The sequence below is a fragment of the Coffea eugenioides genome, chromosome 2 (genome assembly GCF_003713205.1).
Source record: "Coffea eugenioides isolate CCC68of chromosome 2, Ceug_1.0, whole genome shotgun sequence".
Lineage (NCBI taxonomy): Eukaryota > Viridiplantae > Streptophyta > Magnoliopsida > Gentianales > Rubiaceae > Coffea > Coffea eugenioides.
Window position 1 is genome coordinate 65,539,981 of NC_040036.1, and position 72,089 is coordinate 65,612,069.

Genomic DNA, 72,089 nt, shown 5'->3' on the forward strand with positions numbered 1-72,089 from the left:
CAAAGATCTAAATACCTTACCTATTGAATCTCTCATTAATTCACTGACTTCTTATGAGCTAAAACTCAAGTCCAAGGTGCAGGAAGAAGAAGACACAAAAGTGAGAAAAAATATTGTTCTGAAGGCTTCACAAGATGAAGATGATACAGACTCGGTGAGTGAAGATGACATGGAAGGTGATGATAGTAATATTGCACTCATCACACGAGGCTTCAAAAGAATACTCAACAAGAGGAGATTCAGAAAAGGTGAACCTAGCAACTCCTTCCCGAATCAGTCCAACAATTTGAGAAACAAAGGGAAGTTAGAGTTCAACAAAAAGCAAACTGATAAGTGCTTTGAATGCGGCCAACCTGGACACTATGCAAGTGAGTGTCCAGTGATAAAGAAGAAAGAAGGAAGAAAATCAAGATTCAACAAATTTCAATTTACATAGAATGAGTGCAACTCCGATAGTGAAATTGAAGAGGATGAAGAATCTGCTCAATTGGCTTTTATGGCCATTGGAGATGATGAGGTAACATCTTGTAACTCTCAATTTGAAAGTGATGATGAAACTGATGATGATCTTGGATCTTTCATTATAAAATTGCATGATAGTTTGAAAGAATCCTATGCTAGAAACAAGGAGTTAAAACAGAAAATTAGTTTTTTGTTTCGAGATAATACAAATTTTTTTTCAACAAAATAAAAAGTTAAAAGCTGAAAATGATTACTTCAAAAAGAGTGAGACTGCTTTATACTTTGAGCTTGATAGAAAAATAAAGCTTTGTGAATTGTTCAAAAAGGAACAAGGTGATTTGAAAAGAAGAATGGATGGTCTAAATGAGTTGCTTAAACACAAGAAACAAGTCTGTTTTCAAAAGAATAGGTTGAATTCTAATTCCAACGAATTTACTATTTATAAGAGAAGACAAGTAAGATTTATTAAACCTGTTCATATAAATAACTCTTTGATTATGTGTAATTTCTGTTGTCAAAAAGGTCATATGAAAAGTGATTGCTATGTGAGAAAGAATATGAAAAAAGGCATGAAATGCATGTGGATAGTTAGACATGATACTAACTCTAACAAGTAGGAGATATTGGTAAGATTGATGAGATTCTTGTTCATAATACTTTTTTGTAATTCTCTTTTGATGTTTCTGATGTTTTGAACTGAGTTTTTATTGATTTTTTACTGTTTGTATGATGTCAAAAAAAGTGAAAAAAGAATAATGCTGATCTCATGATGATTTGCTGTGATTGCTGTCATTTCTCTGTTTTTATTTGGATTTTTGGATTCTCTGTTACTGTTGCTCGTTTTTGGTAGCTGATTTTTACTCTCATTCTATGATGACAAAAAGGGGGAGAAATGTGGATGCTATGTGTAAGGGGGAGTTATTTTGAGATTATAAGTTTGGATGCAATGAGTGAGGGGGAGCTTATGCTTATATGCTCAATCTTTTTCTTCTTGCATCCATTGTTTTGTCATCATCAAAAAGGGGGAGAATGTTGACCTTGATCCCTAACTTTTGATGATTACAAAACAAATGGATGTTACTAATATCTTCTCAAAGGCTTTTTCAGAAATGAAACAAATCAGGTTTAGAGATTAAGCACATTTGGAAGGAACAAAGTATGCTGAAGCTGTCGGACGCACAAAAGGACCATATCGGACGGCCGACAACCATTGAGTAACTTCGGACGCATGAAGAACTCACACTCGGACGTCCGAAGATAATAAGCCAAGTCCTGATTTCTCAAATCTCTTTGTTTGCTGTCGGACGCACAAAAAGCTTGCACCGGACGTCCGATAGAATTTAAGAAAATTTCTCAAACTCACTGCCTATTGTCGGACGCAAAAAACAGGAGTACCGGACGTCCGACACTCCCAACGGCTAGTTGACTGTTCAGCTACTTTCTATCCGTTGGAAGCGTTAATGAGGCACTTTCTTGGTCCTATATAAATAGTGGTTGGTCAGATACATAAAACAACTTTTGCACACTGAAAATACAAAAGATCTAGAGTGATTTTAGTGAGAAAATACTCTTCAAAGAAGATTTGTAGTCTTAGTGGTATGAGGTTCATTGTAAGCTTTTCATTTGTGAGTGAATACTTCATGAGTGTAGATCTGTGAGGGTTGTCCTGAGGGATAGTAAAACGTCCTGGCTTGACCGAGTGGAGTTCGGGGCAAGGAGGAGGTGAACCTTCCTTTGTACACAAGAGTGATTGTAATTCATCAATTTGAAGTAGCTTGTTTGAATTAACCTACAAGCTCAAGAGGAGTTAGGTAGTTAATTGGTTTGCAATTCTTTCCCTTTTATTTATTTATTGTTATATTGTGATCTTTTAATTGCTTATCGATTGACTTTTCGATTGGTTGTTTTCGATTGTTCCATAAAACAAATAAACACATAAGAGCATGTAGCACGTAGCACGTAAGCATAATATCTAAATGTAAAAATCCTAAGAAGAGCGAATAAAACATATAACATGTAAGCCATATAAACACACAAAACCTACCTATTACAATGGGGAATCTAACTACAATCTAAAATGGGAAAACATAAGAAAATAAATATATTCATTCTATCTATTGCAATAGGGAATCTAATTACAATCTAAAGTAGGAAAAATATGATAAAATAAACCTACTTATCCCATCTATTATATTAGTCTATCTAATTACAATTTTTCAAAAAAAATATTACCTATCTATTACATCTCAAAGTATTTAAATACCTCCCAAATAATTATAAAAATTAACTAAAAAAATATAAAAAAATTTGAATGAACATTTGAATCAAATAAATAATAAAACATATAAAAATATACAAGCACATAGGAGCACATAAAAACACGTAATTGACGTTGAAATAATAACAGGGGTACCTCCCTTTTGAAATAGTGACTAAATAGAGTCAAATTACCCTATTTATACTCAAAATGAACAAAAAAATCATGGTACCAATTTAATTGAAATAATAATAATGATAAAAATACTAAATTCACATTAATATGTCAAACATAAAGAAATCTAAAAACATCTAAAAATTACAAGTTAAATATATTCAAAAGTAACATAAGTAGCTATTAAAGAAAAGAAACAATTATAACAGAGAGAGTCAAAAATTCACTAGGGATTAAATTGCAAAAATTAGAAAATTTCAGGGTCAAAAATATAATTTTACAAAAAGTTTAGGGTCAAAATTTTAATTAAGATAAAATTTAGGGACCAAAATGCAATTAAATTAAGGCCTAATTGAAAGAAATTAAAAGTTTTTAGGGCCACAGTGAAATTTCTCAAAAAATAGTGACTTAATTGCAAAATCGGATTCCGGTTTCTTAAGACAAAAGGCCATCGGGCCATTTTATGTGATTTCTTGGACTGAAATTCTCTTCGGCCTAAAGCAAAAAAAAAAATAAAAAAAGAGTGGACCAGCCCACTAAATTTACTAAACTAAGCGTGGTCAAAAAAGTTTTGACTTGAATCCCAAGCCCAGTTACAAGTCCAATCGAAAATCAACACAAAAAATAACTCTTGGCCCAACCGAAATAAAGAAAACAAGTCCACCAGATTAAAAAAAACATCCAAGTTTTCTTTCTTTTTCCTTCTCTTCTTCTTCTTCTTTTTTTTTTTCCTTTTTCCACTCCGGCAGGCTAAAGCTTCAGCTGCTGCCGGCCATGGTGGCCGCCGGCAAATTTTTCGGTTATAAAATTTCACCAAAATACACCCATCCACTTGATTTTTAGCTTAGAATCCGTTTTTGGACTTAGTTTTTACAAAAAAAATGAATCAAAGTGGCGAAATGGCCAAAAAACAGTCCAGTTTTTATTTTTTAAAACACTCAAATCTTCACCAAAAATCATAAAATTTATACTACAACACTCCTTACAACTGCTACATTACAACTACACTCTTAGTTTGACAAGAAAACAACAACAAAATGATACATTAAGTCAAAACAGCCCACAAATGAAAAAAAAATATTCCAATGCTTTTAATGCTCCAAAAACTCCAAAATTTTTAGACAATCAAACATTTTTGGACCTTGTGCCAGCTACAATCATCTATTTTGATGAAAATATGTACAAAAGATTCACTAACTTAACTCATATTTTCATTGTGGCATTTACAAGGCCATTTCTCTTTTCTTAACTTTTATTCATGGCTTATTCCAAAAAATTCAACAACACCACAATAACAACAAAATCAGTGAAAGAAAGAGATAAATAGGAAGCAAAACATGCATTTAATATAATTCATTAAGAAAAGGAAAAACTGGAAAAAAGGAGAAAAAAATACCTCAATGAGGGTTGTAGTCCCTTGACTAAAGTTTTGAGGAAACTCCAAACTTTAATTGTCCAACTGACTTTTTTTGATGTTGTGTATGAGTGTGTTGGGAGAAAAGAGAGGGAGCTGAGAGGGAGAGAGGATTTTTTTTTTTTTGTGTGTGTTTGTCTAAAGGAAATGTTGTGAGTTGAGAGAAAGAAAAAAAATGGCCGAGAGGGAGTTGGGAGTTGGAGTCCTTCTCCATTTTTTTTTCTTGTGTCTTCCCTTCTTGAGGGAAAAAGAAAGAGCTGAGAGACAGCCAAAAGAATTAGATGGTGTCTTGGTTTTGTCAAATGATGGTTTTTCACCAAAAATGAAAAGAAAGGTGAATAGCAACATGGAGTGCAAAAATGGGTTGATAGTGCATTTGGTGAAACAAAAATGATTAGGATGATTTTTTATCTTGATTTTCTTTTTTTTTCTCTTTTTTTTTTCTTAAAACCAACCTCCATTTTGAGAGAAAAAAGAAAAAAAATGTATTAAAATACAAGAAAATAAATAACTCATTAAATAGATAAAATTCAAAAAAATATTAAAATTGACAAAAATTTGGTGTCTACATGAATAAATCCCTCTTTAAATATGAATAAGAAGATGATCATGAGTTTAGGAAGTATTTTATTGACTATAGGTGTTACTTGCTTATAAAATTGGGTAAAGATGAGAAATTGACTTGGACTAGTTAAAATTATGGTATAATTGACTCTCCTTTACCTGATATTATGAGTACTTGAGATTAGTTGAATGATTGCATAATGGTTATTTACCTTGTTTTGAGAAAATGAAGTTGAATGGTGCACATATGTTTATTTTCAAAATTTTGGATCATTGTTGGTTTGTATTTCTAATTGCTTGAGGACAAACAATGGTTCAAGTGTGGGGGTATTTGATAAGTATATATTTTATGTGTTTTTAGTATGTTTTATTAGTTAGTTTTGGTGTGTTTTATTTACTTTTATAACTAATTAACTAGAAATCTAGTGAAAATATGCATTTTGTGGTTGAAGTGTGAAAATTGCATTTCTATGGATTTTTATGGTAAAAACTTCATGTTTTTTGAAGATTTAATGATTCAATCATCAAATGACATGAATTGAGAAGAGAATTAGATGATTGTTGATGATTTGAAGTGATAAAAGGAAGGCATGAAGTGCAAAACATTCAAAGGAAGAAATGCAAGTTTTTCAGCTTTGACACCTTGTGGTATTTCGGCTATATCTTGACCTACAAGCATCGGATTGAGATAATTCTTAACATTTGGTATGTAGACATTGAAGTCCAGTTCAGTCATTTTCATTGTCAAAAAGTCGAAATATAGAAGTGCATGTTCACGGTCCACAGAGCTCCAAATTGGATGATTCTTGATGAATTGGAAAGCTAACTCAAAGGGTTACAACGTTCATGTTTTACACAAGAGCTATTTCAGCCTCTAGCATCGAGAAAATATCATTTGAAGTTAGACCAAAAACTGAGTAAGGATGAATTCTATCCAGAAAGTGCAAACCTACAAAAGCAATACGTGGGTAGACAATACGCAACCTATAGTCGCGTTTTCAAGTCACGTATCTTCATTTTCTGCTGCAACTTGCTCTGCAACTTGTTCTTTGTTCACACAACCTTTCTAACTCGTCTACAACTCAGAATTTCGGCTATATCTGACCAAGAAGAGTGTGAAAACTTGGAGAATAACTCTTGGTGAGTTCAAAAGCCAACTTTGCCAACCAAACAAGAACTCACCATGACCTTGAATTCCTCTATAAATAGCAGCCTTTGGAGGATATTTTCACAACTTTGGAAGGCTAGAGAAACTCACCAAAAAGTAGCTTTCACTAGAATTTTCTTAGTTCATTAGTTAGGGTAGTATAGAGTAGTTAATGTAGTTTTTCCTTCTTGTATATATAGTTAGATTTGGATGAAGATTGAGGAGCAAAGATGGAGAGTTTGAAGCTCATGTGACAAGGGTGACATCTCTCCTGTCACTTTCTATTTTGTATTTGAATTCATGTTTAACTATAATATAAGTTCGAATCTTGTTTTTCATGTTTTGTTAAAGTTTATGCCTAGAGTTATGGATGAACTAGCTATATCTTGTTAGTGATGTTTATTTGGTTATTTGATGATATTATTTTGAACAAGTTATTTATCACTTTTGCTATTCTAATTATGATTAACCGGCCATTAGTTGTGATTATCTAAAGGTGTTAAGTTTGCAATGCGAATTGGAATTTAACACTAGTTCAAGGAAGTGATAAACCTAAGAAGTACACTCACGAGAGTAGAGGTGCACCTTTGTGGCTTAAGTGACTTGTTTCTTGTAATTTCATAGAAGAAATAAGCTTGTAGTTAATTCATAACCATGAGAGTAGGTATGGTTTAGCTATAAGTATAGTTGATTCACTACGAGAGTAAGTTTCACATACATTAGGAAATTATGTCATAACTAGTCAAGATAATAGCATTCACTTAATCGGTAATCTCATTAGTGAGAGTAGCAAGGAATTCCATATCTCTAGAAGGTTTCTAGTGTTAATTTTATTACTTTACTTCATGTTTATAGTTTAAATAATAAAGGAGTTCGAAAATCATCGGTAATTGAAACTCTTCCCTGTGGGTTCGACCCTTAATACCCTATACTCGCTCTCGACTCGTATACATGCGAAAAATTGCATGTGGGATATTTAGGATTTATAAATGTAAAACTTAATTATGGATGAACTTATTGTATATGTATACCCTGCGCAAGTCACTTGTCTTAAAATGTTTATCATGTTGAGAAAGTCAAAGTACGTTTTAGTCTCCCCTTCCAATATAGTTATTTCCTTTAATCATATGCATCCTATCAAACAAATTCAAAATTTGAATTTGTGGGGATAAGATTAGAAAGAGAAGCACAAATATCACAATCAAACCATTATTTTTAAAAAGTTAGATTCGCGAAACATGACAAAATAATTGGGATAGAGGGAGTAGTTTGTATACTCCTTTGTTGGTTCCTGAAAGTATTTGAGAGGATTTATCCATAGATTTTGTGCTTGGATTACATGAGACTCAAAGAGAGGTGGATTTAGTGTTTGTTGTGATGGATAGATTTCCAAAAATGATGCACTTCATTCTACACAAGACTTCGAATGCACATCTCATTCTCTAATGGATGGTCAAATGAAAGGTGTCAATTGATCTTTAGGGAACTTGGTGCATTACATTTGTGGAGAATGACCTCGACAGTGGGATCATGCTCTTCCCGAAGCAAAGTTTGCTATTAATAACGCAGTTCATATCTCCACTGGTAGGTTTCCATTCTCTATTATATATGTGCAACCTCCTAGACATGCATTCATTTTGGTGCAGCTTCTAAATGTTCCAAGATATAGCATTGCCGCAGGGAATATGGCCAATAACTTGCAAACTATATAGGCGGAAGTATAAGTAAAATTGGAGGCGACTAATTACAAATTGAAAGCTGTTGCAGATAAACATCATCGAGCTACAGTTCTTCAAGTAGGTGATGAGGTAATGGTTTTTCTGCGCAAGGACAAGTTTCCTATTGGCCAATATCATAAACTGCAACCAAGGAAGTATAGGTCTTACAAGATTCTTTAAAGAATCAATCCTAATGTTTATATGGTTTATTTGCCAAGTTCTATGGGGATTTCACCTACCTTTAATGTCTCAGACCTTTCTTTGTATCATCCTTCAGAGCAGCCTATGTATCTTGATTTGCAAGATAACTCAAGGGCAAGCTTTTCTCAAGTGGGAGGGATTGATGTAGAACAAGTTGCTAGTATCTTCTTGGACAAGTTGGAGCGTGCAAAGGAGGGCAAGAGGAGATTGCACGTAATGAACTTCATAGGAAGTCCAGCGCCAAGTCTGGCCAAATGACTGGTACCAAACATTCGGTTGATGATCTCCAAAAAATGTCCGGCGTGAAGACCGACGCCGGACATCATCAGAAGTTGCGTTACATTTTTGTTTTTTTTTTTTTTTCCATTTTCTATTGTATTTTCTTTTTCTTTTTCGGTTAGAACTAGTCACATATATAGAGGGACGTATTAGGGTTATTATTATAAGACTTTTTTCAACTTTTAACAAACTATCTTGGTTTTTACCAAATTTCCCTCAAGCTTCTTGAGAAACAAGGTTCTTCCAAAATCTTTTTGGGAGTTGATCGTGAATCGCTCCTTTGTTACCTTTTGAGAATCATTTGTGAAACAATTCATTTTACCCACTTTCGCGTCAATATATCACCTCCAAAGTAAACATGCTTCATGCCTAGCTGATATCATTAGCTTGCAGAAATTGTATCTCGACTTAAATCAAATATATTTAGCTAAGATAACACAATTTTCTCTACTAATTGCACAGTTCCACTCTTTGATGGAAGTGCACTACAATTAGATAAGAAAATATGTTACAACTTACGAGACACAAAAGCAAACAAAGTTAGTTAGAAGAAAATCTGCTATTATCAACACCAATTTCATTATGGATTACTAGTTTCCACTTTCCAGCCTCATCTAATAAACAAACTCCTATGAGAAGGCTTGGATTTTTCAATGTTAATCAATGCAAAAAGGGAGAAGCACTGCCACGACTACAGCATAATTGCACATAAGTGAGGGAAAACCATTCCTAGTTCATGGTACCATTCAGGTTGCACTACCAAGGTACGGGTTATTGAAGATACAATTCTCTCCTCATATACAAACACAATTTGAGGTAATAAGTCTTTGTAGACATTTTAAGTTGACAATACTGTGAGTATACCTAGCAATTGGGCATGTTGATATTGGGTTTTCACTTGAATGGATTATACCCAACTCCTCTAACTTGAGATTGGATTAATTTTGAGTTGTGTCATATTGTGTCATCTCAAACCCATGACCCAAATATGACCTAACATATTAATTAATACATTTTGATAAATAAACTTTCTCAATACATTGTAACACACAAAAAGATTTTTTTGACATACAAAAACACATTTTCACATACATAATTGTATTTTCACACTAGCACACTTTCACACACACTCATTTCTTAAACTCCTTAGAAACACATCATAAATAGAATAATATTTTATATTACTTGTATTATGAATTTTAGATAATAAATTGTACATTTAAATAGATTAGCTAAAAAAATTTGTTTACTTTATACTGTTTAATACTGCAAATTGATTGAAACTTATTTTTGTTACAACTTATTAACACTTTTGCTATTCATTTCCACTTTTATTGTAAGTTGTAATATTCTATGTATTTAAATTATTGAATGCTTGAAAATGTAAGTAAGAGACATATAATTTGTTGTATTATAATATTGATTAAGAATTATTAACAGTAAAATAAAAAAAGTTAGAAGTAAAAGATGCAATTAGAACAAATTTAAAACTCTATTCTACGTACACGAAATATTAACAAACAGAAGCAAGTACCAACTTGAGAACAACCACTAAAAAATAAAAAAAAAGGAGAGGAAAACAGCATACTCTTAAAAGGCATAATAAATTATTATAGAAGTTGAAAATAAGCATGAGTTTTTATTTCAAGTTTCTTTTTTCTTTTAAATAAAAATTTAAAATATTGATTGAAAACATATATATGGGAATTTTGTATACAAATTGGTCAATGAGTTATTAACAGATGTCCAAATGCAAGTGGTTAGGTATATATGTATTGAATCTTGTATTAATTGTTTTGAATTACTTTTAAACAAATTGGCTAGTGGGTACCCAAGTAAAAAACACAACCCGCCCAATGAATAAATTGGATTTTTCTTATCTAACCCAGCAACACCCATAATTCAACTGATCCAACCTATCCTTTAAAATTAACGGACAAGTTGGATAGGTTGCGGGATTTTGGATTTTTTTGCCAACTCTAAATGTGAGAATAATAAATCTTTCTGCTAGAGCAATTTTTATTCAAGTATGAAATTGTCCCAACTAGTCAAACATTATATATTTTCTTTTATTATCCCAAAGTTAATCACTCCCTCCCTCGTCTCTCTTTATAAATCTCTCTTTCTCTATCTATCTATTTATCTATTATTTTATAAATTTTACTTGGCTATGCCATTAACTATTAATTTATTTCAAATATTTTGCTTCAACATATTCTAGTATTTCACTTTTCTATTTGTAATGGCGAAGTTTCTTTTACAAAAATAGTGTAATTTAACCCAAATAAATGGTTAGGCTTAGGCGAGACGGCTAGGGTTTCTGAGCATGGCTGGCCCTCGGCCACCAGATCCGGGTTTCCAAACAAAGACATTTGCTGCAGCTCTGACAGGAAGTTCGGACCATGGTCTACCTGATTATGGTTTGTGCTCGCAATATAAGGGAGAGCCGGTATTGCTGATTTCTTGAGAAGAGGGGATGCAGCTAGCGGAGCCCTTGGGTAACATATTGGTGGGGTGTTTTGCCTTCAGCAGACCACCTATGGAGGTTATCCGCAAGTTTATCACTTCGCTGGGGCTTAAAGGAGAGTGTCCCATTGGCTTGTTAGATGCGAAGCATGTTATGTTACGGTCACAGTTGGAGGAAGACTACTCCAGGCTGTTTTTACAGAGGACAGGGTTTATCCAAAGCTCACCTATGACTATCTCCAAGTGGACAATTGATTTCACACCCTATTAGGAACCGTCAATTGCTCCTTTGTGAGTTTTATTCCTAGACCTCTCTCTCCATTTTTTCAATATGAAATACCTGCATAAAATTGCCTCTTTGCTGGGCCGGCCTCTACAGGTTGATACGGCGATGAAGGATTTTCGCCGTCCTTCCTTGGCCCGAGTTCTGATTGAACTTGATGTTACTAAGCCCCCTGTACAAAGGGTTTGGATTAGCGATAGTGGCAGGGGTTTTTGGCAAAAGGTGGAATACGAGTTATGGCCCGACTTCTGCATCTTTTGTGAAAGAATTGGCCATGTTGTTGATGTATGTTTCAGGAAGAATCCAGAGCTGCAACCAACTAAAGCTGATGGGGTTGTGAAAGAGCGGCCAAGGCAAATCTTTGTACCAAAGCAACAACGTACTAAGGTCAGGGGCAGCAGCGTGGGGATTGGGGGAAGTGGTTAGACGGAAAAGGATATGATATTGGATCAAGGAGTTATTCCAGGCAACCAAGTTGAGGTTGGGAAGGCCGCACTAGATAAGGGTAAAGAGGAGGTGGTTGATGCTCTACCTCAGGCCCAGTGGAGAATCATGGATCTCTGGTTACTTGCAAACCAGGCAACAATCATCAGGTACCGCTAGAGGGTGCCACAACTCAGGCAGAGTCCTCTTACAATTTGTCGGTGCCAGTTTGCCAGGATGATTCGCTCGCAAAACGTGGGCAATCAGAGGCGCTACCTGTGCTTGTTGGACAGCCTTTATCAGAATGTGTACAACACGACCGTGATAAGACTGGGGTGGTTAAATTGATTACGATTGGCATGTTGAACGATCAAGCTATTGATTTTGGGTCAGAGGATGAAGCTCCATAGCAACTTTTGATGGGTAGCAAACTACATATTTCTAATTCGTTTGCTCTTTTGGAATACGCTGCAGATGTAGAACTTCAGCTGAAATTGGATGAACGTACGAAGTCCACACGGTCGTCTCCAGTTGCTTCTCCGCGGGTAGGCACTGGTAGGTTGTTTACTGCTACACTCACCTCACTGCAGCACTTTTTGGAGTTCAAGGATCGTTTGGATCGAAAATTGCAGAAGGATACGAGACTGATTGATGTTGAATGTCCGAGAACTACTGTTATTGACGCTAGAGACATTCAATTGCTAAACAAATTAGGTAAATCCAAAGCTGGTCGTCCTATTAACTATAATAAGAAGTTATCTGCCTTTCTTTCTCAAGCTAAATCCTCGTTGTAGCAACATGATTGATTTCTTTAATGCATTAGTATGGAATATTAGGAGGGTGTTGAAGAAAGACTCTCAACGTTACCTTAAGGACTTATGTCGTAATAATTTAATTCGTCTTCTTATTTTGTTGGAGCCTTTGTCTGAAATTGAACAGGTGGAGAAGGTTCGACTTTTTTTGTGTTTTGATAAGGCTCAATCCTTCCTTGAGGGGAAGATTGGGTTTTTTGGATGGCTGAATTCTCAGTGTCTTGTTGAGAATATGCTGAATAGCTAGTACATATAACACCGTCCCTTAGTTTTGGTACGGTGCTCAATATTTCGGCCGTCTACGCGAAATGTACTAGGGTTGGACGGAGGAGTCTTTGGAGTGTTATGGAGGGTATTGGTTCGGCTAATCGGTATCCGTGATTAGTAGCGGGGGATTTCAATGTTGTATCTACTGTGAAGGAGAGACTTGGGGGAGAGCCAGCCAATGCTGGGAATATGGAAGAATTCAACACAGCCGTTTTCAATTGTGCATTATCGGAAGTACCTTTTGATGGGTCCCCTTTTACATAGACAAATGGTCGGATCTAGCAGAGACTTGATAGGGCATTCACTAACTTGGAGTGGACTTCTATTTTTTATTCTACCCATGTTTCACACATGGCACATGGTCGTTTTGATCATGCGCCATTACTTATTAAGTGTGGATCTCATTCTCGACGCTGTTGCTCCTTCCATTTTTTGAATGCATAGACTAAGCATCATACTTTCTTACCAGTGGTGAGTCAAAGCTAGCAACAACCAGTATCTTGCGTGGGAATGGAGAAATTCTTTAGGAAGCTCATGTGTGTTAGGAAATGCTTGCGGCGTTGGAATAAGGAAACATTTTGTCACAATTTTTCAAAGGTGAAGCAAGCGGAGGAGTATTTGCTACAGTGTGAACGAATATATGATCGCTTGAGAGATGAAGCATCCCAAATTAAATTGGGAGAGGCTAGAGCTGCCCATGCGAAACAGTTATCCATTGAAGGGGAGTTTTGGTGCCAGAAATCTGCTATGAAATGGATGCAATTAGGTGATGCTAATACAGCCTTTTTTCATTCGGTGGTGTGGCAGCGAAGAAACTCGAACTTCATCTCCAGAATTAAACATGACTCGGGGGCTACTTTGGAACAACCATCAGACATTAAATCCTCAGCGGTGGAGTTTTTTAACACCTTCTTTACCTCAGAACGAGAGGACAGTTTGCCACCGGCATTACCTTTTGTGATTCCTCAAATTAATAGTGGTGATAATAATTCCTTGGCTGCCTTGCCTTCGTTGGAAGAAATTAAATCGGTGGTGTTCTCCATGTCGGCGGAGAGTGCTCCTGGCCCGGATGGTTTTGGCGCAGGGTTCTACCATAGTTGTTGGGATATAATTAAAGAGGATTTGCTTGAAGCAATTCACGATTTTTTTAGAGGAATGAAACCTCCACAGGGGTTTTCCAGTACGCTTATTATCCTCTTGCCAAAGGTGGCTGGAGCAAACACTTGACAGGACTTTCGGCCTATAAGCCTATGTAACGTCAGTTCAAAAATCTTCTCCAAGGTTTTATCAAACCGGTTAAGTATGTTGCTGCCCCAATTGATCTCCCCCTGGCAAACTGGCTTTGTCCCCGGTAGAGGAATTGATGAGAACATTTTGTTAACCCAAGAGATAGTTGGAGATCTTGATAGACGCTTAAAGAATCCTAATGTGATTTTGAAGCTTGATATGGAAAAAGCATACGATCGAGTTGAATGGAATTTTTCGTTGTTCATGATGTGGAGTTTTGGCTTTCAGGAGAGGGTGGTCGATTTGTTTTTTCACACTTTTAGTAACAATTGGTTTTCTGTGCTTATTAATGGAGAGCCAACGAGATTTTTTCAGTCCTCACAGGGGGTGCAGCAAGGGGATCCACTATCACCGAGTTTATTTCTCTTGGTCGCAGAATTTCTTGGCCGAGGAATTCATCATCTTATCTTGCAAGACGAAAGAGGGTTTTACGTGACATCCGAGGATCGTATTCCCTATCTGGCTTTTGCGAATGATACTATCATCTTTGTTCGGTGTTCCTAGGATTGTTTAGGTGCTATAAGGGATTTTTTGGAGGTATACCAAGCATATTCCGGGCAAAAAGTTAATGCCCATAAGAGTTCTTTTTATTTATCCTCTAGAGCTATAGCTACTCAAGCTTAGTGTCTCTTTCACTGAACTTCCACCGACAAGGCTGCCCCTTCATATACTTAGGGGCACCAATTTTAACTGGCAGGGCAACATGTGGTCTTTTTTATGGTATTTTGGATAAGATGCGCAAGAGACTAAGTTATTGGACTACGAAGTTATTATCTCACGGTGGCAAGGTGGTGCTGATTCGACATGTCTTATTATCAATCCCTATGTATCTGATTAAAGTATTACTCCCACCACAGGCAGTATTGCGATCACTAGAGAGGCTTTGTAATTCTTTTTTGCGGGATCACTCTATGGAGTCGCGGCGTATTCATTGGGCATCATGAGATAAGCTGTGTTTGCCTGTTGAGGAAGGAGGATTGGGCTTTCGAAGGTTTGAAGATATGATTGATGCATTTACCGCCAAGCTTTGGTGGAAGCTGCGGCTCAAAGACTCGGTTTGGGCAAAGTTTATGCAATTTTTTGATATTTGATTGTTAGATCATTTTTATTAATCTTTTTAATACTGGCTCATTTATAATTTTTTTTCTATAAGTAGGCTTTACATGCAAACAACACATATAAAAAAGATTATTTTAATTTCGAATACAACTTGAGTTACATTATGTATTATGTTAATACTTCCTAAAAGTATTGCTTGACTTCCTTAAATTCATCTTGCAAATTTTTTTAAGGTTTGACGTTACTAAATTTAATTTAACCACCTGCTTTGTTATCCTACCACCACTTGGATACTGAAGAATATGGAGTAATATTGGATGGATATTTGGTATTTTTTGTTTATATTTTTTGGGTTAAAAATCCTTTTTTAGGAATTTTTGGTTAAATAATTATTAAGAATGCAAGGGTAATGTCATCAATTTGTGGTGTTAAAAGGGAAAAATAGCCTTTTCAAGCTGATAAGGGAGATAAGTAAGACTTTGAAAATCTTAAGGGTGTCAAGTGATATTAGGAGAAATCTTAGGGGAGGTTTCTATATTATCCTAAAATTGAAATAGCTCAATTGTTTTGGTTATCAATTTAATACAATTTAAGCATCCACAATAAGCATAGCTTAATCAATTTTATTAAAATTTTTCTAAATTTTCACAAAAAAAAAAGAGTTTTGTTTTGTTCACTAAGCTTTTCAGTTTTGACCAATTTAACTATAAATTTTTTACATAAAAAATAGTTTAGTTTATTGAATTTGTCAATTTAGACAATTCAGTTCAAGAAATTTAGTTGAATCTAGAATCAATTTCTAAAATTTTGGTCAAGATTCTTTCAAACAGTCAAAATTTAAAACACTAGTTATCAAGGAGAATTGAGTTACAAAACTTGTCCATATCCAAATAATGCAAGTCCCAATAGTGGAGAATTTTACATAGATGTCATTTAAATCTATTAAGTAATTAGGTTAGAAACAGTAAACTTCCTCCAACTTTCTACCAAGTAACAAGATACCCCCTTTCCTCCTTAATTATTTTATGGGCATTTTTAAACATGTTAATGGATAGGATTTGAATTAGATCCACTAAATCCATACCCAAACTCATACTCTCATGGGTTTGAAAAAAAAATATTTAGACCTAGACCTTCATAGCATGGATAGTTTTGTAATGTACACTTAAAGTTAAATTTTAAATAATAAAATATATGAATTTCAAAAATAACATAAATATAATCCAATTACTAGTTTCAAATAACAAAGTTAACATTCAAAATGTTACATGGAAGAATCATGAACTAAATGTATGAAATATAAGCAACTAATTATATTTGCTTAAAATATTATCACCTAATCATGGATTTGGATAGATTTAGATCTGAGTATGGATCTAGGCATAGATTACATGAATTTAGACTCTTTCCAGACCCATGATTCTCTTTTAGGATTTGAATTTGGGTAGGATTTTAAAAATTAGATCCAAACCCATAAAAAAATATAATAGATCTAAATTGGATTTGAGTAGACCCGATCCATTGATATGTCTGAATACTTTATCATCTGACCAACTCCATCCAAAAAGCTAACATCTAATGACCTATGTAGGGAACAAGTATATTTTTGGACAAATGCCCTTAGCTAGAAATTTGTTGACAACTTTATCCTTGATTATACTTAATTACCAGCCCTTCAACCCTACTCAAACTTTTTGTTTTCTCAACAATCTAGTCTCTTATTTAATATTTTAGGACAACAATATTCTTGCTATCTTAATTATTTTTATTTATTTATTTATTTTCTAATTCTTCATTTTCTCCCTTTTTTCTCCTTTTTCTCGTGCTACTATCCTCTTCATTTCCTTGGAGATTATTATTTGTACACATAGAATTGATTTTTTAGTGGTCTTAATTTATTTTTCTATTTTCATTGTACATTTTTTGTTTGTTCATTTTCACTATTAATCATTCATGAAAACTGCTATTCTAACAAAATACTATATATACTTACATTAAAAAGCATATCTAATCTAAAGATTAAAACTCTGAACACATCTTAACAAACTGTATAGTACTTCTATTATTTGTAATTGTAAAAATAAACATATAAATAGGTCAACTAGTATTTCATTTATTTGTTTTTAGTATTTATAGTTGATTAACAACTGCTATGATATGATCTATATAATCAGATGTTACTATTAATATTCATTATTGATTAATTCTAAGCTCTAATTTATGTTCTGTATTTAAATATTGCAACAATAAAATAAAAAATGAGCAAACCATATTAAAGTTTTATTTAAATATGAAAATATTAATAATGGGAAAAAATAGCCAATTGCATAAAAGAATGGAGGAAAAGTGAAAATTTGAAAATGGAGGAAGGAATAAAGAACAAAATAGGAAGGGAAAAAGAGCATAAAATGAAAAGAAAAATTAACAACAAGTAAGATAGCAAGGGGATAAAGTGCCCCTATAAAAAAAGTTTGGAGGAATAAAATGCAACTGGGGTTGGGGGAGTTTAGTGCATTTAATTTGTGCAATTTTTCCCTTCAGCTCAAGGCCTAAATCAGTAGGGTTAGATGCCCTTGTGTGCCAAAATGTTGGCTTTGTCAATTAAGGATCCCGGTGAAGGTGAAGGTTAAGTGGTCAGTTAACTAATGAAATTGGACTTATCCATTTAATTAATTTAGTTCAAGTCAAACGTGCAAAGTGGTTGCAAAAATCATTAGGTGTATCCTGCAGCTCGGTTGACTGTTGGAGGTGTTCTGCACTCCTACTGCTTTTATTCCAGAGGACAAAAATAAAATGTTTGTTTGAATAATATTTTTAAATTTTTTTTCTAACAGGGGAGGGATGGAATTTTTAAAAAAAAATGCAGAATGGAACAAGAGATTTTTTTTAGAAAAAATTTCTAATGAGGGAGGGAAGATATTTAAAATTCCTAAAGGGAATGAGGGATTTTTATTTTCTAGTAGTTGTTCTAAAAAGAACCTTTTGGAGATTCTAGATAAACCAATAGGGTTAGAAGTAATAAATTTGGGTTGAAATCCTAACTCTGTAGACGGGGTTTGCCAATAGAAAGAAGAAAAAAAAAAGAGTTAGACGTGGTCGTGTGCCAAAAGACAGCTTTAAATAGGGCCACACTTCCAAAATTCCGGTTTCTGTTCAAAATCTATTAGTTTTTTTGAAGGTGTAATCAGAACTAACCTTTATAGCGATAGGGACGGTTATGATTATGGTTCTAAAATTTCCGATTCTAGTTTTGTTTATCGTGTTGGTTCCTTTCGAGTACTATTCTAGTTGTTTTTAGTTATACTTGATCACTTATGGTAACAAAATTAAATATAAAATAATATGATAATAAACTTAGGATGAGAAAAAAATTAAAGAATATGAATTTAGAAGAAAAATAACACTTTTATTATATTATTAACTGATTGGAGAGAGAAAATCATACAAATTTAATAAGAAAATACCTCATATCTATTGAACATTTTAGATAAAAAAAAGATATATATTTTTCTTATTGGAACTGAAATGGAATAGGAAAAATTTCTTAATTTTCTCGATAAATTGGTACATATATATATATATATATGTGTGTGTGTGTGTATATACGTACACATATATATATATTCTGAAAATAGACAATTCTGATTCCAGAGCAGTCAATTCTTTTTTCAATTCTAATTTTTTATGATCTTGAACTATAATCTTTAGTTATAATTCTGGTCTCGGTTCCGATTCTCAAATGTCGGTTCCGATTTCAATTCGGCAAACCATCAGTACTCCAGCTTCAATTCAAACCTAGACCGTAATCATGTTTAGTTAGCCTCGTCAATTAAGGATCCCACTGAAGGTGAAGGTGAAGCTGAAAAGGTCATTTTTCTAATGAAATTGATGAAGTTATATTTTTCATTAATTTAGTTCAGATCAAAGGTCCAAAGTGGTTGCAAGAATCGCTAGGGGTATCATGCAGCTGGGTTGATTGTTGGAGATGTTTTACTGCTTTTAATCCTAATTAGAAGCCAAATTGTTTGTTTGAATAGTAGTTGTTTGGGAAAAACTTTATTGGGGATTTTTAACACAATTTTTTCTCACCACCTTTATTATTTTTTGAACTACTTTTTTTATCTCATGAATATCATCATAAAATCTACTGTAGTAAAAATAACTATTTTCCCAGAAGTTGCTTATATGAGCCATCTATATGTGCCTGATAGTGTTTGTGCTTGGGATTTGAGGTCTGCCCACTGTAAATGAGTAAATGACATAATTCCAGACCTCAGCTGCCTATTTTGGTTGCGTAACCAATTAGCTCACAAACACCCAAGTGTAGTTAATTTATTGGATACATTCTACAGGAGATTGGAACGATGATCGCACTTAGTTAGGTTCCCAATTTGAAAAATTCTAACCCTTTGATTTTTCTTTAAATATTTGTAACCACTTACAACCTTTAGGCAGTGGTAAATAGCCATCAACTTGGAACTTTCTCCATGATTGTGCTTCAGGTGATGGACAAATTTGCTTGTTGTGTCCAACTTGTTGACAAAAAAGGCATTTCACAATTTTTTTTTTAACCTGCAAAAATATAAGTACCCATTCATATATTACATTCTCATCACAGCTGTAGCTAGCAGTAGTACATGCATGTCAATCTGTTCACCTTTTAGGGGCTCCATGAACATCAGTAAATACTCTGTGATTGGCAACTAAAATCAAGTTTTCAAGATCAACTTTAGATGTTACAATAATCAGAAGTTGAATATTCAGGCACCAGGACATCTGAAGTTGAAACAGTTGGCTGCTGAAATACCCCAAGATCCCCAATTTTGCATGCTTTGCCTTTTGATTTCCTTCGTTTCCATAACCAATAAGACCAACAAAATGTTTGTTGCCCATTTTCCCCGGAGTTAAATCGATCAAATTTTTAAAAAAAGTTTGAAAATTTAGGTGGCGCCACCATATAAGTTTGTAAGTGGTTACAAATATTTAGTTAGAGAACTAATCTAGCCAAAATTAAAGAAGAAGAGCCATTTTGGTTTTAGTAAAATAGCTTGAGGATTTTTGAGGTCATTTGCTTGTAGTTTTATTGGAATCAAATTTTTGATAGTTTTCCTATTTAACAGTGGGTGTTTTATTAAGTAATTATTTGTTCGATAATGTCTTTTTCTCAAGGTCAAGTAGGTTATAAATAGGGTATCAATTAGAGTATTTTCATAAAAGCGTCGGTAGAGAAGTTATTACATCTTTATTGTGGCGAGATTTTCTTCCTCTCTTTGATTTATTAATAAAGTTATTATTGTGAGTTGAGTTATTTATTTACTCTCTTCTCCCACGTATATTTTGGGAGTGATTTTTATCCTTCAATAATTTTGTGGACATTGATATTACTAGAACTCATAAATTTGAGATGACAATTGGTATCAAAATCAGCCTACGATGTTAGTTTTGGGTGCAATTAGTATTTAGGTGTCTTCCACTGTTGGAATTTGAGCACAAAATTTATTCGAAAACACCTAGTTGATTGAGTAAGGTCGTGAGAGTATTTAGTTGGTGAAAATTTGACCAAAATTAGTTCAAGATTGTGAAATTGATTGTGGGTGTTGAGATTGAGATCACAGAAAAATCTTATTAGAGTTGGAAGGATTTAATTGGCTTATTAGCTGGGGAGGACCGAAAATTTTCGGAAAAGGTGAAGAAGAACAATTTGCTCAGGTATGTGAATTGTCAATGATGGATTATGGAATTTAGTTATGGACTAACTCCACTTAGCATCTCCGAACTTATATAGCTTTCTCACTTTATATCCTAGATTTAATTTTGAACATTTTGCACTTTAAATGCTCAATTTTGGATACTTTATAGGGTAAAATACAAAAAAATCCCCTGTGATAAACTTAATACATAGAAAAGCCCCCCATGGTTTCAAAAATATACAACACGACACCCCGTACTTTGAACTAAATTGTAAATGTGACAGAATCCGTTAACCTTAACGGAAATGACTTATTGGAACCTAAAAAAAAATTTATACTTAATTTTTAACAAATATACCTGTTCTACCCCTTAACCCTCAATTCTCTCTATCTAGAAAAAAAAAACAAATGATTTTTTTGAGCTATCTTTTACTTAATTATATCAGGGCATTTCGGTCATTTTGTTCAATTCCGTTAAGTTTAACGGATTCTGTCACCTTTACAATTTAGTTCAAAGTACAGGGTGTCGTGTTGTATATTTTGAAACCACGCGAGACTTTTCTGTATATTAAGTTTACCACAGGGATTTTTTTGTTTTTTACCCTACTTTATATCCTAAACTCTCAAGTTTATCTCATTTTAATCCAATAAATGATAACTTTAGTAAATTTAACGGTATACAAGACCCAACAAATCAATATTGACAATGTGTCAAAAGAGTCAAAAGGTGCCAAGGTATCATAACAAAAATAATACATATATTTATACCATCTTTTGTCTCATTAATTTTGTTAACAATATTAGTAAGAGTAAATCTTTCCTACACTGACAGTGTATGCACTATCATCGTTGGATTCATGATATGTGTGCAAAAATAGAATTTCAAATTTAAATTTTGCATAATTGTCATTCATCCAATGATGATAGTGTATACACTGTCAATGTAGGAAAGATTAATTCTATTATAGTAAGAGTAAATGATAAAAAAAATGTACTGAAAATGATAAAAAAAAGTAAGGGATCGCAGTTAGAACAAATGGTACATTATCATTAATTTCACCATCCTTTATCTTGTTCATTTTGCAAAGGGAAATTTGCCAAATTGGTCCCTAACATTTACCAAAAACACTTTTTTAGTCCTTTATATATAAAATCAACCAGAATGGTCCTTCACATTTAAATTGTGAGCCAATGTGGTCCTATTGCTCGTTTTTGCTCATTTCTCATGCTAAAAATAGCACGCCCCTCTCACCTGGTCATATTTTTAGGGGCAAAACCGGAAACACATTTCATTACCCGTTGAAAGTAAAAGGAATGGACAACCACCAAAATACACATTTCACCTTTGGCTCTCAAAGTTTCAAGAAACCCCAAATTGCATCCCCGAATGGTGGCGAAAATCCCAGAAATGTTCTTCTGGAGGGTTTTAAGGTCAAGCTCAGGCCTTTCGGAACTCTTGCCAGAAGGGTCACCTATACGGCCGGTGGCTCCCCCAATGAGGGCAACAGCACGGTGACCGCAGCGGAGGAACCAAGAGAGAACAATAATGCCAAGGAGATTGCCGAGGTGGAGGCTGTCGACGGTGGGGTTGAAACCACAGTAGACTCGAAGAGGTGGTTGGTTAGGGGCAAAGGAGGAGCAGATGGACCTGAGACTATCGCTGGTGAGAGATTCCAGCAGGCCCCTCTGTTCCAGAATTTCCACCACACTGGAGGAGGTATTGGCGGCATGTGAGCGTGGAAGATAGGAAGCAGCAGCTGCTGCTTCTTGTGAAAGCAAAGTAGAAGTAGAATAAGAAGCGAAGTGGTATCGGTATGAAAATGGTGCAAAAGCTCGGGGTCCTTTGAGAAGAAGACAAGAGCAGGAGGAGCTAGAGGGGGAAGAAGGCAACCTGTTTAGTCTGAACAAGGTGACCGCCCCAGCCCCAATAGCAGCAGCAGCAGCCGAAGCCGCCACAGGCATCTCTTCTGCTGCTAGATATATATATATATAAGGGCATGAAACTAAAAGATCCTTCGAAAAAAAAATCAGAATTTGGCAAACGCCAACAACAGTGGAATGCTGAAAAATGAGATTCGAGCTAAATACACACTACTTATTCAACAGCCAACAGCAGTTTCAAGAAACTCATTGTGAAGTCCCATTTTCCCGATTCGGTCTGCATCTTTTTTATTTTCTTCACGAATTTCTGGCCAAATTTTTGATTATTTCTCAATCACACCTTACAGGTTTGTCGTCATCATCATCAGCAGTACATTTCCAAGTAATGCTTGTTAATTCGCGGATGCCATTTAGGGTTTCTTGAAACTTTGAGAGCCAAAGGTGAAATGTGTATTTTGGTGGTTGTCCATTCCTTTTACTTTCAACGGGTAATGAAATGTGTTTCCGGTTTTGCCCCTAAAAATATGACCATGTGAGAGGGGCGTGCTATTTTTAGCCGGAGAAATGAGCAAAAATGAGCAATAGGACCACATTGGCTCACAATTTAAATGTGAAAGACCATTCTGGCTGATTTTATATGTAAAGGACTAAAAAAGTGTTTTTGGTAAATGTTAGGGACCACTTTGGAAAATTTCCCTTTTGCAAATGTAATTATTGATTGGATTGGACAAACATGAGAATTTAGGGTATAAAGTGTCCAAAATTAAGAGTTTTGGGTATAAAGCATCCAAAATTAAAGTTTAAAATGCAAAGTAAAAAAATAATATAAAATCAAGAGTGCAAAGTGTATTTTTCGCAAGTTATTTTTCATAAAAGTAGATAAAAGTAGTCAGAGTTTAGCTAGCTGTAGTGGTATTTTTTGTATAGCTGGCTCTCGACTCTTGTGTACGTCCAAGCACTATTCAATAAATATATTTTTACCTAATAAAAACCAATTATTTATTTAAACAGAAATCTGAATCTTGTATGTAACTAATCAAATGAAAATTGCCAATGATATTTTTTTCTTTTTACTCAACTCAAGGAAAATTCAAATCCTATAAGAAAAAAAGGGAAAAAAAAGGGATAGAGTTCGAGTCGTTTGACAGTCAAAGCAAGAACCTCATGATAACAAACTTGGGCTGGGTATTGGATTGTTAGTGGTTCCTGGGCTTGGGCTTGAGGCCCGTTTCGATTGCGTGACATAATCCCCAAGGTCACCTTTCTGCTTTGGTCAATTGCTTTTGTAATCAATTAGCTCACATAACTTGGAAACTCGCAGGAATTGCATGCTTTTGCTAAGTATATATAATGACGATCTTTAGCACAAGCGAGCTCAGTATTAGCACAGCACAAACTACTGAAGAGTTCTTCAAAAAAACTACTGAGAGTTCCATCTACACCGAAGCAATGGCTGGTGAAGATGAGATGCCAAGAGTGAAGTTGGGAAGCCAAGGACTTGAGGTAAAGCCCATTTTTTACATCTTGTTCAAAAAATTTTTTGTTTTTTGACATGGGTTCTTGCTTTATTGTTAAATGTGTTAGGCTTCAATGCAAAACACCTGATGAATAATTTTGCTGTTTGGTATTGTACAGAAAATTTGTTTGTTAATTAGTTGTTTCCCATAATCCATCTTGATGAAGATAACAGTTGCATTTAAAATTGCTTTGTGTAAACATGTTTTCTTTGTTTGTTTATATCTTGGGCTTTGGAAGAAATATTGGATGGACTAGTTAGAGTTCCTGATTGGAGAAAGTTCTTGGTAGAATATTTCTGAAGATTTCTCATAAATGTGAATGAATCCTTCAACCTCCTTGTCTATCTGTTGATTTGTTTAGTATTTGTTCTCACTTCTGTAATTTCTTATTTGCGGTTTCAGGTTTCAAGAATTGGATTTGGCTGTATGGGCCTAACTGGAATCTACAATTCGCCAGTACCAGAGGAGGATGGAATTGCAATACTCAAGCAGGCGTATTACCAAGGAGTTACATTTTGGGATACCTCAGATGTATATGGAGCAGAACATGCTAACGAATACTTGGTTGGAAAGGTAATTCTATGCTAATCAACGTTGATAAAAGTTTTGTTTTAGTAATACTAGTATAATAGTGATATTGAAGGCCGTAATGAAGAACTCCAATTAGCTTCACCTTTTTTCCTGCTTAAATGATTCCGTTGTGAAGAATTACTGAGTGCCTATGCTTGTCATGACTCATGTGCTTCTATGATCAGCTACGTCTGATTTCACTTTTTTATACTTTCTTGTGTTTATTGACAAAAACAAAAAAAAGTGATATTTTTAGAAGCTGAAGTCGAGATTTCCAGAAACAGAGAGCTATAAAGAGATTTTGTAAAACCAGACTAGTAATTGGCTAGCTTTTGATGAAATCAGGTTGAAAGTTGAGACCTGTGGGAGAAAACAAGAAAAGCTTCAGAAATCATGTTTCTTTATCTTTTATTTTTTTTTGGAACTGCAACTCGGATCCATTATACATGTAATAATAGCATATGATCACCTTAGCTTGAAATTTTGAAAGAGAACAATCAATAGCTGTATCCAAGAGGACTGTATTTTCAGGGCAACCATGAAGATTCTTATAATTTCGAACAATAAATTGCAAAATTATACCAACTTATCACCTTGAATGGCGATGTTTGCCTCGTTTTATTTCCTTGATACGTAGTAGGTTGCCATTTGGATAATAGAAAAGAACAATACAAGGAGCTAAGATTTTAGGAACATGAATTATCAGTTTGATTTTCTTTCATATACGGTTAATGTGATTTCCCCAAGTTATCAGCTTCCTTAGACTATATATATTGGTAATACTTCTGCTTGTTAAATCTATCTTCATCAGAGTAGGATTGCACACAGAGATTGAAAGAGGAGGCTTTTGCCTTTCTAAGAAATATTTTTTTTGCTTCTTTGGTTTTCATTTTCCTCAGGTGGGATCTTAGGTTTTGAACTGTAAAAAGATGAAACGAAGTCTTCATTTTGCAATTTTAGAGTTTCCATATGATCAATGTAATCCAATTCTTGCAGGCATTGAAGCAACTGCCTCGCGAAAAAGTCCAGTTAGCTACAAAGTTCGGTGTGTTTAAAATTGAGCCCACAAAAGTAACAGTAAAAGGCACTCCTGAATATGTTCGCTCCTGCTGTGAGAATAGCTTGAAGCGCCTTCAAGTGGACTACATAGATCTCTATTACATACATCGAATAGACACTACAGTACCGATTGAAGAAACAGTGAGTGTTTGATCCACTCCTCCTGCTCTGTCTGACTTGTTAAGAGAAAATCTCTTGCCCATTTTCCTTTATATTACATTTTGAGGCCTATGATTCATATTTTCGATCAATGACGGCACATGTTTAGTAAGAAATGTACTAGTGGTTCTCTTACGGTATTGTGCTTGTGCTGATGAATAACTCTACTTACTCTGTTGCAGATGGGAGAGCTTAAAAAATTAGTTGAAGAAGGTAAAATTAAGTACATTGGGTTATCTGAAGCTAGCCCAGATACTATAAGGAGGGCACATGCTGTTCATCCTATCACTGCTTTGCAACAGGAATATTCCCTGTGGACCCGTGACATCGAGCCAGAGTTGCTACCTCTCTGCAGGTTACTGAAAAATTTTGTGATCATTTTGGTCTCATGACTGGCCCTATTCTATGAATATACATTTTGATAAGAAGGTCATGCTGCATCTATAGATGCTAGATTATAAGTTTATTTCCTTTTGGTAGGCTTGTTCAATCATGGGGTTATAGTTGCAAGTTCTTATATCTCTTCTTTTTCCTTTGTAGTATAAGCTTTTCGCTTCTTTTCAACAGCACTTTGAGTTTAGAACATTTTACTTTAATATTGAGTTTCTATACGCAGGGAACTTGGAATTGGGTTGGTTCCATATAGCCCTGTCGGTCGTGGTCTTTTTGCTGGCAAGGCTGTTGTTGAAAGCTTGCCTCAGAATAGCTTCTTGGTATGATTACAAAAGTCTATTTTCTATGCCTTTCTATTGCCTTTTCTTGAATTTGACGACTTGTATGGATTTATTCCCAATTTACTCATGGATGGACTACTTTAATTGTTTGTCTGCAGGAAACTCATCCAAGGTATACAGGAGAGAACTTCGAAAAGAACAAGACCATATATTTCCGCTTAGATGCGTTGGCTAAAAAGCATGGATGCACTCCTGCCCAACTTGCAATTGCTTGGGTTCTTCGTCAGGGTGAAGGCATTGTACCCATTCCTGGTAAGCTCGGTCAGAACAATTGTTTGTTTGATGCTACTAATTCACCTATATCATTCGTTGAGAACGTTAGGCAGGTTCAGAACCACAAAAACTCCATTTGTTTTTCCTGTTGAGGGCATAAGTGAATCTTTGAACCCTATTCTCAACTGTGGTTGCAGTAAACTGTCAACTTAATGATTCTTTTAACTTCAAATTTCAAAAGAAACTTTGAAGTGAGTTACTTGTTTCTTGGTGTCTCTCTATGATTTGAAGGAACTAGAAGAAGAAAGTTTGGTCTGTAACTCAGGGAACTTTCTAGTTGAAAACTAGCCGGCGCTGCAGTTGCCTAAATTTAACTCACAATTGTTCTCAACCCACAGCTTTGTTTTGCACTTCTCTTATTAAGGTGCATCATGTCTTGAGAAATGCATTTCAGCAAACATCATAGTGTATTTACTAATAGATACTGTATAATTAAGAAGCAGCTTCCCAATCCTCGTTCTTGTTCACCATCCATATTTGTTCTTTTGAATGCATGCTAAGCGGTTCAGCATGCTATTCTGTTCATGTTCCTGCAGGATTCATGTTTGATGTCTTGCTACAGTCTTGAATCCAAAAACTTTGCAATCAGGATTCAGGCGAAGATACAGAAACCTGCATTGTCATGCAGTTTGATCAAAGAAGTTCTATAAACCAACAGTCGCAACAATGTTGCTCATCATTGCCAACAGTTTATATATGAAGTTCTGATCTAAATATTGAACAAAGTTTTAAATACTTGGAACAAAGATTATCAACTTTGAACTAACATCCTATTTCTGCAGTGATATATGTTTGAATGCTAAAGTGGATCTGTCATGCTTTCTCAGGTACAACTAAAGTAAAAAATCTTCAAGAAAATAATGGTTCTGTGAAAGTCAAGCTCACAGAGGAGGATTTGAAGGAGCTATCAGATGCAGTGCCAATCAACAATGTTGCAGGACAGAGGACATCAGATGCACTATTCCGTACTTCGTTTTACTTTGCTAGTACACCACCACCACCGAAGAAGTGCAGACTAGAGTAATTTGTTTAATGCAATAGGATGTCTTGTTTTATTTGGTTCCCTGTGTGTTGGAGAATTTCAAAATAATAGGACTTTTGTCCTACGATCAATTATGTAATGTACGATTGTTTGGTTTCTAAATTGGGTATGATTCTTATAATTCTACATTTGCTAGTAGAATTCGATAAGAGATGTGTTTCTTTATTGTTCAGACATAATTCCCTCTATAAATAACTATCAAGTAAGTGTAGACACGTACAATCATAAAAAATTCCAAGAAAACGTCTAACTTTTATCATTCTATAATTTATTTTCAATATATATATATATATATATAGATATATAATCGTATTGGTTCAAAAGCTAATGTTGAATTTTTTTGTGAACTCGAACTCGATTTGAGCACGTTGAATTTGAACGCAATTTGGTCGGCTTAACTTCGACTTAAGTTCAATGTTGATTAAACTTGAATCGAGTTTTAATCTAACCAACTCATAAGCCATAGCGACCAGCTTGATTCGATTCTATAATTCGTTTTCAATATTTTTATTTTGACAAATCTTTCCATCGTGAGTACTCAATGATTCAACCCATTTTCTTCTTCTTCTTTTCCAATTTTCTTTTACTGTTTCATTTATGTTTTCTTTCTCATCCCTTCTTCTTCTCTATCTCATCCCATCAACACCACAATCTGTACCCTTCACCAGTTCCATTAGAGCCAATGTTTTCTTGCTTGTTTTTCTTTTTTCACCCGCTCTTTCTTTTTTGTCCCTTTTTCCTTTTTGTTTCTTTTCCCTCGCTTCCTTTTTCTTTTCTATTTCATCCTTTGCTCCAGCATCAACACCACGACCTTCCCCATTGGCGCCGATGCCAATGCCATCACCACCACTGCCACCGCCACTCGTATGTCGAATATAAGAACTTCCTTGTAATTTCTCAATCAGACCACCAGCAATCTTTTGCAAAATTCCAAATTGGGAAGGGTAGAAGGAGGAAAAAGAGGCTAATTAGGTTGATGAAATAGGTGTGTTTTTGGAAAGCAAATCACTTTAATTCATTATACTCTTATATCATAAAAGTGAGCTACATTCGTCGTTAATTTGGATGGATTCTGTCCATTTTCCACTATGGTTGAAACAACGAGAAATGAAGAAAAAAAGGGAGCAAAATAACATAGAGAAAAAAAACATAAGAAAGAAAGATGGTAGGAGTGCATTTAACCCATGCAATTTTTTTCCCTTCAACGTAGGGTCAAGTCATTGGTCGAAAAGGGTAATATTCTGAGTTAGAGATTCTGATGAGAGTAAAGTGATTATTTAATTGATGACATTAGCGGATACTTTTTTCATTCGGTTAGTTCAGGTTAATGCTGCAAATTACCTATTAAGGATCATTAGTGGTAATCTTACAAAATTAGGTCCTGTTTGATAGCTCAATTCAGTACTTAAATTTAATGGATTTAGATCCTAATATATTTAAACCGTTTGATAACCAAAAATTAAATATTTGAATTAATTAAGTGGCACTGAATTTCCTAAACAAAATTTGCTCTCAAAATTAAATGATAAGCTATTCACTTATCATTGAATATGATATACATTCAAATATATTAGATTTAATACTTAAAAAAACAATAACTTAATAAATTTAAATTTCAAATTTCAGATTTTAATTTTATCAAACGCAGCCTAAGTTATTCTTCGAAACTTGGATGACATTTGCTTTCAATGAAGGAATATTCGTCGGTGAGGAAATAGAGTTATTAACCCTCTAGTAATGCTACAAGAAGCCAATGTTTTGAAAACCGGATCGGATCGGTCGGTTCGATCGGTTGAATCGCAAATCGGCCATGCCTCAGATCCGGTTCAATTAAAAATTCAAAGAATTAATTGAAGCGTTCAAAATCGGTCAAGAACCGGTTGAACAGGTAAAAATCGATAAAAACCAGGAGGTTCAATCGATTTTTATTAAGTATTTATTTTCTAAAATAAATATTTTAGTTTTATTCAAAAATTTTAATACTAAAATGAATAAAAAATTAGTAAACCTTTGAACCGAAGTCAAACCGATTGAACCGATCAAATCATAAATCGAAAGGTTTTTCGATTCACTCTCTGATCCGGGTTTAAAAACATTGCAAGAAGCAACATTTTGATACGAGTCATCAATACCATGCTATTGACTTGAGGGATTGAGTACTACTCCAAAAGGCCACAATTTCATACACAAGTCATTACTACCATGCACGTGGCATCTAAAAATACTACTATGCAAGAAAACCCAAAAAAAAAGTAAATTATTGAAATAATTCCTAATTAAAAATTTAGCTAAAGTTTGGCTAAAAGTCAAATTGGTCTCTCATCTCTAAGTTTGGCTAATTAGTCATCCAATTAATTCTTTGTAGCCAATTCAGTCCTTAAGGTGTAACCACTGAAAATTTCAAGTTTTCTCCACCAAAAATAGTCTCTAATGTAAACTAGTTAACCTATGGGCAAAAATGAAAACTAACTGCTCAGCCGAGTTTAAATGCATTAAAAACACACTTACAGTAGATTTGATCCTTTAATTGTGTTCTTAATCTAAGTTAAAAGCACTAAAGATACACTTTTCAGACCAAATCAGACACATTAAAAACCAATATAAGTGTGCTTTAGTGTGTTTAAACTTGATCGAAAAATTATTTTCTATTTTTGTCCCTAGGTTGATCAGTTTACAGTAGAAAACTACTAGTCTTTAGTGGAGAAAATTCAACTTTTTTGGTGGCTCACCGCATAAGCACCAAATTGGCTACCCCAAAAAAAAAAAAATGGTTGGCGTACTTAATTGGCAAAATTAAAGACAGGGACCAATTGGGCTTCAGTAAAATTGTTAGGAACTACTTCATCCAAATTATTTTGTCGTGTTTCGCAAATTCAATTTTTTACGAATAGCAGTTTGATTCTCTTTTCAGTCTTACCTCCACAAATATGATTTGTCTTTCTCAATAGACAAACATTTTGGGCATATCAAAATTGAAAGTATGACACTGTATCCCTTTAAATTATAATAATACAATCACTTTAATCCCTAATATTATTTTCTAGACATTTTACCTCATTATTAATCTAACTAGTATGGTCAAAAAATTTTAAATGTATTTACCCTTTTTTTTATATATAATTAAAAATAAAAAATTGAAATAGTTATTCTTCATTTCGTTTTCACTTTAAGAGATCAAAAAACATAAAAATAAAAGGGTTTTCTTAAATTTCTTTTTGCACACTTATTAATACTAGGAAAAAAAAAGAGATAGGAGAGAAGGAGACAAAAAATTAGATTTTACAAAGAAAGAAAAAAAAAGAAGAATCTAACATTATTGTATTATTTTAAAATTGTCACGATTAAAATTGGAATTGTGCAGGAAACAGAAAAATAAAATAATTTTAAAATAATAAAAATATTTAATTCTTTCCTATTTGTATTTTTTTGAAAAAAGAATTGAGCTCTCTCTCTCTCTCTCCCCCTATCTCTTCGTCTCTCTCTCCTCTTCTTTCCATTTTTTCAATATTAATAACTTTGCCAATAAAAAAGAGATTAACCTTTCCTTTTAGTGCTTGGAAGACTTGGGGTGCTGAAAGTTTAGGAAGAAAGGAGTGTGGTTTGCACTCACAAGCAATTTTTGGAAGGTATCATGGCTGCCTTCCTTTTTCTCTTCTTAATCTTGCTAAAGTTTGGATAGAAGCTCTTAATCTTGGTTTATAATGGTTAATTAGTGAGTTTTGCATGATATGGTGGAATGTTTAGTTAGGGTTTGATATTTTCAGTTGTGATTCTTGTTTTATCTAGTAGATGATGTTGATTAACTTGGATAGGGACTTGGGGTAGTGATTCAAGACATAAATGTGATTTTCAAGCATTGAATCATCAAATTCCAGAAATTGTAGGCCAATCTGTCCTGTTTCTAACCTGTATGTTCGAATATGATAGAGGCTGAATCAGGTCTAGGTCAAAACATGAAAGTTGTAGGGAATGGAGTTAAATAGCTTCCTGCAAATTTTCAACTCAATCGGAGTACTGTAACATGTGAAATGACAAAATTAACCCTGGCTGCCAAATGCCTTTTTGCGCAGGCAGTGTTCTCTTTTCTCTGAGATAGCACATTTTGACGTTGAAAATGAACGAATTTGGTGTTGATATCTTCATAGGAAATGTAGTTCTCTGTCTTAGCTTCGAAAACGCCATAAAATTTACCCCAATCCAATAAGCGTAGCTTCAGTTGTGACTGAAACGTCAAGAGACGTCAAACCTGCTGTTTAGCTATTTGTCTTTAAAACTTGCTTTCGGTTGCATTGTTAGACTTGTCTTGTAATTGGATGACATTGATCCTAGTTGAAGGGCTATTGTGTTAGCATTGCTTATGTGTGACTTTGGGGCTGATTTGAGGAAAATAATGAAGCCATAAATTGCTGGAAAATAGCTAAATACAAAGGGCATGCCGCCCAAATTTTCACTCGAGCGCTAGGTGGATGTACTCGCAACTTCAGCGAAGATTTGAGGACGAATTGAACTTGAATTGTTTAGGGTATTCGAGTCTTCTTTTGTAGAGGTATAAGCTGGAATTTGACCGAAACTCGTACCCTTGGAAAAGTGAAAGTAGCGACGAATAGGAATACGTTTTCCTTGTCTTTTCGACTCAAAGTGGAATTTCAAAGTTTTAATCGCTTCATTGCCAAAACTAAAACAAGCACGCATGGTTGACGGAGTGTCAACAGGTGGTCAAGTTCGGGGAATTGAACTGGTTTTGAAGCCACTTGTATCCTACCATTGTGATGTTACATTTCTGTTTATTGATGTAAAATATCTTGGTTTACATATTTATTTGGATGTGATTTTACGTTTTTACCACGATTATTCACTAAGCATATAACTTACCCCATTCCATTTGTTTTCCTTAGCAGGGTCGACCCAGGGAAAGTTCGGGAAGGTGTATTGACTTTTGGTTTATAGAATAGTTGATTTTGCCCTAGTACTTGTTATAAGTTGACTAGTAAGATGTATATATTTGTTGTGGTGGTTATAGTTAGTAGCTTCTCTAGGGTTTACTTTCTGGTACTAGTGGTGTGTATGATTTGATGTAATAGTTTATACAACTTTTGAAGATGTAATAGAGTAAATAGAACTTTCTTTTAGCGTGAAATCTATTTTCTCATTTTTGGTATCGAGTCCTGGCGTGAACTAGGCAAACGATCCGCTAAACCCTTTGGTACGCCTCTGGATACGGTGGGGTCGTCACAGAGACTGTAATCTTGACATTTTCCTTTTAATTTTTGTTTCAAATGTAAACCAACAACAAATATAATACTACTACTTCACTTTGTATTGATTCTGCGTCTAGAAGTCAGAACTTGGTGGTGTTACTAAATTGGACTCTTGAATAGATTGGTGAACACTGAATTGGAGGAGAGAGTTAGTTGTACATTTATGACTCCTATTGCTGTATTTCTTTCCATATCTGTTTTCTGCACAAGTTAATAATTTTATGACCGCGAAAGATTGAATGTTGAGGCCTGTGTGGACACCATTAGTAGTGTACCAAAATGCCGTGTGTATTTTAGTGGTTCAATTTAGTCTCGTCAAAATGGGGACCAAGCCAGGTCCAATTGGGCAAGATCACGCTCTTCATTACGAGCTTTTACACATGCTTCTAGAGCTACTCGATTCGCTACAGCATCTGGCGCATTACCCCAAGGGTGTCCTAAAGTTCCTCCACCGAACTGTAGTACAGAATCATCCCCAAAGATCTCGGTCAGAGCAGGCATATGCCAAATGTGAATACCTCCTGAAGCCACGGGTATAACACCTGGTAGAGAGACCCAATCTTGAGTGAAATAAATACCGTGGCTTCGGTCTTTTTCAATAAAATCATCACGCAGTAAATCAACAAAGCCCAAAGTGATATCTCTTTCCCCTTCAACTTTACCTACTACGGTACCGACGTGAATATGATCTCTACCAGACATATGTAAGAGGATTATGCAGTATCAAAGATAAAGCGGGTAAAAAAAAAAGCAATACAAAAGTAAAACGGAAGCAAAACTAGATTTTTTCCGAAAACGTTATTTAGTTTTTCAATTGAGATGGGGCGATCCTTTGAATCAAAGAATGATCAATAATGTCAAAATATATTGTCTCCTGCTTCGACTGATAAATCCAAGAAAAATTACTATATCTTCGATTCAAAGAAGAGAAATGAGTCAGATTATATGTCACGGGTGTAATTTTTTCAGAATTAGGTGGAAACCTAAATAGCTGTTTGAACGGCCTATTTCCAAAAAAAAAAAAAAAGCTAAAATATCTTCAAATTTTAGAAAAACACTAAAATAATCTACATTAAATAAGGTATTGGTGCAAAGGCCGGTACTGGTGGTGGCCCTGGTTGGTGATGGAGGTTGCTGTTGATGGGGCAGTGGGCGGTGGAGAGGATAGGGGTGTTTTTTCAAAAAAAAAAAAAAAGGTGCTTTGAGTATTTTGGACAAATACTAATTATTTTTTCTAAAACAACTACAATAAAATATGATAAAGGGGGCTGGAATGGGTTGGACAGTGTGGGGGAAAGGAGTGTAAGTTGGAAATTCTGGATTCGAGATTTTGCACTTATAGAAAAATAAAATAAAATATGATAAACTTTTAGACAAACATCCAGAAAATACAAGCGAACCAATTTTTGTTGTATACCCCTAATCAATCTACAATTTATATAAATGTACACTAAATCTGTAAAAAATAACACAAACCGAATGTAGGTAAACCAAAATCCAACTCAACTTGCTCCAAATTCCAATCCGGTCCAAATAAGATTCCGCGCCTCATAATTCTTACAACATCTAATGTAAACTGGATCAACTTTGGTGTAAAACTTGAGTTTGTAAGTTACATAGTTAAATTTGTATAAAAAAATTATAATTACACTGAATTATACGAATTTACATCCAATAAATCTTAGATTTACACAACAGGTTTGGATTCCAACTTGTGAGGCCCCAAATCCATCCAATCAACGACACCAACTCGTATTTCACAATTTCTCTTGCGTATATCCGGTAATCTTAGATTTACACAACATGTTTGGACCGGAACTTGTGAGACCCCAAATCCATCAAATTAATGGCACCAACCCGTGTTTCACATTTTCTCTTGCAAGGCTGCAACAGCACAGTGGCATATCGTGTTTGGACCGGAACTTGTGAGACCCCAAATCCATCAAATTAACGGCACCAACCCGTGTTTCACATTTTCTCTTGCGTACATCCGGTAATCTTGGATTTATACAACATGTTTGGATTCGAACTTGTGAGGCCCAAATCCATCCAATTAACGACACCAATCAGTATTCCGCGTTTTCTATTGCTTTCATCGAGTAATCTTAGATTCACACAGCACATTTGGACTGGGGGTCCCAAATCCATCAAATTAATGGCACCAACCCGTGTTTCACATTTTCTCTTGCAAGGCTGCAACAGCACAGTAGTATATCGTCCAACTGCTATTTATAGCGGAGCTTACTATTGAGTCCTCATGCAGCTATCTATCAATTTTCCACTTGCATATCTATCTATTTTGCTACAAAGATTTTGTGCCTAGGAAATGGAAATCCATCGTTCGGATTTTCCCCCTGAATTTCTCTTTGGAGCTGCAACTTCTTCTTATCAGGTAATTACTGATATTATTGTTCTTTCACATTTTCAAAATCTGAATTACAAATTCCTTTACCTTAGCACATGATTCCTGCGTGGAATTCCTGAATAAGTTATTCCTTTAGTATTTGGCCACTCCACTAGAAGGTTTCTTACTTTAAATAAATTATAGTCCATTCCAAGCTCATTATGTGATATATGTGAAAAAGCTAATATACACAGTTAAATCTAATCTAACAATTGTTTTTGTTAAGGAGCTTTTATTGATTCTATTAGAATTGTATAATATGTACTCATGCCTACTCATGTCATCAATCCTTTTGCTATACAGTATACGCTCAGGAATTTGTATACGACTATTGGTATACATATAGTCCTATCTAGCTCATCAAACACATGTGGTCCAGTCCCCATTCAAGCACCAGTTCTAGATGTTCCCTAATCTTTGGAGCACTTTCCCAAGAAACACAAGTTAACTGTACTCTCTTCACAATTGTTGCAACAACTTGAACATTAGTCTTGTTGGCTTGTTTGAAAATTCTGTTGTTCCTCTCCTACCATAGATGCAAAATAGTAGCAGAAAGAACCAGCCATTTGAGTTTAGTAGCAAATGATTCAACTTTCAAGTGAGCACTCCACCATTGCACCTCCATCAGCTAGCACATATCTCCCCTATACAACAAACATATCCGTTGTACTTTTTGCCAAACTGACTTTGCAAAAGTAAAATAAAAAAATAGGTGGTCAACTGATTCATCAACTCCACCACAAAATACATAAGTGGGATCAACATTCTACACCCTATCTTCTCGGCCTACCTCTTGTCATAAGCTTCTCTTGTACTGCCAACCATAGGGTAAAAGCAAATTTCAGGACATATCCCTTCCCCCATACCAGTTTATGCCAATTCACAGCATTACCAGGAGGGAATATCTTCCTCATAGCAGACTTGACAGAGAACATTCCTGTTGATGAGCTTAGCCACCTCACATGATCCTCTCTGTGCACGTTTTGCAATAAGGAGAGAGGGGTAGTTTGGGCTCTATTACTTGTAGAAATCCCAATTCCTGTATTTCATTATGTTCCTCCAAATCCATGAGCAACCAGAAATTGAATTGACTTCCCATAAACTTCTCCCTTCTAACAATTGTTCATAGATTGCAAAGTTGAACTTGTACCGCATTGCTGAATTTTCCATATCAATTGTACATGAACAGACTGTGCATGTAATCTGAATTTGTCTCGATATCTCCTCATGGGAAACGGTTATAGAGAAGAGGTAATCCATAGATTTCACAATGAACCATCCAATAAGAGTAGAGCGACTTGAGAGCAATTCGATGGTATATAACTTGGACGACCTGGTTTTTGGACTATGTAATTACTATAATTCATAGATGAGAACTATTTTTGGACAACTCGAATACCAAATAAATATTTTTTGTGTAAAATGTAAATCATCAATTTCCCTCAAGTCCCAAATCTAGCTTAAAGTGGCTTTCAGCATACATGTTCAAATTAATCCTAAATCAGTTAGTTTCGGCTTCTGTCGCTGGATCAATCTGTTTTATGTTGTACTAACCATTGGATTTGAATTTTGTCCCATAGATTGAAGGTGGTGTACGGGAAGGGGGCCGCGGCCTTAGTAATTGGGATTTCTTGTGCAATTCAACACCAGGTTTGTTTGCCTCCCTTCCTTTTTGTGTGCCATCGCTCATCATCAAGCTAGACCTCGTTTTTGCTTTGGGAAAGTCTAAATCAACACTTTTTATTTTTTTGCAGTACAAATAGTACAGGGCTTAATAGTAATGAATTAATGATACATGTGGTAGATGCACAATTGATGTGCATTTATTATATGGAGGTTGTAAATTTAACTATTCTGTTTTATTTTTTTTCCTTTCCTATAATCAATACTGGCATTCCATATAATCTTTTACTAAATCATATTATCATTATTATATCTTTTCGGGCAAATTCTACTTTACCCTCCTATGGTTTAACATTTTTTTATATAACCCCCTTATGTTTCAAAAATTATACCTAACCCCTTTATAGTTTGGATTAAATTATCAAAGTGACGAGAATGATCATTCGTAACGGAGTCACCTAAAATGTCAAAAATACCCTTATGTAAAGTTGAAAATTATTTATTAATCAATGGGGGTTATGTGTATATTTTGAAAATCATAAGTGGGTTATATGGTAAAGTATTAAACCATAAGGGGGTTATATGATAAAATATAAAAATCATACGGGGTTAATGTGTCATGTATTTATAAGGGTAATATCGACATTTTTAGAAGTTTTGTTACGAGTGACTATTTCCGTCACTTTGACACTTTAATCCAAACCATGAGAGAGTTATGTATAACTTTTGAAACTATAGGAAGGTTATGTAAAAAAATGCTAAATCACAGGAGAGTAAAATGTAATTTGCCTTATCTTTTCGGCTACTTTTGAATAGTAGCGGAATGAGTGAAGCCGAATATGGACATCGAATTACAAGATCTGCTGTTGTTTTCTCATAACAAATTATATAGTTTGTTTTCAATTTTGTTTAAGTCAAAGTAACAGCAAAACTGGTCGCTTTGTTTTAGGGCTATAAATATGTCGTATCCTTTTAAATTGCATGAAAGGTTGTGCCTCTGATTTTAAGAAATTGGCTGATTTCCAGGAAAGGCCCAAGGTCAAAATGGAAACGTTGCATGTTATTCATACGGGCTGTACAAGGTAGTAATTAGCCGTCAATAATTAGTTGCTCATTCAAACAGTCCTTGTCGTTTCCAAGTTTTTTGTGCCTAACAAAAATTTTGACTTCCATTTTCTGTCTAATGAGCTTCACAGGAAGATGTGAAAATTTGCAAGAAACTGGGCTTGGACTCCTACAGATTTTCAATTTCATGGAGTAGAGTATTGCCCGGTAAAAAAGAGAAAATTATTATTAGAAATTTCATGATGTCTGATCTTTTAAATTGTTCTAGGATTATAAACAAACTGTTTCCTCTACTGCCAAATATTTGCAAATTCTGATTCTGAGATATTCCATTATATGTTTAATTATAAGGGATACAATTACAGTTTCTAAATTTTGTTCATCGTGTTTTTTTTTTTGCCAAATGTACATCCTAGGTGGGAGACTAAGTGCAGGCGTAAACAGAGAAGGAATCCAGTACTACAACAATCTCATTGACGAGCTCTTGGCAAATGGTAAACTTTAATAAAGATTTTGCTTTGTAAAAACTGAAATTAGATTAATCTAAGAAATTTCACTGACCATTTCATCTGTTATAGGCATTCAACCTTTTGTGACCCTGCACCACTTTGAAGTTCCACAAATTCTCGAAGAACAGTATGGTGGTTTCTTAGATAAGAGAATTATGTAAGCATAAATTATTTAAATTGTCTTTCTTTCCTAAAGAAAGAAAACAAAACGGAATAGGGCAAGCAATTTATTTAGATGCTCCAAAACGAAACCATATTTCTTCGTGAGAAAAACCATCTTCTTTTAATGTAATCTTGTATTTGCCAATTAATAAAACTAAAAAAGACACCTTTTAGATAAAGGGCCCATTCCATCTTGTTAAATCGAACAGCACAATACTGGAAGATCTACTCAATTGATGAAGTTTTAGTAATTGGAGATATGTATTTAGATGAATTTACAAAAAAAGTGTTCTTACTTTTGAATTTAATTTAACAGAAAGGACTATCTGGACCTTGCTGAATTGTGCTTTTGGGAATTCGGTGATCGTGTGAAATATTGGACAACATTCAATGAGCCATGGACTTTTATATACTTTGGATATGTAACTGGTCAATTTCCCCCTTGTCGAGGTTCCTCTTCAGAGGAGCACGCGAAACTTTCTGCTGTCCAACACAAAACTCATCTCCGGAACCCATTGGTTTGTGAAGATGGAGATCCAGGTGTTGAACCATATACTGCAGCACGTAACTTGCTCCTTGCTCATGCTGAAGCAGTTGATCTTTACAGGAAAAAATTCAAGGTTGGCATACATGCTTATAAGTGAAGAACCACTTTTAATCCCTTAAATTAACAAAAAGAAAAAAAAAAGTTGATGACGGTAAAATCTCCCAAGATTAGCAGTCAAAATACTTATTATCATGATGAAGTTGTGATCAAATTTGCGCAGGCTCAAGGGGGACAAATTGGCATAACACTCGTTGCCCATTGGTTTGAGCCATTCCATCACCACTTAGAGAGAGACATACATGCCGCTCAACGAGTACAGGACTTTATGTTGGGCTGGTAAGTGCAGAAACAAGCATAAATACTTAATTATGCCCATCGAGATTCCCTACATTCCTATGGATGAGAAGGCCATTAAATTCTCAACCCTTGTCCAAATATATTGGTTTCACATTATCAAATATTCCTATTCACGGGTATGAGTTTCCAGGTTTATGGATCCAATAACATATGGTCGATATCCAAAGAGCATGACAGATAATGTGCCACCAGAGCGCCTTCAACGATTTTCAGAGGAAGAATCCATCCAACTAAGAGGATCATATGATTTCCTTGGGCTCAACTATTACACAGCCAGATATGTAGTTGCTGCATCTGTCCTCCACAGTGGACCTCCGAGCTACATTACTGATTCGCATGCCACTCATAAAAGTAAGCTTCTGAGAAGATCTTCTGGAAAACCCCTATTGGTTTTTGTTTTCTTTCAAAAAAGTGTAATTTCAATTTTGCTGATCTTTTATCTTTGTTGTTGTTTTCTTTTCTCCCCTCCATATAGACAATGGTCCTGATGGGAATCCTATTGGTGAACCAGTAAGTAATTATTTGCATGTCTCGTTTATGACAATATATTCATCAATAAACATCTTACATGCTATTTCACTACCTTTTTTTTTTTTTTTTGGTTCTTGATTCTCAGACTGAGTGTGATTGGCTATTCAGTTATCCGAAGGGGATGCACAAGATTTTGCACTACATAAAGCAACGTTACAATGATCCACCAATTTTTATCACTGAGAATGGTAATTAACCTAACAAAATTTGCTTTCTACTCGATCAACTTTTTCACAAATAATCATTATTTTTTTCTTTTTCCTCTTGATATTTCATCTTGCTTGTCACTTATATAGGACTTGCTGATAAAAATCATCCTGATTATACGGTTTCTGAAGCTTGTAACGATGAGACGAGGATTGAATACCTTCGTGAGCACTTAAAAGAAATAAGACTGGCCATGATTGAGTAAGTTCTTAATTGCTTTGGCATATTAGTATCTCTATATTACGAATTGAGGAAATGGCCACTAAACTATATAAAATTCTCTATTTATATCACTAAATTGTTTGTTAAGTTAAAATGGTCAATCAGCAAATTAGAGTTTACATTCTTGAAGCAAAACTGTACTTTTTATTAATTGAATTACCAAAATCTTACGTTTTACTCGTTGCTTGATTAAATATATATATATCTATATACACACACACACATACATATGGATGTTTGTTAAACGACCATCTTGGCTCTAAAAAATGGTCAGTAATCAAATCAAAGAATTTATAATTATTTAGTTACTATTTACGCCATTTGGTGTTGCAAATTACCCGGTAGCAAATTTATTTTGTTTTTATGACTAACATATCTATATATATTTGCAGAAATCGTGTCAATGTCAAGGGATATTTCGTATGGTCATTGATGGACAATTTCGAGTGGGCATCAGGCTACAATTATCGGTTTGGCCTTGTGTATGTTAACTTCACAGATCGTTATTTGTCAAGATTCCCAAAAAACTCAGCTCTATGGTACATGAATTTTCTGGACAAGAAGTATAGACCTATACCACATCCACTGAAAAATAATGCCCTACTTGAGGATGAAACTATAAGCCCTACTTCTACTTCGCCGCTGCCATATCAAACGAATGCCCCAAATTCGGGAGAAATGGTTGTTCATGAGGGTACTCCAACTAAGAGGCACCGCAAAACTTGATCCTCTTTAGCAGCATTTTAGCGTTCGTGGTCAGGGTTGTCACCAGAAGGCTCTGCAGATGCTTTGTGTTCTAATTTCTGTTCTGTAATAAGGAGCTATGCTTTTTGCTCTATTTGTGTTCCGTAATAAGGAGCTCTGCTTTGACTCTGTACTAAGAAGCTATGCTGTGTGTTTCAATTTTATCCTAATTTCAATATGAGAATTGGACGTGCTTATTATGTGTGTGATTAAATAATAAATTCCACTTCTCCCATATATTTGTATATATATATCAATATCCTCTGCTGCTTTCTGAAGCTAACAAATTCTCAAGGAACAATAGTTCACAATGAATTCGCAAACCATGGATATTTCGTGATTTGCACAAGTTCTCTAAAAAAGGAGTGGCACACTTAAGAAGTGAAAATTAATCTAAACCATTCTATACGATCCTTATGGTAATCCTTGTTGAATCTGATAGTTTTTTTATTTTCATTTTTTAAAACATAAACGCACTGTATGCGCAACAAAATCATTTATGTTTGTACCACAATGTTGTGCTCTCTATTATCATGAAGCTTGTCTTCCTATATTGACTTTTGAGTCAACTTTCATGTTCAAAGGCATAATACTGTACAAATATTTTCTTTGGATTATGGAAACTTCAAATTTTTGTAGGATTTTGGAATTTCAAGGTAATTCCAGGAAAAAAAAAGAACAAAGATAAATTATATGATAGTAATTCATTCCGACTTCGAAAAATGATTTGGGTGATTCAAAAAGTTTAACAATTGGCAAAAAGACTTTAATTACTTATAAAGCTGGATTGGCAGTGACTGCTATGGCATGTCAGATCTTATAGAGATTTGCTTCTTGTGGTATGAGATATTGCACATGTGGGGTATGTGAGGGTGTCTATATGATAGGGAGAAACACCTTAAAGAGAGTCCACCGACGAGCTAATATATAAGTTAGAAATCCAACTCTGATCCAAAAACTTAAGTTATTAGATTTTGGATCCTTATTTACATATTAACCGCTCTTTCTCCATCGGACCAATGTGGGACACAATCCTTTATTCATGAACATAACAAATTTTCTCCTTCATGAGTAACCCTCATATTAAAGTTAAATTTACAAACCCTTCTTCGAACCCACTTTAATACTTAATGCAAGCTCACCTTTATCACCAAGGTCACTTCTTCTCCCAAACATGGATCCACTCTTCTTCAACATCCATACTGCATTTTGGACCTCTGCCAACTCTTGACTCCTCGGTCTAACCCCAACTGGACCCCCTGCCAAACTCATGGCACACCTGGTCCAACACTAGCCAAACTCCTTAGCACTTTGATACTTCGATCCACTATCAAGAAGAGAATTTTCACCGGTCCAACTCCGAGAAGAATTCACTTGCCCATGAGTAACCCAGTCTCGCAACCTGAAACTTTGATACCAATTTGATAGGGAGAAACACCTCGGGAGAGTTCACCAAAGAGCGCAATATGTAAGTCACGAATCCAATTCTGACCCAAAAGTTTAAGCTATTAGGTTTTGAACCCTTATTTACATATTAACCGTTCTTTCTCCATCTCTTGGACCAATGTGGGATACAACCTTTTACTCATAAACCTAACACTATATATGTATGTGTATATAATATATATATATATATATATATGTGTACACACACACACACATATACATATATATGTGTATATCCATAAATACACACACACCCACACACATATATATATGTATATATGTGTACATATATATATGTGTGTGTGTGTGTGTATTTATGGATATACACATATATATGTATATATATATATACATACATATATATATGTATGTGTGTATATATGTATATATCCATACACATATATATGTATATATATATATACATACATATATATGTGTATATCCATAAATACACATATATATATATACACATATATATGTATATATATATATACATACATATATATATGTATGTGTGTATATATGTATATATCCATACACATATATATGTATATATATATATATACATACATATATATATGTATGTGTGTATATATGTATATATCCATATATACACATATATATATACATATGTATATATATCCATATATACACACATATATATACACACACATATATACACATATGTATATATATGTGTGTATCTATGGATATATACATATACATATATACACTTGTATGTGTGTGTGTGTGTGAAATGCTGATTCATTGAAAGCAAAGATAGCCAAGGAGTCAAAGAATATTAATGATGCACAAAGAAAAAAAAACCTGAAAACATCTCTAGTGGATAATGATGAATGAACAATTGCTAAAACAACTTTAGTCGGCAACATGTTTTGCACATTATCATTATGAACAATCTTTTTTTTATTGACACGATATATTCTATACTATAACTACTCCTAAGAAATATTTCAAGGAAAGTCTGGATATTAGAATACAGACCAAAGGATTTGATCAATTGACCTACACCCAATCAGAGTTTTAAAACTTTTTTGGTGACTAACAACTCTAGGAGTAGTTGGTTTATCATTATGAACAATCGCTGAAACAGCTTTAGTCAGCAACATGTTTTGCACGTTGCTCGTTCCTTGACCTTTCCTACATCAGCATGTTGCACAACTAGATATTGAATTGTTAATTAATAGCATATTTTCCTTATTAAGCATATGCAAATTGTTCTTAAATGGATAATGTGATATGATATTGCTACTGAAAGTTTAAATTTGTTAATTAGTTTGCCTTTCATACAGCTACAAATCCCACGATTGAGAAGTTTGGTTGTTTTCGTCTCCACGAAGGTGTCAAACCACCATAAAGTTAGCGACTTCTTGTTTCTAGCAGATTTTTTAAAATTTTTTGTTGTTTTGGTTCAAGTTTTTAGGCTAAAAAGTTTGTCATTTAGATATAATTGCACTAATAATTACTTCTTTTTTTTTTTTTGCTCTAATAATTATATCAACTCATGCTGTCACATAATTAAGTACTAGTGTTCTGGGCACACCTAATGTGTGTGCATTTTAGAAATAATTATTAATTTTTGTGAATATATTAACTTTGTTTTTACAAAATTAAATTTTATATAAAATTCTTCATGAAAAGATTTGCATTTTTTTAGTAATTTTTCTTTAATATAGTTATAATTAATTTGGTAGTTACAATATTTAAGGGAGGCATGAGAGAATATATTAGTAAATGTGATTTGGTGATTATAACAAAAATTAATTTTTTTAAGAACAAAAATGAAAATTTAAAAATGATATAAAATGTTTACCCTAATTGCCACCTTTCTCCCCTTATTATTGTATGGATAATATAGGTGCCCTTCCTCTGAATAGTACAGTACAAGTAATGGTCCAACCACGCTGCCACACGGTTAGCACAGAGCAAACTATTCTTTCGCCTTTTAGAATAAATTAAAAAAAAATATTGGTCCAAATTAGACCAACCTAATGTACGCTTTGATTTGGGACATTCAATTTAAAAGGAATATTTTGGAAAAAAGAAATTTACAATAAACGGCTCAAATTATGTAATTTTTTTTATCTAGGCCATTAAATTTGAAAAGGAAAAAAAATGATTTTGTTAATTTTAAAAATTAACGGCCATATGATATTTGTCTGATCTTGGCTGCAGCAGAAGCCAAGATTTCGTATAATTATTAATTATACGAGTCATATTTACATTCTTTTGTGCTTTGCAAATCAACAGCATTGCTCGAAGACGAATGTTTCTATGGTAACCTTTTTAACTTTTAGAAATTGAGGTATGAAACCCGTTTTCCCAGCAGTGGAATCACACGAGAAAAAGTACAAGAAAGTCGCCGACAAAGTAACAATCATGTAGTTGTTAGAATACCCTACCATTTAAGGCTTGTGGAATCATCAAGAAATGTGCAGCCCACCTATTAAATAAACTATTCAGAAATATGTGCCGTTCACACGCAAATAATTGCAAGGGGAAATGCCAGGAGTTATAAAGTTGGTCCTGTGTTTGGACAGCCATTTTTCTTCAAAAAATTGCTACTTTTTTCATGAACGCATTTCTCTATCACCTTTTTACTTCACAAACATCAAATCGCTACAGTAATTTTTTTACAAAAAATCCAAAAAAATGCAATCCAGACACAATACTTTTGGACTCATCAAGAAATCTTCCGCCCCAAATATCTGGCAACCATTTAATTGCAAAACTTGATAACATAGACAATGTTTTAAAACTCGGACCGTCAATTGAACCGGTGAAGTGAAAAGGTCGAGATTCAATCGGTCGGACCGGTTTGACTCTGGTTTAATGAATTTTTTAAAAAATAATTTATATAAATATATATATGCACAAAATAAGACATGCAATGGACTAATTTAAAACTTTATATGATAAAAAGTTTACTATTTTTGAATAACTTGAATTTTCAAAAAATAAAAATTTTAAATTATAAGTTGAAACAAATAAATTTCATCTCAATTTCAATTATATCTACCAAAAAAATCTTAAATCCAACCCAAAAATATCACAATATTTTGAAATTATACAAAATTCACGTCTATGAGAATTTAGACATTGTGAACTTAAAATTTTAATTTACGTTTTTGATATTTAGATATTACAATTTTAAAAAGGAAGTTTAGAGTTTGAAGGAAGTCAAGAGAATCGAAAATAGAAATGCAAACTTGATAATAAACAAAAAATGAGATAAAAGTGAGTGGTTGTGGCATTAAATAATTTGGGTTAAAGAAAAATAATTCTTTTTAACTTTTTTCAATTTGATGGACAAAAACAAAATTAAAAGATGGAAGAAAACATCAATAAATTAAAACTAAAGAGGTTTGATTAAAAAGGGAGTGACAAAAGAAAAGAGGAGAGAGAGAGAGTTGAAGATTAAAAAGAAACAGTCATGAGAGAATGAAATTTTGTAAAAAAAAATGAAAAAAAGAAATATGGGTGTTTGTTTTATATAAATAAGTTATCAAAAAAAACTAATAAGATGTGATGGTGCAATGGTTACTACATTGGTCTCCTATTACAAAGGTCTTGAATTCAAATCTTAATAGTTGCATTTTGCAAAACTTTAAAAAAAAAAGAGGGAAACTTGAAAATCAGAAACCACCGGTTCAATCCGGTTCAGCGGTTTTTCACGAGTTGACCGATTTTGACCGGTTTTCTGACAATGTCAACACTATTATAGAACCAGACCGGTGCCATGGCCAGTTTGCGGTTCAACCGATCGAACAGGCCGGTCCGGTCCAATTTTCAAAACACTGAACATAGACACAGCTTTGTGGAAGAGTGAAGATAGGAAATTAAGAGAAATGTAGTTTTGGTCCCCTAATATTTGACTTGTGCATTAAATTGGTCGCAAATGTTTCGATCAAAACAAACGTGATCTCTAAAGTTTTTTAATTTTAGGTAGAAAATTTAATAAATACAATTCAATAAATACTTAATGTTATTTACTATTTTTGGGAAAATTTATACCCTCAGAAAATATCCATATTCAAGAGTACCGTTGACAATGGAAGCGTGTATGGTCGGAATAGTACTTGTGCTCCTACTATGGGAACGATGTGCTGCTGTATGGATAAGAAGCCCCAAAGCGTGGTTTCCAATAAAGATGGCTGATGTATGAATATCAGAAAGTCTGTGGACTGATATCTAACGCGGGTTGGGTTTAGCTGAATAGCTTAGTGGCCAGAAGAGGGGTATCAATATAAATATGGGGAATGGGAAAGAAGGCGTAATGGAGAATTAATGAAAGGCTGAAATTGCAAAATGAAAGTGTATATTTTTAACGTAGGAGGGACCGAAGTGCAAATGACCAACGGTGTATGCGATAATTTTAGGTAGGAAAAATCAATCAAAACGTTTCTTATATTTTGTAAAATGACTTTTTTCGCTCATCACTTTTAAAAGTATAATTTTACATCTCTTACAAATTCACATTGACCAAATTTGATCTCTACCTAGGTTTCCGACTATTTTTGGCCGGAATCCACCACGTACCTTGTAAGTGATTATTTTTGAGGGACAACATTATCAAATCAAAACTTACATAATCCAATCCAAAGTCCCTCATATTTCACAAAATGAATTTTTTCGTTTCTCACATTTCGTAAAATGAAAATTTTATCCCTCATTGATCATGTATACAAATACTTTTTCTTTAAACTCATGTATATATCTATTTGATTTCACCTGAATAGTATGAATAGAATGTAATATAATTGTCTTTAATTTCACCTACAACTTCAATTAGATGGTTTTGTTGAATTCAAATAGACATATATTATATGCTATTTGTACAAAATCAAATAGATATATACATGAATTTTTAAAAACAAGAAAAAACTATGTTTACACATGATCAATGAGGGATGAAAATTTTCATTTTGCGAAATGTTAGGGACAAAAAAATTCATTTTGTGAAATATGAGGGACAAGATATGGAATTTGTACTCCTATATTTAGTATTCTTTTTTTTTCTTTTTGTACTCTTCTAAGAATTTTACAAAATAATTTTAGATAAATACATTAGTTATATCACATTCAATAATCAACTCAGTGCAAGGAAAAATTTTCAATTTCCTTTATATGTCATTTCTAACTATTTAGAAATTATCCATATCGTGACACGATTCAAACTTGCTAATTACATGTGCATTTGATTTTTACTTTTGCTTCCTAATTATATGAAAGAATTATGAACAATAGTTCACCTTTTTACAAATGATTTTGAAGTTTACATTTTGAAGAATGAATAAAACATAATCCATTTATCCCAGATGCTCTCATCCACGAAGTTTCACACCTTCTGAATCACTGCAGCACTTTACACTTTGGCGAGCAATATATGGTGCTATTTGATTTGTCTATAACCTACGCTCCAGTTAAACATTTATCCCAGTTTTTTGTGATTGTTTTACAATCATTATGCATTTCTTGTACACTTTAAATTTGTTCATATGAACCAATAGAATGTACCTGTTATGCAAATTCATACTAAATCTTGTGAAAGTCAAGAAACTCAAGTGAACCAAAATCTAATTGGACAGATGCTTCCATCCTGTCCAATTCATGGCACTGGACCCGTGTTTCGCGTTTTCCTCTCCAACCTTAACATGCTTCATTAGTATATTTGCTATATATAGCAGGGCTTACAATTGAGCATCATCCAGTTATTTATCTATATCTTCTCCACTTGCATAAATACCTCTTTTTCTACAAAGGTTTTGTGTTAAGCAGATGGAAATCCACCGGTCGAATTTGCCCTCTGAATTCATCTTTGGGGCAGCAAGTGCTGCTTATCAGGTTGCTACTAATTCAATATGTTTCATACTTTCTAAAGACAATTTTGTATTGCCCTGTTTGAATTCAAGAGTTTGTTGAAAAATTGATTTCGTCTTTCAAATCTATAGTAATAAACTCTAAAAACAATTCCAAAAAATAACTTAAAAAAGCAACACATCTCAAATACACTAAAAAAAAATAATAAAACGCCTTCTTTCTTTTTCACCTATCACCAACCACCACCACTACCACCAACTTTCATCATACACCGCCAGCCGTTGCCACCACCCCTTCTTCTCTCCTCCCTCCTCCCACCCTTTCTCGCAACCCCCCTTCCCTCTCCCCCCCTCTCTGGTTGCTGACCAGTTTTTCAAAAATACTATGACTACCCCACCTCCCCCTGAGGCGTACCAAAGGGTTTGACGGACCGCCTGTCCAACTCTCGCCAGGACTCACTCACCCAAATCATGTGCACACATCCATGAACCATAAATAACACCCACAATTCAAACTTATAATTTACATTGATACAAATCAAGGTACAAAGCCTTAATATACTCAAACTGGTTCAAGGCGTATACAATCCAAATACAAAACATTCTATTCGAGGAATAGCGCGAGTACAAGTCAAAAGTCAAAAGTCAAAAACAACTAGACTATGCTAGTCTTTACATGTCTCATTCCTCGCTCGTACCCCCTGTAAGGAGAACAAATAACGTGGTATGAGCTAAAAGCCCAGTGAGGTTCCAAATAGCAAATTGACCATTATTTATAAGTACAAGTTTTCGATATAGCAAAGTAACGAGCATGAAGAGTTCATAAAAGTGAGCAATAACACTTCAAGTAGCAATCTCAAAATGAGCGAGTGTAAAAGTTTTCAGAAGAAACAATAATCCAATAAACAATAATCATTCCAAAGCATAAGGATACGGATGGCTCTCAGGAGCCAACTTCCATTCATCATCAGGAGCTTGCTTGATCACGTAGTAGTTGACACTCCGTCAACTTTCAAGTAAAGGAACCAATCCAGTAGAACACCACTTACACTACTCTCCGTCCACCATTCACACCCCCTACTGGGCCCAAAATCCTCAATAAACACGGGTGGTAATACTCGAGTATACCGATTAGTCGAGGAGATATCACTCCACTCGACAAAGCAAGAGACCCAGGGCTCGTTACCCAATCGACCAAGCCCTTGCCGGCTCGACTAGAGTAACTCGTCTCAGGGTTTCTGGAATTCCAGGAAGTGCGCACCTCATAAACAAGTATATCAAGTCAATTGCAATCAATAAACAAGTATATCACGTAAGGGCAAGTGCGATAAAGTACACCCTTGCCCTATCAATTCACGTATATAACATGTACTCATATTGGTCACGTATCAAGTTCAAGTATCTAGTGCAATTCGGTATTTGAAAGCACTCACCAAAAGATATAGTGCTTCTAGTATTCACGTTCAGTTATACTCCAGGTTTGGAGTCCAGATCTGCGATAAAAATTCAATTTGAGAACTTTGAAATATGACTAAGATTCGAAACTTAGACGTTTCATTCAATCAAAATCAAGAAATCGAAATTCACTTGGAGAGTAGTCGTGAAACACTTGCTCGCCTTTTTAAACAGTAAAACTTTATAATATTTATACTTGAAATTGTCTTGCGAGTTGAAAGTATAAGGAAAACATACTTCGAGCAATCATTATTTCATTTCTCAAGGGTACAAATTCGGCCAAATCCTTACTTATATACCTCGAAACAAGAAGACTCAAGTACCCTAGATGGTTCAAGTACTATTCATATCAATTCGACCCAAATCGCAAGTGTATTTATATAGTCCTCGAGCGTAAATTCGGGCAGCATGCCCTTTGTGTTTACCTAATTTTCCAGCCATTTAGGCTTCATTATTTTTCTCAACCAAAACCCAACATCACATATATCAGCAATTCATGACAAGAGCCGTTCCATAGGCTCACAATATCATAATAATAAGATTCACAACAATAGCAAGTGCAGAAATTCAATCTAGCACAAAACAGATTTGATGTGTGAATGCGGAAATAACATATCCAAGGCTACGCTTATCGGATTGAGGCACAACCTATGCCGTTTCGAAGCTAAGACACAGGGCTACAATGTTCATGAAGGTCACTTAGTCCAGTTTCTAATGTAACTTGGTCAAATTCTCAAATTACTAAACCAGAAACCAATTCGTCGGCTGTTTAATCACATTACACTGTAATGGACATAACTCAGTGTACAAAAGTCCAAATCAAGTGTTCTTAGAGGAATTTGAAAGCCAAGACAGAATACTACAACTTTCATGTTTTGGCCAAGAGCTAAAACAGAACGGATCCTAATAAAAAACGTGATAAACTGGACTGAACTGATGAAACGGACTGCTGGGAAAATACTTAAAACAGTAAGGGTATTTTGGACTTTTCACGACCTACGTTGCTCCGATTGAGCTGAAATTTTGTAGGCACCTATAAAATACCATTCTCTACAACTTTCCATCTTTGACCTAAGGCCAATTCGGCCTCTAACATACAGTTACAAATTCGGACAGAATATTGGGGAAAATTTCCAGATTCTGGAATTTCTAGTTTTTAGTGGAACTTTCCTTAATTTCTTGGTCTAATCACTACCAAAGCCTCTCTTATAACCTTAATTTCAACATATATACATCATACCTCAATTTGGGCAGAAATTCCTCAAGCCCTAGTTCATCAAATAAGAAAGGGGAAAACTTCTAAAACATGATAATCATCCATGATTCCACCACAAAATCAAGTTGCTAAGCTTAATTTAACAAGATTGAAAGTAAAATTTGGAGAGATAAACTTTCTTACCTTGACTAGAGTTCACTAAGAGTAGCCCAAGCTTTCTCCTTCCAAAGTCTCACCACAAATCACTAACTAATCACTCAAGGACAAGTTTAATCGGTTTGTTTTGTTTGATTTCTCACTTAGTTGTTGGATTGAAGAAGAAATGGAGTGTTTTCCTTTGGTGTTTTCCCTCTCCTTCCTCTCGGCCAGCAGCAGCAGAAATAAGGGGAAATTTGCTGAATTTTGGAGTTAAATGGATGGTCTTGGTCTTGGGTCAAGAAGCCTTGAGGTGGCGCTACCTTCCATTTTTCTCTTTCTTTCCCTTACATTTCTAGCCTCATAATTTCGGTCAAACCAGCTGCAAATTAAGAAGATATTTGGCTCACAAGTCAATAAGCTTGTTTGGTAAGAAAAATGGTGGTCAAGTGGTGCGTTCAATCGGTAATGCGCGGGACCCGCCGGTTCGCGCCGTTTTTCTTAAAAACTCACGTACTAGTGTTTTTACTTTCCATTCACTAACCTTATATCATTGCTACTAGTCACATATTATTTCTCACTTAAAAGTCACTTTTAATCCCCAAAATTAATCCTTACTCTGTACCGAAAATTCATCCGGCGAAAATCGCGAAAACCCTAATTTTGCTCCAAACTTGAAACCGAAGCGTAAAACTCTACTTTCTAGATTTATTTGCACTTATCATGGAATAATTGGATAATAGGGCTTAAATAAATGATAATTTTCAAATAAAAAGAAATTTTTAAGAAAACGTGAGGAATTCCCCAATTCCAGTAATTAAAATTAGGGTTTCAATTAAAATATGAGAGATTTAGGAAAACCGGTTAGTCACAAGTAAACTAGGGTTTTTTTTGGCTACAATATTAGGGTTTCTAGTCTTTTTAAAACAAAATTAGGTTTTAAATCAAACCGAAAGAGATACACTTTAATATTTTCTTCACAAACAACCTCCTAATATTCGGGATGTTACAAATACCCTATTAAATCTTAAAAATTTTAAAAGTTTTATAAAAATTTAAAAATATCCCATTAAAATTTTAAATCTTAAAAATATCCGAAAACATATTTTCAAAAACACTCCAAAAATACTATTAGAAACATCTACAGTAAAAAATTTTCAATACATTACTATAGTAAAATATTTCAAAAACACCCTTCAAAACAGCTAATCCAATATATTTTTTATCTTAAAGCATGACTCATGCATACACATGACATGTGTCGAGACTGTGCAATAATAATAATAATAATCCTAAGTGCCAACAAAAGCAGTTTCGCGTCAATTCCAATACTGGAGTAGGGACTCTAGATGTGCACTGGGTTACTAGATTCACCCTGATTCCGAAGAGTTCGCTAAATTTGATATACTAGAATTTATTCACGAAAAATCTCTAATTTGTATATAGGACAAGTAGGTTCGTATCCTCAGGGACTAGGAAAGTTCGTTCCTTTTCAAGTCAAGGTGAAACGGGGGTTTTGAGAATTAAACGCTAATGAATTGCTAACTAAATTAATCAACTGTGAAAAATAATTAAGAGAGAGAAATAATGGGGAAAACTCTAGCCAATGATACACTTCAGAGATGGTCCAAGTAATTGATCATTGATGCAATTATAAATTCAACATTCATTAATAAGTAAATTTTTAACTGCCGATACGATCTGACAGTCAGTCTCTTCTTACTGTTTCGATAGTTAAGGTACGACCATCGACTATTTCCCTAATTTAGGAATAACCTTAGCTATGACCATAGGATTTAATTTCCAAATTGCATTAGAAACTAGAGAAAGCCTACTCTAATCAATAAACAGGCAACGAGGATTTATTTAAATTAGATTGTATGTTTTTCCGACACAAATCCAATTATGTCAGTTGCTACTGAGACGAGAGTAATCAAACAATTACGGATTCAGCTACCCCCAATTAGAAAATAGACTACGTGGATAATTAAATATTATGCAACTATTCAATCATACACAATAGTCACAGCCACTAAAAGTAGAAAACATACAAATACTAATGAATGAAAGAAGCAATTAAAATAATTTAGATCTCACAGTTATTGTTGAACCAAATCTTCAGTTGTTCCCTTGACTAGAAATATGAAATTAGGTCTTCATTACTGGAGAACAAGCCATGCAAAAATCTGTTTGAAGCTTTCAAATTGTTTCTCCCCAAAATCGGCCAAAAGAGAAAAGTCAAGACAAAAGTACTATGTGTGACAGCCCCACCTCCCCCTAAGGCGAACCAAAGGGTTCGGCGGACCGTCAGCCCAACTCTCGCCGGGACTCAGTCATACTTCAAGCAAATTCGAAATAAAACCACAAAAAAAATCGAAATAAAGCAAGTTCGAAATCCAAAACTTAACGTGAAACTTATATGCATTTCTATCTCGAAAGGGAGTACGAATTCAAGAGTACAAAGGTTCTCAATTCTTCATACATCCAGCCCGTGCCAACGCTAGGGCGAGAACCATTACAAAATTCAAAGATCTAGACTAAGCTAGTCTATACAGAACCCTCATCCTTGCTTGCCTTCCCCTGCTAAGGAAAACAAAACTAAAGGGATGAGCTAAAAATTCAGTGAGGTTCCAATCACATAATCAAACAATGAACGCAATACATTAACCATAGATAACCAATAATTCAAGTAACATTTACAGTATAAAGCAATAATACATTCATTAAAAGAATACGTGCTCACGAGGAGTCATTCGTTCATTCATTCATTCTCCTTTCATTCCCTTATTCCTCCAATCATTTGAAAATGCATTTTTGTAAGTAAAACCCCTCATTCGTATTGACATTCGTTCATTCATTTCATTCACCCCCTCCTGGACGTTGGCCAGGCTCCACCAGACTTCAAGGTAATACTCAAGTATACCAAACATTCACCCAGGATCACCATATCGCCCGATCGAGTCCGCTTCTGGCTCGAGTCGATCGGTAGAAAAGGGCAGGGCCCAGTTCAGCCAAAAAGCTTACATTCATGCACAAGTAACGTTTCAATCATTCAATCATTGAAAATGTCACAATCATTTAGGTTGAGTGCGATAAAGTACACACTCGCCTAGAAAACTCTTTTGGCAATCATTGAGAGCACTTAACACATTATCAAATATTCACAATAAGCCATGTAGTCAAGGGAAATATAACAAACAAGGAACACTCACCAATTATCCAAATAATATACTCTCGAGCGTCGGGTTTGTTTCCTGGCTCACAGCTATTTCCTGGGACAAGTTAATAATTTCAATGTAACTATATAATCTGTAGATGATCATTTATCATTCTTACATTATTATTTAAACTATTAAAATCAAGTTTGATCTTGAAATACAAATTTAACATTCTTCATATTTATTCATTCTTTTATTTTCGAAACTTATTGACTTTATTATTTTTAATCCATGAAACAAACCTATCTTCAAGTTTATAAACTTGTATAACCGTTCAAACCAATATACTTTCTTAATCCAATATTAATTATGGCTTATAGATACTCCATTGGTTCTCCTTTTAACAAGCCAAGGTCTAAGTTGTGTGCACTTTAAATTTTATTTCCCTACACTAGCCTCTCAAATTTTATAGCCTTTAAAGTATTTGTGAAGACAATATTAAATAATTAGAGGCCACTTTACGTATATAACTATCGTGAGTTTTTCACTCAATCGTCTTAGTTTAACTCTACTTATGGAACTAGGTATAGTCGTTAATTCTCAAAACAATCGTAGCTATCATTTATGAAAGCTTACAGGTTGGAAATTAGAAGAAATGCTGGTTAAAACTAGTTCCTCACGGCTAGCATCTTAGCAAGTGCATTCGGAAACAAAATGAAAGGCAACGAGAAAGGCAGCTTTGCCATCCTCTGGTATTTCGGTCATAACTAGAGCTACACTTATCGGATTGAGGCAAATTTTATAGCGTTTCGAAGCTAAGATATAGACCTATATTTCTTATGAAGATATCGATACCTAGTTGTCACGTTTTCAAGGCCAAAATGGGTCGGTCAGAAGCACAATCTGTTTCATTTCTTGGACAGCAACCAAAACTAGTAACGTTACTTCAAGCTTTCGGCAAAAACGCTATTCTTTCACTTGCTTAAAGCTCTAAATATTTAACGTACATTCAGTCCAGCATAAACCAAGACGAAGAGCATCTAGTTTCAACATATTACTCAACCCAACAGCCACGCATAACAATCTGACATCAGCTAAGACATTGGACAACTAAAGCTTCCAGCAGTGCCGCAGTTTAATATGCAACATTTTTACCATAACTCCTTCAGTTTTAACTCCACCTCATCATGCCAAATACAAGTATTAAACTACCGAGTAACTTTAGATATCAGATGTGAAAGTTTACAGAGAGGAGTTTGAAGGAAAAACTGATCAAAGGTTTAACTCTCTCTCTCTCTCGGCCTTGATAGAAAGCTTCGGACAGCAATCAATCTTTTAGCAAGAAATTCCTCCATTAACTACTTCATTTCATACCCAAATCTAACATGCATGCCGAAACTAAAATATTATGCAATGAACTAAGCTTCAACGTAGGAGTTTAGAACCAAAATATATAAAGAAACTTGGACATTTCTATCTTTCCTCCTTCGGCCAGCATAGCAGAAACTTCCAACTCTCGGTTCCCTCCATTTCTGTCCAATTCTCATCTTTTTCTCCTTTATCAGATTTCTCCTCTGTTAAAACTTATTATGCCTTGCTAAAACTAACATGCAGCTTGTATATATACTCATTTGTGCCAAATAAGCAGAAGGTTATGGTAGATTCTCAACGTTATCATCCTAAGATATTAAAACAGTTACAACTTCTAGTTGCTGCAATTTCATAATTTCTGCATACGTTTCTCGCACCAGAACTAATTTCTTAGCTAACTCAACATATATAGCTCATGTTTAATGGATTAAACCAACTAAACAGAAAGTGGTTATAGCATTTACCTCTTCCTCCTAGGTTTAAATGTTGCAGACTGCTTCGATTGCTATTCCAACTTTTCACTCGACCTCCCTGTTCCCTTTTGCCTTCGTTGGTATAGTTTCTTAGTTAGCTGATAGTGGAGCTTGCACTTTCTTTTTCCTCACACTTCGTCTCACTCACTCGAGTCTGCTTTAGGAAGAAAAACAAGAAAGGAAGACAACTTTTCTTCTCAACTCCCTCGGCTCTCTCTCTGGTTTATCTCACGGTGATAATAAGCAAAGTAATAAGTAGTTATATTCTTCTGGTTTTCTCTCGGCCTTATTGATTAAGGAGATCAGATTGTTTCCTTTCGGCCACCGCCCAGTTTTTGTTTCTTTTAAGCTGCTATCTATCTGTCACGGTTTATTCAGCAATTTGGTGATGCATTCCCTTCTTGGCAGCTGTCTCAACTCACCGCTCCAATCTCAGTTAAATCCTAACCTCCCACCGCTTGGAATTTAGCAGTTAGCATTCGGTTCAATGAAATGTATTCCTTTCTCTTGGTTGGTTTCTAAATTCTGATAATTTGTGTGATGGCCGCATGGTAATTAGTCTAGACTTTTAAGGTTAGTTTGGTCTTTTAGTTGTAGTTTAATTACTCTCTAAGGCCTAAATTTTATGATTTCATGTATGAACTCCTACTTCATTCGTATTTTCGGGAAAATTTTCTTACATTGGTTTTGACACATTTAACTTAAGAAAACCTCATTAGACATGTACTTGTTAAATTTCTAGTGTATAATACGTGTCTAGTAACATTCACAATTAATCACAATTTACGATATGCACATCATATATTTATTCAATTCGTAAAATTTTTCTGTATCATTCTAGAATATTTCCTAAATTCTCATTATTCCTGTACTCTAGGTTAATTTAGTCTTTAACATTATTTCATCTATTTTACTAAATCTAAAATTCAACCTCAATTTTAAATTTTATAGGAATTCAATTATGGATTTAATTTAACCATTCATTTGTTACATATACTATTTCTAACAACAGATTAAATGAAATAAGTTCAAAGTGTACATATAAACTTTCGAGTTCTCACATTCTTCCTCTTTTAAGAAAATTTCGCCCTCGAAATTTTACCTTTAGTTGCCTCAACGAGTCTGGAACTTGTCGGCTGCCTAAGGCATAAATCTTTGCCGGTACATTTGTTCGATCCCCTCTTTCTTTCGCCGGTTTTGATTTGGCCCTATCTAGTGATTGAGTGCTACTCTCTCATGACTGTTTTCTTGGGCAGTTATTAACCTGATGGTCACCACTTCCGCAGATCAAACATTTTCGCCCTTTTCTCCAACAATCGCTTTCGGTGTGGTTTGCCTTTCCACAGTATCCCCAGACCAAGTGAGAAGCCACCTTTTGGCTTCCTTGAGAAATCTCCCCATATCCGATTTGACTACCTTTCGTAGACCTTTCATCTAACACCCCTAATGTCCATGGTGGGCAGGGTAATGGGTTCACTTTCTGTACTTTAGAAGGTGCGATTGAATCACTAGGTTCCTCAATCACACTACCAGCTGCACCTCTTTTTCGAGTTTAGGAGGCTTTTACCTGTGCCTTTGCATTCTCAATTCGCTGGGCTTTCTCAAGGGCCTCCGTAAACGTATTAACCTGAACCGCCGCTAGAGCTTCTTGAATTTTCAAATTTAATCCCTGTATAAACCGTCTCACTCTTCTCTGTTCCGTGGCCACTAATTCGAAAGCAAACTTGGATAGTTTGGTAAATTTCGTTTCATATTCAGCTACACTAAAGGTTCCCTGGCGTAGCCCAATAAATTCATCCTCTCTCCTTTCTTGGACTAAAGGTGGGAGGTATTTCTCGTTAAATTCTCTTATAAAGTTCGCCCATGTCCATACAGTCCGTTCTCTTTCCCACTTTGTTTTAATCACATTCCACCATGCTCGGACCGGTCCTTCAAATTGAAACACAGCAAAGCTCACTTGTCTTTGCTCAGTGTAGTTCAAAACTGCAAAGATGTTGATCATGGCCTCCAGCCACTGTTCAGCTACATCAGGATCATGCCCTCCAAGGAATTTTGGAGGAGTAAACTTCTGAAACCTCTCAAGAGTTCGATCTTCTCCTATTTCAGGGTTCTGGGGTTGATTCACAGGTATTTGACCTTGTTGGTCCACCAACCTTGCTAAAATACTTGTCATTTGTTGAATTGCCGTCGCCATTTGGTCCCCGGCTTCAACCTTCGGTCCTTGCTCTTGTTCAGCTATTGTTTCCCTTTCTTCCCTTGGCTCTTGGGCTCGCTTAGTCCCACGGCCACGACCACGTCCACGACTACGTCTCTCCTCCATTTTTTTTCCCTTCTCTCTTTTCTTTTCTTTTCAAAAGGTAATTTAGTGAATAAACGACGTAAATTATTTTAAAATAACAAAATCTAGCGCACCAAATACAAAGAAAAACATATACACAAAGTGGCATGTCACTTTAGGCAAGTAGTCAAAAGCAAGCAGGTGGTCAAAAGCAGTCAATATTACACATGTACGTATTAACATATCACAAACAAAAGTCATGAGGTAACAATACAAGAGCAAATCAAAAGAAAAAGCGATATGTCATCCCAGTCTCAGCTAAAATAACCCCGTCCGGTCTCTCACATCACTTTCTATCCAAATCAGGTGTCCGTTGACCTCTTATACTCATTCTAGTTAGACAAAGCCTGTTCATGTTTCCAAAAATGCAAGTCTCAAGTACTTAGGATCGCCTTAACTCTGGAGTACTCAGGCACAAGAATCCGAAATAAGATAATTCACATCTCGAGCTGGCCAGTCCCAAGAGTAAACTATCTACAATCGAAATTTTCACCTGACGTACCTATCTATGGTCCTCAGATGTCATAAGAACATTTAAGGCCTATAACAATTCATAATTCATAGCTTATGCTCGAACGAGCACTTAATCCTTCATACCTATTCACCACTCAGTCCAGGCTCACTCCGCGCAGAGACCACGCGAAACAGGCTTTGATACCACCTGTGATAGCCCCACCTCCCCCTAAGGCGAACCAGAGGGTTCGGCGGGCCGCCTGCCCAACTCTCGCCGGGACTCAGTTACTCCCTACAGTTCTCAAACAAATTACAATATAAACCTCAACTATACATCAAATTCTCCAATAATTACATGTCACAAGCGAAGCGGAAACAATTCCCAACTATACATAAAATGGTTCCAAATCCAAACTGTACAAGACATATGCCATCCAGCCACGTGAATAAGTACTACAATTCTTCCTTCGCCACGAGCCCTGTGGAGGGGAATAAAATATTTTTGGGGTTTATATTGTAATTTGTTTGAGGACTGTAGGGAGTGACTGAGTCTCGGCGAGAGTTGGGCAGGCGGCCCGCCGAACCCTCTGGTTCGCCTTAGGGGGAGGTGGGGCTGTCACAGTTGGTATCAGAGCCTGCTTCGCGTGGTCTCTGCGCGGAGTGAGATTGGGCTAAGTGATGAATAAGTACGAAGGACTAAGTGCTCCTTTGAGCATAAGCTATGAATCGTGAATTGTTATAGGTTTTAAATTGTCATCATGGTACTTGAGAACAATAGATAGGTACGTCAGGAAGGAATTTTGATTGTAGATAGTTTACTCTTGGGACTGGCCACTTCGAGATGTGAATTATCTTATTTCGGATTCTTGTGCCTGAGTACTCCAGAGTTGAGGCGATCCTAAGTACTTGAGACTTGCATTTTTGAAAACATGAACAGGCTTTGTCTAGTTAGAATGAGTATAAAAGGTCAACGGACACCTGATTTGGATAGAAAGTGATGTGAGAGACCGGACGGAATTATTTTAGCTGAGACTGGGATGACATATCGCTTTTTCTTTTTATTTGCCCTTGTATTGTTACCTCATGACTTTTATTTGTGGTATGTTAATACGTACATGTGTAATATTGACTGCTTTTGACCACCTGCTTGCTTTTGACTACTTGCCTAAAGTGACATGCCACTTTGTGTATATGTTTCTCTTTGTATTTGGTGCGTTAGATTTTGTTATTTTAAAATAATTTACGTCGTTTATTTACTAAATTACCTTTTGGAAAGAAAAGAAAAGAGAGAAAGGAAAAAAAAAAATGGAGGAGAGACGTAGTCGTGGACGTGGTCGTGGCCGTGGGACTAAGCGAGCCCAAGAGCCAAGGGAAGAAAGGGAAACAATAGCTGAACAAGAGCAAGGACCGAAGGTTGAAATCGGGGACCAAATGGCGACGGCAATTCAACAAATGACAAGTATTTTAGCAAGGTTGGTGGACCAACAAGGTCAAATACCTGTGAATCAACCCCAGAACCCTGAAATAGGAGAAGATCGAGCTCTTGAGAGGTTTCAGAAGTTTACTCCTCCGAAATTCCTTGGAGGGCCTGATCCTGATGTAGCTGAACAGTGGCTGGAGGCCATGATCAACATCTTTGCAGCTTTGAACTACACTGAGCAAAGACAAGTGAGCTTTGCTGTGTTTCAATTTGAAGGACCGGTCTGAGCATGGTGGAATGTGATTAAAGCAAAGTGGAAAAGAGAACGGACTGTATGGACATGGGCAAACTTTATAAGAGAATTTAACGAGAAATACCTCCCACCTTTAGTCTAAGAAAGGAGAGAGGATGAATTTATTGGGCTACGCCAGGGAACCTTTAGTGTGGCTGAATATGAAACGAAATTTACCAAACTATCCAACTTTGCTTTCGAATTAGTGGCCACGGAACAGAGAAGAGTGAGACGGTTTATATAGGAATTAAATTTGGAAATTCAAGAAGCTCTAGCGGCGGTTCAGGTTAATACGTTTACGGAGGCCCTTGAGAAAGCCCAACGAATTGAGAATGCAAATGCACAGGTAAAAGCCTTCCAAACTCGAAAAAGAGGTGCAACTGGTAGTGTGATTGAGGAACCTAGTGATTCAATCGCACCTTCTAAAGTACAGAAAGTGAACCCATTACCCTGCCCACCATGGACATTAGGGGTGTTAGATGAAAGGTCTACGAAAGGTAGTCAAATCGGATATGGGGAGATTTCTCAAGGAAGGCTTCTCACTTGGTCTGTGGATACTGTGGAAAGGCAAACCACACCGAAAGCGATTGTTGGAGAAAAGGGCGGAAATGTTTGATCTGCGGAAGTGGTGACCATCAGGTTAATAACTGCCCAAGAAAACAGTCACGAGAGAGTAGCACTCAATCACTAGATAGGGCCAAATCAAAACCGGCGAAAGAAAGAGGGGATCGAACAAATGTACCGGCAAAGATTTATGCCTTAGGCAGCCGACAAGTTCCAGACTCGTTGAGGCAACTAAAGGTAAAATTTCGAGGGCGAAATTTTCTTAAAAGAGGAAGAATGTGAGAACTCGAAAGTTTATATGTACACTTTGAACTTATTTCATTTAATCTGTTGTTAGAAATAGTATATGTAACAAATGAATGGTTAAATTAAATCCATAATTGAATTCCTATAAAATTTAAAATTGAGGTTGAATTTTAGATTTAGTAAAATAGATGAAATAATGTTAAAGACTAAATTAACCTAGAGTACAGGAATAATGAGAATTTAGGAAATATTCTAGAATGATACAGAAAAATTTTACGAATTGAATAAATATATGATGTGCATATCGTAAATTGTGATTAATTGTGAATGTTACTAGACACGTATTATACACTAGAAATTTAACAAGTACATGTCTAATGAGGTTTTCTTAAGTTAAATGTGTCAAAACCAATGTAAGAAAATTTTCCCGAAAATACGAATGAAGTAGGAGTTCATACATGAAATCATAAAATTTAGGCCTTAGAGAGTAATTAAACTACAACTAAAAGACCAAACTAACCTTAAAAGTCTAGACTAATTACCATGCGGCCATCACACAAATTATCAGAATTTAGAAACCAACCAAGAGAAAGGAATACATTTCATTGAACCGAATGCTAACTGCTAAATTCCAAGCGGTGGGAGGTTAGGATTTAACTGAGATTGGAGCGGTGAGTTGAGACAGCTGCCAAGAAGGGAATGCATCACCAAATTGCTGAATAAACCGTGACAGATAGATAGCAGCTTAAAAGAAACAAAAACTGGGCGGTGGCCGAAAGGAAACAATCTGATCTCCTTAATCAATAAGGCCGAGAGAAAACCAGAAGAATATAACTACTTATTACTTTGCTTATTATCACCGTGAGATAAACCAGAGAGAGAGCCGAGGGAGTTGAGAAGAAAAGTTGTCTTCCTTTCTTGTTTTTCTTCCTAAAGCAGACTCGAGTGAGTGAGACGAAGTGTGAGGAAAAAGAAAGTGCAAGCTCCACTATCAGCTAACTAAGAAACTATACCAACGAAGGCAAAAGGGAACAGGGAGGTCGAGTGAAAAGTTGGAATAGCAATCGAAGCAGTCTGCAACATTTAAACCTAGGAGGAAGAGGTAAATGCTATAACCACTTTCTGTTTAGTTGGTTTAATCCATTAAACATGAGCTATATATGTTGAGTTAGCTAAGAAATTAGTTCTGGTGCGAGAAACGTATGCAGAAATTATGAAATTGCAGCAACTAGAAGTTGTAACTGTTTTAATATCTTAGGATGATAACGTTGAGAATCTACCATAACCTTCTGCTTATTTGGCACAAATGAGTATATATACAAGCTGCATGTTAGTTTTAGCAAGGCATAATAAGTTTTAACAGAGGAGAAATCTGATAAAGGAGAAAAAGATGAGAACTAGACAGAAATGGAGGGAACCGAGAGTTGTTGAGTTGCAGCCCATAAACAAAGAAAATTTTCTGTAAAAACCTCTTAGTTATTCAGTACACTTGAATATTAAGGTTGTATGTTGGATTGTAGCTAAGAAAAGCTAAGTTTGGTTGAAGGAAATAGTTGGAAGTTTCTGCTATGCTGGCCGAAGGAGGAAAGATAGAAATGTCCAAGTTTCTTTATATATTTTGGTTCTAAACTCCTACGTTGAAGCTTAGTTCATTGCATAATATTTTAGTTTCGGCATGCATGTTAGATTTGGGTATGAAATGAAGTAGTTAATGGAGGAATTTCTTGCTAAAAGATTGATTGCTGTCCGAAGCTTTCTATCAAGGCCGAGAGAGAGAGAGAGTTAAACCTTTGATCAGTTTTTCCTTCAAACTCCTCTCTGTAAACTTTCACATCTGATATCTAAAGTTACTCGGTAGTTTAATACTTGTATTTGGCATGATAAGCTGGAGTTAAAACTGAAAGAGTTATGGTAAAAATGTTGCATATTAAACTGCGGCACTGCTGGAAGCTTTAGTTGTCCAATGTCTTAGCTGATGTCAGATTGTTATGTGTGGCTGTTGGGTTGAGTAATCTGTTGAAACTAGATGCTCTTCGTCTTGGTTTATGCTGGACTGAATGTACTTTAAATATTTAGAGCTTTAAGCAAGTGAAAGAATAGCATTTTTGCCGAAAGCTTGAAGTAACGTTACTAGTTTTGGTTGCTGTCCAAGAAATGAAACAGATTGTGCTTCTGACCGACCCATTTTGGCCTTGAAAACGTGACAACTAGGTATCGACATCTTCATAAGAAATGTAGGTCTATATCTTAGCTTCGAAATGCTATAAAATTTGCCACAATCCGATAAGTGTAGCTCTAGTTATAACCGAAATACCAGAGGATGGCAAAGCTGCCTTTCTCGTTGCCTTTCATTTTGTTTCCGAATGCACTTGCTAAGATGCTAGCCGTGAGGAACTAGTTTTAACCAGCATTTATTCTAATTTCCAACCTGTAAGCTTTCATAAATGATAGCTATGATTGTTCTGAAAATTAACGACTATACCTAGTTCCATAAGTAGAGTTAAACTAAGACGATTGAGTGAAAAACTCAAGATAGTTATATACGTAAAGTGGCCTCTAATTATTTAATATTGTCTTCACAAATATTTTAAAGGCTATAAAATTTGAGAGGCTAGTGTAGTGAAATAAAAGTTAAAGTGCACACAACTTAGACCTTGGCTTGTTAAAAGGAGAACCAATGAAGTATCTATAAGCCATAATTAATATTGGATTAAGAAAGTATATTGGTTTGAACGGTTATACAAGTTTATAAACTTGAAGATAGGTTTGTTTCATGGATTAAAAATAATAAAGTCAATAAGTTTCGAAAATAAATGAATGAATAAATATGAAGAATGTTAAATTTGTATTTCAAGTTCAAACTTGATTTTAATAGTTTAAATAATAATGTAAGAATGATAAATGATCATCTACAGATTATATAGTTACATTGAAATTATTAACTTGTCCCAGGAAATAGCTGTGAGCCAGGAAACAAACCCGAAGCTCGAGAGTAAATTATTTGGATAATTGGTGAGTGTTCCTTGTTTGTTATATTTCCCTTGACTACATGGCTTATTGTGAATATTTGATAATGTGTTAAGTGCTCTCAATGATTGCCAAAAGAGTTTTCTAGGCGAGTGTGTACTTTATCGCACTCGACCTAAATGATTGTGACATTTTCAATGATTGAACGATTGAAACGTTACTTGTGCATGAATGTAAGCCTTGTGGCTGAACTGGGCCCTGCCCTTCGTTACCGATCGACTCGAGTCAGAAGCGGACTCGGTCGGGCGATATGGTGACCCTGGGTGAATGTTTGGTATACTCTAGTATTACCTTGAAGTCTGGTGGAGCCTGGCCAACGTCCAGGAGGGGGTGAATGAAATGAATGAACGAATGTCAATGCGAATGAGGGGTTTTACTTACAAAAAAGCATTTTCAAATGATTGGAGGAATAAGGGAATGAAAGGAGAATGAATGAATGAACGAATGGCTCCTCGTGAGCACGTATCCTTTTAATGAATGTATTATTGCTTTATACTGTAAATGTTACTTGAATTATTGGTTATCTATGGTTAATGTATTGAGTTCATTGTTTGATTATGTGATTGGAACCTCACTGAGCTTTTAGCTCATCCCTTTAGTTTTATTTTCCTTAGCAGGGGAAGGCAAGCAAGGACGAGAGCTCTGTATAGACTAGCTTAGTCTAGATCTTTGAATTTTGTAATGGTTCTCGCCCTAGCGTTGGCACGGGTTGGATGTATGAAGAATTGAGAACCTTTGTACTCTTGAATTCGTACTCCCTTTCGAGAAAGAAATGCATATAAGTTTCACGTTAAGTTTTGGATTTCGGACTTGCTTTATTTCGATTTTTTTTTTGTGGTTTTATTTTGGATTTGCTTGAAGTATGACTGAGTCCCGACGAGAGTTGGGCAGGCGGTCCGCCGAACCCTTTGGTTCGCCTTAGGGGGAGGTGGGACTGTCACAGGTGGTATCAGAGTTTCGAATCGTATTCGAATTGTATTCACAAAATTGGTGATCTTAAGGATAGTTTGGACTAACCTCGACCTAAACCCTAATTTGTATTTGCAATACCACCTGTGACAGCCCCACCTACCCCTAAGGCGAACCAAAGGGTTCGGCGGACCGTCTGCCCAACTCTCGCCGGGACTCAGTCATACTTCAAGCAAATCCGAAATAAAACCACAAAAAAAATCGAAATAAAACAAGTCTGAAATCCAAAACTTAACGTGAAACTTATATGCATTTCTATCTCGAAAGGGAGTACGAATTCAAGAGTACAAAGGTTCTCAATTCTTCATACATCCAGCCCGTGCCAACGCTAGGGCGAGAACCATTACAAAATTCAAAGATCTAGACTAAGCTAGTCTATACAGAGCTCTCGTCCTTGCTTGCCTTCCCCTGCTAAGGAAAACAAAACTAAAGGGATGAGCTAAAAGCTCAGTGAGGTTCCAATCACATAATCAAACAATGAACTCAATACATTAACCATAGATGACCAATAATTCAAGTAACATTTACAGTATAAAGCAATAATACATTCATTAAAAGGATACGTGCTCACGAGGAGCCATTCGTTCATTCATTCATTCTCCTTTCATTCCCTTATTCCTCCAATCATTTGAAAATGCTTTTTTGTAAGTAAAACCCCTCATTCGCATTGACATTCGTTCATTCATTTCATTCACCCCCTCCTGGACGTTGGCCAGGCTCCACCAGACTTCAAGGTAATACTAGAGTATACCAAACATTCACCCAGGGTCACCATATCGCCCGACCGAGTCCGCTTCTGACTCGAGTCGATCGGTAACGAAGGGCAGGGCCCAGTTCAGCCACAAGGCTTACATTCATGCACAAGTAACGTTTCAATCGTTCAATCATTGAAAATGTCACAATCATTTAGGTCGAGTGCGATAAAGTACACACTCGCCTAGAAAACTCTTTTGGCAATCATTGAGAGCACTTAACACATTATCAAATATTCACAATAAGCCATGTAGTCAAGGGAAATATAACAAACAAGGAACACTCACCAATTATCCAAATAATTTACTCTCGAGCTTCGGGTTTGTTTCCTGGCTCACAGCTATTTCCTGGGACAAGTTAATAATTTCAATGTAACTATATAATCTGTAGATGATCATTTATCATTCTTACATTATTATTTAAACTATTAAAATCAAGTTTGAACTTGAAATACAAATTTAACATTCTTCATATTTATTCATTCATTTATTTTCGAAACTTATTGACTTTATTATTTTTAATCCATGAAACAAACCTATCTTCAAGTTTATAAACTTGTATAACCGTTCAAACCAATATACTTTCTTAATCCAATATTAATTATGGCTTATAGATACTTCATTGGTTCTCCTTTTAACAAGCCAAGGTCTAAGTTGTGTGCACTTTAACTTTTATTTCACTACACTAGCCTCTCAAATTTTATAGCCTTTAAAATATTTGTGAAGACAATATTAAATAATTAGAGGCCACTTTACGTATATAACTATCTTGAGTTTTTCACTCAATCGTCTTAGTTTAACTCTACTTATGGAACTAGGTATAGTCGTTAATTTTCAGAACAATCATAGCTATCATTTATGAAAGCTTACAGGTTGGAAATTAGAATAAATGCTGGTTAAAACTAGTTCCTCACGGCTAGCATCTTAGCAAGTGCATTCGGAAACAAAATGAAAGGCAACGAGAAAGGCAGCTTTGCCATCCTCTGGTATTTCGGTTATAACTAGAGCTACACTTATCGGATTGTGGCAAATTTTATAGCATTTCGAAGCTAAGATATAGACCTACATTTCTTATGAAGATGTCGATACCTAGTTGTCACGTTTTCAAGGCCAAAATGGGTCGGTCAGAAGCACAATCTGTTTCATTTCTTGGACAGCAACCAAAACTAGTAACGTTACTTCAAGCTTTCGGCAAAAATGCTATTCTTTCACTTGCTTAAAGCTCTAAATATTTAAAGTACATTCAGTCCAGCATAAACCAAGACGAAGAGCATCTAGTTTCAACAGATTACTCAACCCAACAGCCACGCATAACAATCTGACATCAGCTAAGACATTGGACAACTAAAGCTTCCAGCAGTGCCGCAGTTTAATATGCAACATTTTTACCATAACTCCTTCAGTTTTAACTCCAGCTCATCATGCCAAATACAAGTATTAAACTACCGAGTAACTTTAGATATCAGATGTGAAAGTTTACAGAGAGGAGTTTGAAGGAAAAACTGATCAAAGGTTTAACTCTCTCTCTCTCTCGGCCTTGATAGAAAGCTTCGGACAGCAATCAATCTTTTAGCAAGAAATTCCTCCATTAACTACTTCATTTCATACCCAAATCTAACATGCATGCCGAAACTAAAATATTATGCAATGAACTAAGCTTCAACGTAGGAGTTTAGAACCAAAATATATAAAGAAACTTGGACATTTCTATCTTTCCTCCTTCGGCCAGCATAGCAGAAACTTCCAACTATTTCCTTCAACCAAACTTAGCTTTTCTTAGCTACAATCCAACATGCAACCTTAATATTCAAGTGTACTGAATAACTAAGAGGTTTTTACAGAAAATTTTCTTTGTTTATGGGCTGCAACTCAACAACTCTTGGTTCCCTCCATTTCTGTCCAGTTCTCATCTTTTTCTCCTTTATCAGATTTCTCCTCTGTTTAAACTCATTATGCCTTGCTAAAACTAACATGCAGCTTGTATATATACTCATTTGTGCCAAATAAGCAGAAGGTTATGGTAGATTCTCAACGTTATCATCCTCAGATATTAAAACAGTTACAACTTCTAGTTGCTGCAATTTCATAATTTCTGCATACGCTTCTCGCACCAGAACTAATTTCTTAGCTAACTCAACATATATAGCTCATGTTTAATGGATTAAACCAACTAAACAGAAAGTGGTTATAGCATTTACCTCTTCCTCCTAGGTTTAAATGTTGCAGACTACTTCGATTGCTATTCCAACTTCTCACTCGACCTCCCTGTTCCCTTTTGCCTTCGTTGGTATAGTTTCTTAGTTAGTTGATAGTGGAGCTTGCACTTTCTTTTTCCTCACACTTCGTCTCACTCACTCGAGTCTGCTTTAGGAAGAAAAACAAGAAAGGAAGACAACTTTTCTTCTCAACTCCCTCGGCTCTCTCTCTGGTTTATCTCACGGTGATAATAAGCAAAGTAATAAGTAGTTATATTCTTCTGGTTTTCTCTCGGCCTTATTGATTAAGGAGATCGGATTGTTTCCTTTCGGCCACCGCCCAGTTTTTGTTTCTTTTAAACTGCTCTCTATCTGTCACGGCTTATTCAGCAATTTGGTGATGCATTCCCTTCCTGGCAGCTGTCTCAACTCACCGCTCCAATCTCAGTTAAATCCTAACCTCCCACCGCTTGGAATTTAGCAGTTAGCATTCGGTTCAATGAAATGTATTCCTTTCTCTTGGTTGGTTTCTAAATTCTGATAATTTGTGTGATGGCCGCATGGTAATTAGTCTAGACTTTTAAGGTTAGTTTGGTCTTTTAGTTTTAGTTTAATTACTCTCTAAGGCCTAAATTTTATGATTTCATGTATGAACTCATTCTTCATTCTACGTCATTCGTATTTCCGGGAAAATTTTCTTACATTGGTTTTGACACATTTAACTTTAAGAAAACCTCATTAGACATGTACTTGTTAAATTTCTAGTGTATAATACGTGTCTAGTAACATTCGCAATTAATAACAATTTACGATATGCACATCATATATTTATTCAATTCGTAAAATTTTTCTGTATCATTCTAGAATATTTCCTAAATTCTCATTATTCCTGTACTCTAGGTTAATTTAGTCTTTAACATTATTTCATCTATTTTACTAAATCTAAAATTCAACCTCAATTTTAAATTTTATAGGAATTCAATTATGGATTTAATTTAACCATTCATTTGTTACATATACTATTTCTAACAACAGATTAAATGAAATAAGTTCAAAGTGTACATATAAACTTTCGAGTTCTCACACTATGCTATTTCGTTTCCTAGCAAAAAGATTATAGGTGATGTCTGCTGACTTTCCCCTCCTTTGACTTCTAATTGATTGGTATCCTAATACTAATCAACTTTCTAAAAGAAAGTCCTATTACAAGTCAATTTCCTTAGCTTTCCTTTTTTTTCAAAGTGGCCTCACTAGATTCCTAATTTGTAGCCGACTAATTGATTCCCAATTGAAGGAGTCTGTCCCAACATTTCAGAAAGTCAGCCTTGGTACATTTTTGAAAGTTTTGCACGTGCACTAAATCCCAAAAATCCGGACTTGAAGGTTGGAATTAGGCGCTGCCACGTTTAACAGGTAAAACCCTTCAACAATTATCTCTTTAAACCTTCTTTTGTCTTTAAACCCAACAATAGCCATCGATCATCAAAATTCTTGCAAAAACAATGAATTAGTGAAATATCTAATTCCATGAGAGAGAAAATATTAATAAAATTAACATATATTTTGAACCCAATCAATCTCCCCACATCTAAACTATGCTTGTCCTCAAGCATAATCAACTCAAAAGCACAATCAAGATACCAAGCAATTCATAGCAGTTTATACCAATAAAGGCATCCTACATTCCCCAACGACTTCATCAAACTCAGAATATGTCAAACTGACATTCCTTACATTGAATATACACTCATTCACTCCAAAGTGTATAGGGTATACGACTACTCTCAAATCGCCATAATGAGATGACATTATTATAAACTTGCTCATATATCATATCTTTACCACTTAACTGTGAATTAGATATACAAATCAAAGGAACTTCACAAGGTTGTAATGGGGCTCGGGTAAAGGGGTAGAATAAAAAGAAATTTTAAGGTGTAAAAATGTCAAAGAAAATGTCCAGAAATTCATTGCACAGGTTCTTACAAATTTGCACCTCCAAGGCATATCAACAACCTAACAAGTGAAAGTAATTGTTATTAGGATCGAAGACAACCTAAGAAGGGGGGATGAATTAGGTTATTTAAAAACTAATCAAGTTAAAGGACACTTTTTTGTTCAATGTGAAATTTACCTTCTGTTCTAGGAGACCATTCAATGAAACAGTTTATAAGAGAACAATATCACTTGAGAGTAGAAGAGATAAGTAATTAAGGTTCACAAGATAGTAAATAGAAAGGGAAAAATAGCAAACCAACTGACTATCAAGCTCCTCTTGAGCTTGAAGTTCAATTCACAAAACAAACTTCTTCAAATTGATGAAATACAACCAATCTTGTGTATAAAGGAAGGCTCACTTCCTCCTTGCCCCAAGTCTCACTCGGTCAAATTAGGAAATTTTACTATTCCTCAAAACAATTTTCACAGAGCTACGCTATTGAAGTATTCACTCACAAATTAAAAGTTTACAATGAACTTCACACTACCAAAACTACAAATCTTCCTTGGAGAGTTTTTTCTCACTAAAACTACTCTATATCTTTTGTATTTTCAGTGTGCAAAAGTTGTTTGAAGTTTCTGACCATACTCTATTTATATGAGACCAAAAAAGTGTTTCATTAATGCTTCCAACGGATAGAAGGCAGCTGAAGAGTCAACTAGCTGTTGGGAGTATCGGACGTCCGGTACAGCTGATGCTTGCATCCGACAGCAGATAGGTTGAGAGTATCGGACGTCCAGTACAGTTGATACTTGCGTCCGACAGCAGACAGTGAGTTTGAGAAATCATCTTAATTCTTTCGGACGTTCGGTGATGGAGTTCTTTATGCATTCGAAGTGCTGCATTGCTTATCGGACGTCTGATGTTGTCTTCACGAGCGTCCGATAGCTTTTAACTTCCTTTATCTCTTTCAAATGCTCTTAATCTTTGAATCAGATTTGCTTCATAGGTGAAAGTATTTTTTGAAGAGATATTAGTATCCTCCAATTATTTTGTAAACATCAAAACCTAGGAATTAAGATCAACATTCTCCCCCTTTTGATGATGACAAAACAATGGATGGAAGAAAGAAAAAAGATTGAGTATAAACTTCCCCTCACTCATTGCATCAAAAATTTTTAAGTGCTAAATTTATAATCTCAGAATAACTCCCCCTTACATATAGCATCCATTTCTCCCCCTTTTTATCATCATAAGATGAGAGTAAAATTCAGTAACCATAATCCATAATGTAGATTCCATAACAGAGAATCCAATATATCAAAAAAAAATAGAGAAATGATACCAGAATTCAGCAATCACCAACATACCAACATTCAGCAATCATCAGCCAAAAACAGAGAATTGATACCAAAAGAAGTACCAAACAGAAA

At 35.1% G+C, this 72,089-nt stretch overlaps 2 protein-coding genes across 2 annotated transcripts; both read left to right on the plus strand.

Annotated features, from left to right (window-relative positions):
- Nucleotides 1-23,830: 23,830 nt before the first annotated feature.
- Nucleotides 23,831-27,756, plus strand: LOC113763910 (perakine reductase-like). The gene is made up of 7 exons (XM_027307907.1): nucleotides 23,831-23,887; nucleotides 24,304-24,474; nucleotides 25,468-25,671; nucleotides 25,872-26,044; nucleotides 26,306-26,402; nucleotides 26,522-26,675; nucleotides 27,524-27,756. Exons 1-7 carry the CDS (start codon nucleotides 23,834-23,836, stop codon nucleotides 27,718-27,720), a joined length of 1,050 nt encoding a protein of 349 aa, XP_027163708.1. The 5' UTR covers nucleotides 23,831-23,833; the 3' UTR covers nucleotides 27,721-27,756.
- A 7,483-nt stretch (nucleotides 27,757-35,239) lies between these two features.
- On the plus strand, nucleotides 35,240-41,602 carry LOC113760047 (raucaffricine-O-beta-D-glucosidase-like). The gene is made up of 13 exons (XM_027302622.1): nucleotides 35,240-35,388; nucleotides 36,981-37,050; nucleotides 38,050-38,105; nucleotides 38,220-38,295; nucleotides 38,505-38,582; nucleotides 38,667-38,754; nucleotides 39,076-39,379; nucleotides 39,527-39,642; nucleotides 39,794-40,014; nucleotides 40,139-40,173; nucleotides 40,280-40,382; nucleotides 40,491-40,602; nucleotides 41,016-41,602. The coding sequence occupies exons 1-13, from the start codon at nucleotides 35,323-35,325 to the stop codon at nucleotides 41,347-41,349; spliced, it is 1,659 nt and encodes a 552-aa protein (XP_027158423.1). The 5' UTR covers nucleotides 35,240-35,322; the 3' UTR covers nucleotides 41,350-41,602.
- Nucleotides 41,603-72,089: the final 30,487 nt, after the last annotated feature.

Bases quoted from the DNA above. Each gene is read 5' to 3' on its own strand.
- LOC113763910 (XM_027307907.1), top strand. From the start codon at position 23,834: ATGGCTGGTGAAGATGAGATGCCAAGAGTGAAGTTGGGAAGCCAAGGA. The intron at 26,045-26,305 runs GTTACTGAAAAA...TTCTATACGCAG, and splicing joins GAGTTGCTACCTCTCTGCAG to GGAACTTGGAATTGGGTTGG. The intron at 26,403-26,521 runs GTATGATTACAA...GTTTGTCTGCAG, and splicing joins TGCCTCAGAATAGCTTCTTG to GAAACTCATCCAAGGTATAC.
- LOC113760047 (XM_027302622.1), top strand. From the start codon at position 35,323: ATGGAAATCCATCGTTCGGATTTTCCCCCTGAATTTCTCTTTGGAGCT. The intron at 37,051-38,049 runs GTTTGTTTGCCT...GCTGATTTCCAG, and splicing joins CTTGTGCAATTCAACACCAG to GAAAGGCCCAAGGTCAAAAT. The intron at 39,643-39,793 runs GTAAGTGCAGAA...ATGAGTTTCCAG, and splicing joins CAGGACTTTATGTTGGGCTG to GTTTATGGATCCAATAACAT.